Raw genomic sequence first — 69,885 nt, forward strand, 5'->3', positions numbered from 1 at the left:
CAGCGCGAGCGAGCGGCTGCCCACCGGAAAAGCTGACACGCCCAAGGAGGCTCAGAGAACCGAGGACCACTTGCTGGGACGTGCTCGCTAAATTGCAGTCTTTTCCCCATTCTGTATCGAGGCTGCTCCCGCCCAACGGCAGCGACTCAGAACTGTGAGGACGTCCCCCTCTGCTGCGGGCCGATGGTTCAATCGATCAACCAACGAGAGCAATTTGACACAACGAGCCCAGGTCAAGCCGGAGGGCCCACGCCACAGCCGCCCCAAGCCACAGGTCCAAGTAGCCTGCTCTCTGGCTCCTGGCTCTACAGGTCCGATGCCCACAGTGGACGCCATGGCAACCGAGGTGGAAGGAGGGACTTGTGCTCTGAAAGACTCCAGGCGACTGGCATCGAAGAGTCATGGCACATTAGGAGAGCAGAACATCTCTCCCAGAACAGAACGGTCGTCTTTTGTGGCAGAAACACGATCCACGCAAAGCTTTTGCAGGAAGCCCCTCCCCACCAACCCCCCCTCTAAATTAGAACACATATCAGGAATGTTGGTTATTCTACCAAGCAGCAGCAACCACTCTGCACCCTTAATCAATTAAACAAGACCTCTCGAAGGCCAAAGTTCGCCTGCTCGCGGGCATCGCCATTTTAAGAACACAACCGCATGCCAGTTGCTCGAATGTGCAAAAGTCCCCCAGGAATCCCCTCCTCGGCATGTCTCACACCTGCTTGCTTCTGTAGTGTTCCGTGAAACCCGATGGCTGCACCCTCACCCCACCCAGAATGCTGTCGCTTCAGTGTGCAACCTAGATTTTAGTGTTAAGAGACCAAAATGCACCAAGGACAAAAAAGGGGAGGGGAGGAATCCCAATGTGTTTTGTGCGAGGAAATTCACCTAGTGTTGCTCTACATGAGATAAAAGCGTATTTGATGCCCACCCTTGGCCAGCCCGCCATGCAGCAGTTGGCATCAAAAGCTAAAACAAAAAGAAAACAAAGTCTCAAGCGCTCATCTGGGGAACTGGCTGTTCGCTGTCCTCGAATCATATTAATGCTGCCTGAACTTTCCAAGTGTAAAGGGGCAGGTTCCTTCCACACGGATTTCTTTGCCCCGCTGCTGTCAATCTTCCCGACAGATTAGCAGGGGTTTTTTTTGGCACCGTCTCCTATTTGGCTTCAAGCACATTTTTACGGGAATTCGTTTGGCACCAGGGATCCAGATTGGGAGCCTTTCTGTCCTGCTCGCTTGGGGTCAGTGGCCGTCTCAGCGACTTCCCCGCCTTTCCAAAAAACAGATTCGCTGGATCTGGATTCGGCCCGACAGGTGCCACCCTCTGTGGCCCCCAGAATAAAATACTTGTGCAAATGCTTCTGTTAGAATAAAGTCTTCCAAAGTTGGCTGGGGGGAGAAGAGGGAGGAAACAGCAGCTTTCATTCACGCAACGTAGTCTAAGAGAGCTCCCTTTTGCTTCCGCTCCGAAGAGCTCTTGCCCCTTCCAAAAACTTGTCTGCCAAAACCATGCCCCAGAGACCAGCTGCTCCTTTCTGAAGATGGGACAGGTAGGGCAGGAAGCGGGAGCTGGGACCTCGCATCTTCCTCCCGGGCCACAACCTGCAGCGCAATTCTAGCTTTCCTGCCTAGAAGACGTCACCCCCTCCCAGGATGCCTTTGCCTCTCACGCTGGGTGAGGATTTTGCTAAAGGGAGCTTACTTCCCCCCCCTTAAACATTAAAATTAAAACACAATCAGGCACTTCCCCAGGCTCGTTGGCTATTGCTTGGTTTGTAATCTATGAACAAAAACACAGCGTATGTAGCAAACTATGTATAGAATAATTTAAAAATAATAATCACAGTCTCCATGTCGCTTTCATCATTGAAAAGGAAAAAAAAAAGAATCCAGGCTAAAATGGTACAAAGAACGGTGTGTGTGTGTGTGTGTGTGTGGAGGGGAAACCGATGGCTTCTTTTCGTTTGGCATGACTGTTGGAGAGCGCGTGGTCATCCCAGGATGGCATCAGCAAAATCTGGAGCGGCTCCTTTCAGGAAGAGGTTGCTCCAGGGAAGGAAGCTGGCACAGTGAGCAAATGACACCAGAGAAACCCTTATGGCACAAGATGAAAGGACCAGGATCCCGGAGTCCAGTGAAACACAACCTCGGCCGAAACGCCTGGGAATCTCTACCACCGGAACAGAAAGGACAGCAAGAGCTGGGCTAACGCGACGTGACAAAGGCCAAGATGAAGCCGCCTCGATTGTCGGCAAGAAAGCAGGAAATTAAACAAGGTGCCAGAGAGTGCAAAAAAAAAAAAAAAAAAAATGCGTCCCCCGGTTGATGTTTTAAACTGTGAAACAAAGCAAATTCGTTAAAAAAATAATAATAAATCAGCTATTCTGTGGGCCGGACGTGAGAGACTCCCGAGGAAACAGCGAGCGAAAAAAGAACTTGCCACTTCACAGATCAGACAATTTGCAATCATTACATCATTAAAAATTAAGATTTTTTTGTTGTTTTTTTCCTGTACATTTTTTTTTAATTCATGGGGTTCTCTCGCCTTACTTTCTTCACGACAAAAGGTCTCCCCAAGGAGGTGGGAGAGAGGGGGAGGACAGGCAAATCAAGGTCAGACGAGGTTATATTCCTTCAAGTTGAGCTGCAAGATGGTGTCCTTGACGGCAGCAAAGACAAATCGGATGTTTTCCGTATCTGTGGCACATGTGAAGTGAGAGTAGATAATTTTGTCGCTGTCGGGGTTGAGATCCACAAACATCTTGAGGATGAACTCCCGGGCCGCCTGCGCGTCTCTCTGGGGGCCTGCAGCAGACAAGTGGGGGGTGGGTGAATCACAGTTAGAGTCAGGAGATTCCTAGCAGGAGCAGGACAGCCTGCTGCCCGATTGGATGGAGAAACGACATCCCATCTCCCTGGCTCATCAGAACCGACTGCTGCTTGGAGACTTTCTTTCCTCGCATGGGAATCCTATCGCTGTGAGTCAGTTTGCAACAACCGGGGAACAAAGCTAATTTGAACAAGCCCTGCTGGATCAGACCAAGGAGCGGGGCAAACTTTTCCCACAGCCTGGCTCCTCCATTGAGATACATAGCGAAGATCACACTAAAGAATCTGAATACAGCAGCTACTTTGCTATTTCTTTTCTATGGAGGATGGGGGCGACCCCTTCCAGACCCCACAACTCTGGACCCCCTGACCCAATCTTAACCAAACTTGGGGGTTCTTGCAAGGAGAGTCCCTTGGAGCCACACTGAAAATTTTGGGGGCTCTACCTGCAAAAATGCCCCCCCAGGAGCCGCGCAAAGCCCCATAGGCTTCATTGGACCCGAATTTTTCAGAAAAGTCGAATTCCCATATTTGCCGGTATGGGAATTCGGCTTATTTCGGGTGTACCGAAAAGAATTGGGACCAATAAACCCGAACCTGAATTTTACTGAATTTTTCTTTTTTTGCACAGCCCTATCATAGACTACAGAAAACAAGAAGGCCTCTATAACAACTGAGTGAGAGCCAATCTGCATATATTAAAGTCCTCGTGCTCCTCTACCCCCCGCCCCATCCCATGTGGTCACCAGAGGTCCTCAGCTCCGGAGCATCTATCTCACCATGTCTCATCATGCCGGCTGTATATGGAACCGCAGGCCAAATTTTTAGACGGGTTACTGAAAGGAGTAATATTTAGCTCTGAAACTGAAAACCTGATTTTCCTATTATCTGACACTGGCTCACATGTGTCCTATAGAATGTCACAATTTGCCCCGGCTGCAAAGAAAATAAGAGCCAATTAGGTAATAATAATGAATTCAATGCGGTCATAGACCAGAAAATATCACATTGCATTTCCATGCTATATTTCGAGCCAATTAGGTTTTCAAGAGAGCAACTGTTCAGGAATTTTTAGAGAGGATACATTTTAGTTTAAATGGATTTATACTGTATGATAATTCTGTGTTAATTGTTGTTTTTATCTTTTATTTTGCATTTAACCTTTTAAGTTTGATTTTACAGAATTCTGTATAACTATAAGGACACTTTGTAATGGCCTATGGCTATACAAATAAACTTACTCAATTCAATTCACCACAGGTCCTGCCAATCAGGCACGTATACCGAGACATCCCTGCGGGGAATTGAAATTCTTAGGCCTATGCAGGTCCAACCCAGATAGGAGCCAGGACACACAGACAACGTAAGCCCCTGCCCCACACCCTTCTAACCTGAAATGGTTACACTCTTTCCCTACTGCTTCAGATCAGGAATGGGGTGGGGTGCCCTGACCCCTCTTCTCCCCACGCACAGAGCTGCCAGGCCAACTGTTTGGGGGGAAATGAGGACTGCGACGTGCCTCTGGGTTTTCAGGGTCTGCCCCTACCTGCAGATGACCAGGCTTCTGCCTGCCTGAGGCAGACAGAGGGTCAGTCATATTTCCTGCAGTCTCTTCTCCATCTCAGGATAGAAGAATCTCTCGGGATACAAGTTCTAGCAACAGCATGACAGCTGTCCAGCCCCTTTCATGCCTCAGTGTAGGCCGAGGCTGCCCAGGCTACTTGCTGAACAGTGCTGAGACAGGTTCAGGCAGTGTTGGGGGGATCCTTTAACTATTTTGTTTTTAAAGCACGTTCTTACCATCAAACTCTGGAAAATAATCCACCAGGTGAGAGTACAATATCTTGTCTTCCAACAGATCTTTCTTGTTGAGGAAAAGAATGACCGACGAGTTCTGGAACCAGGGGTAGGTGATTATGGTCCGGAAAAGGGCTTTGCTCTCCTCCATGCGGTTCTGTCAGGGAGAAACAGGATTTCGAGGCCTCTTGAGGGCGTCAGGAGCAGGAGAAAGGCCAGCAGGTGGCCCTGGAGAGGCTGTGGGACGCTGCTGAGCCGGGGAAGAGGCCACAACTGATACCCCCCCAAGGTGGGGAGAGGGAAAAGGCCAACGCTCAACGATTGGCAGTAAGGTCTGGGCACCTCCTGCCTGAAGAGAGCAGTGGACAGTCCTCTGCTATCAACAGACTCTCAAGAATACCCTCCCCCACCCCGATTTTGCCAGTAGCTCAATTTCTACAGCAGCATTGCTCAGCCTCTCTCTTAGCAACCAACACAAATAAGGGGTCACTTTTTTATATAAAAGGAAGAGGAGGAAGAAGAGGAGGAGTAGGAGTTGGTTTTTATATGCTGACTTTCTCTGCCACTTAAGGCAGAATCAAACTGGCTTACAATCTCCTTCCCTTCCCCTCCCCACAACAGACACCCTGTGAGATAGGTGGAGTTGAGAGAGCTCTGAGAGAGCTGTGACTAGCCCAAGGTCACCCAGCTGGCTTCACGTGGAGGAGTGGAGAAACCAACCCAGTTCACCAGATTAGCCTCCGCCACTCATGTGGAGGAGAGGGGAGAATCAAACCCGGTTCTCCAGATCGGAGTCCACCGCTCCACACCACCGCTCTTAACCACACCACCACGCTGGAAGGGAAGAGAGGGCCAAGAGGGTCGGCTTGCCGGGCCACTTTGAGATCAGCAGGCAGGCTACCCTGACCTGCCTCCTGCAACCACCTTCTCGGAGACTCTACCCAGTGGCCTCAACATCGGCCAGGCCTTCTGCCGAACACCCAGCCCGCAAAAGGTTCTCACCGGCCCGCCGCTCCACACAGTGAACCGTCCCCTGCTTACCTCGTTGTCAGACTCCACCAGGACTTGGTCGTATTCACTAAGGGCTACTAAGAACATGATGGAGGTCACGTTTTCAAAGCAGTGGATCCATTTCCTCCGTTCTGACCGCTGACCCCCGACATCCACCATTCTGAAGGGAGAAAAAAGGGGGCAGGTCTTAACTACTCACCTTTACACGGCGTTTCCAAACAAATTAAAAAAAGTGATACCCCCAGCTAACACCAGATATGCCCTTATACCCAATTAATTAAATCCATATATGCCTTTTTAAAAAGGGGAAAAGGTTAAAGGGCTGTGAAAAACGGGCAGCTGGGCCGTTTCCAGGGACTTGGGAAACACAGAACCGAAATAATCTCCAGTGGTTATTTAGCTAAAAATTAAGCTAAAAAGGCAAATGGAATCTTGGGCTGTTTCAACAGAAGTCTAGTGTCCAGATCACGCAAACTGATGGTATCGCTTTACTCTGCTCTGGTTAGACCCCACCTAGAGTATTGTGTTCAGTTTTGGGCACCGCAATTTAAGAAAGATGTAGACAAGCCGGAACGTGTCCAGAGGAGGGCAACAAAGATGGTAAGGGGTCTGGAGACCAAGTCCTATGAGGAAAGGTTCAAGGAGCTGGGTGTGTTTAGCCTGCAGAGGAGAAAACCGAGATAACCATCTTCAAGTACTTGAAGAGGATGGTGCCAAATTTTCTGTTGCCCCAGAAGGTCGGACCAGAACCAACGGATTGAAATTAAATCCAAAGAGTTTCCGTCTAGACATTAGGAAGAATTTTCTATCAGTTAGAGCGGTTCCTCAGTGGAACAGGCTTCCTTGGGAGGTGGTGAGGTCTCCTTCCCTGGAGGTTTTGAAGCAGAGGCTAGATGGCCCTCTGTCAGCAATGCTCATTCTACGACCTTAAGCAGATGATGAGGGGGAGGGCAACTTGGTCCTCTTCTGAGCATGGAGTAGAGGTCACTGGGTGTGTGTGTGTGTGGGTAGTTGGGAATTTCCTGCATTGTGCAGGGGGTTGGTCTAGATGACCCTGGTGGTCCCATCCGATTCTATGATTCTATACTATCCCCCCCTTTTTTTTTTGCAATGGCCTTTGATTGAAAGATCCCTTCATTTACTCTTTGCCATGAAGGAACGTGTTATGGAGAACTTCTCTATCAACATAGCATGGGCAGGAGCGCCTCCCGTGGGGCGGCAGAACAGTGAGGGACAGTACCCCCTGCAGAGGCTTCCGACCTCTGGAGGGCACCTCAGAACGGGCCTTAAGGGAAAGCCTCGCAGGGCTCAAGCATGATCGGGATTGCACCCCCAGCACTCTCACCCACTGGGGGACAGACAGCCTGCACTGGTCCCAATATGGCAAGAGTTACGTGCACAGCTGTCTTCCCGCCCCATTCCCCCAGTCCTGGGGGTGGGGTAAAAACACCCTACACTCTAATGCACTCTTTGCGAGCCGAGCCATCGAACCGAGTGCTCCAGAGCATTGTCCCACAAAGATGCACTGCGCAGACACCCGGAGCGATCTTAAAGACTCTTTTCTGGTGACTGTACAAAGGGTCTCCTCGACTGTGCCAATGCAGGCTGCAGTTAGGGACGCTCCCATGAGATTGGAACTAAAATGCCAAGGGAACCTGACTTCCTCGCCCCAGTAGCTTTCTCCTATGTGCAATGGCTCCCTTCCCAAATATATGGCTGCTGAGTCCAGGGAGCTTTCGGTAAACGTGTGAATTACCCAGCAGCGGGAAGATGGTCGAAGCCCCCCCCCCCTTTAAATCTTGACCTGCAAGCAGGAAAGCCCAGACCTTGGGAGGGGCTGTGGTTCAGTGGCAGAGCATCTGCTTGGCACGCAGAAGATCCCCGGTTCAATCCCCGGCATCTCCAGTTGAAGGGACTAGGCAAGTAGGTGATGTGAAAGACCTCCGCCTGAGACCCTGGAGAGCCGCTGCCGGTCTGAGTAGACAATCCTGACTTTGATGGACCAAGGATCCGACTCAGTATAAGGCAGCTTCATGTGTTCATGAGAACAGTCATTTTACTGTGGTTTCTCAAACCAGGCAGCAGAACTGCATCTCTTCCGGTTATATTCTCACCCTTCCTCCCAGTGGCTCAGGGAGTTGTAAACGATTCCCCCTTTCTCTTCACAACAACCCTGCAAGGCACTTTTCAGGTGGGAGCATGACCAGCCCAGCCTCTTCCAGGATGAGTGGAGATGTGAAAGGCGTCTCTCCACTTGGTCGGCTAGCAGTCCAAGCACTGCACACACCCCACACTACACAAACGAAGGAACCTACCTGAAGATAATGTTCTCTAGGTCAAAGGGGTACTCTATGATCCCAGTTGTTGGAACTCTGACCCGCAATACATCCTGCTGGGTTGGGAGGTACCCTGGCAAGGCGATACGGTCCACATCTGTAAGGTAGCTGCAAGAAAGATAAAGAAAAGCATTGAAGGATTTAGTCCAGGAAAGAGCAGAGGCTTTGATCCAGCACAACAGGCTCCAAGAGCCGAACGCAGAATTCTGCAATCATGTCCCTGCTTTGCATAGCCTATTTTTGCTAGATACAGGGCTGGGTGTGGGTAGAGGGCACAGGAGAACCAATAGAAATCCTTCTCAACCATTGCCTGCCCCTGCGTAGCAAACCTGGGCTCCCTTGGTGGGCTCCCATCCAAAGACTAACCACGGCTGACCCTGCCAAGCTTATGAAATCTGACGAGATCGGGCTAGCCTGGGCCATCCAGGTCACGGTCGTTAAGGTTACTGTGCTACAAATTAAGAACAAATATCTTAAGTATCTTAACTAGTAGCTATGAATACCCCTCTCCTCCGTGGACATGTCCCCTCCCCTCTTAAAGCCTTCCAAGTTAGCAGCCATCACCACACCCTGGTGCAGGGAGTTCCACAATTCAACTATACGTTGTGTGAAGAAATACTTCCTTTTATCGGTTTTGAATCTCCCACCCTCCAGTTTCAGCAGATGACCCCGCGTTCTGGTATTATGAGAGAGGGAGAAAAGCTTCTCCCTGTCCACTCTCTCCCCACATGCATGATTTTATAGACCTCTATCAAGCCTCCTCTTAGTTTTGTATGTTTAATATTCACATTGGATACACAGAGGTTTGAACAGGGCTAGATATAAGTTGTTTGTTTGTGTACATATTAAATTTAGTATATTTTATTTATCAATCGTAAGATCACTTGTATCAACATAAACCCCACGGTGCATGCTCTTTCTTGACCTCAGAGTACCTTATTCTAGATTTTTTTTTTTTAGGGTTAAGGTTTTTCTTACCCCCTTTTTGTTGCTGCCACTACAAGGGTGCCAGCAGAGCATCCAGAGGCCACCCCACCCCCCGGGCTTACTATTTCGCCGAGTCGGAGAGCTGGTATTCCCGCCGCCGGTCGTAACACTCCTGGATTCCCGGGTCATTCCACAACGTCTTAATTGCACTTATGTAGGGCTGCTCAAAGGAAGCAACCTTTTCTACATCCACTTCTCGGATCAGCAGTGCGTTAGCCTGCAGCATGGAGAGGACAGGGACGGCAGGGAGAGAAAGAAAAGCAGGCTGAAGCTTCTTCTAAAGACCGGCTACGCTTTCCTCCTGCTGGCTGAGACTCGACTTCTCTCTCCTTTGTGCTTCCCCCTCTGCTACTCCTAGTGACAGCTAGAAATCCAGATCTGTCATCCACTCCTCAGGGTTTTCCCCCCAGCAAGCAGACCTACCTGCAAATGCGTTTTTTTTTAAAGAAAATATGTACAAGCAAGCGGCACCTAGAAGTCAAATCTAAGCCACACATTCAACCCCACACTTGGCAAATCTTTGTTTTTGACTCAAATACTGGGGCATGCACAATAGTGGACTAAGCCCTAATAGTGTTTGGTGCTGATAAACATGATGCTGACTCCTGAATGCTGTTCTGTTTAGCGGGGGGGGGGGGGGCACCCAGTTTTGATCCAGTCAATGGCAGGACATTTATTAACAACCTTTCTACTCAATCAGGGCCACCCAGGCAGCTAGCAGTTCAACAGCATCATGAAATACATCATAAAACCAATTAAAACCAGCGCTAAAATACATCTAAGAAAGCAGACAGCAACGAACATGAGGAGGAGGAAGAGGAGGAGGAGGGAGAGAAAGACAAGGGAGAGGAAGACGAGGGAGAAGAGTTGGTTTTTATATGCAAACTTTCTCTACCACTTAAGGAAGAATCAAACCGGCTTACAATCACCTTCCCTTCCCCTCCCCACAACAGACACCCTGTGATGTAGGTGGGGCTGAGAAAGCTGTGACTAGCCCAAGGTCACCTGGCTGGTTTCATGTGTAGGAGCGGGGAAACCCACCCGGTTCTCCAGACCAGAGTCCGCCACTCCAAACCACCGCTCTTAACTGCTACACCAAGGCGGCTAACAGTTCAACAGCACAATGAAAACGCATCGTAAAACCAATTTAAACCAGCCCTAAAATACAATCTAAGAAACAGAGGAGCAACAGATTAAAACATCAGGCAGGAAGGAGAGATCACGGAGGGAGCGCCAGACAAAACCCGAGGAGGGAGTCTTCGTCTGCTGGCAGAAGACGGATAAATGCCCCCGGGGAGGGAGTTCCGCAACCAAGCTCACCTTGTTCTGCTCATACTTGTACAGGATCTTTAAGGTCTCCATGGCCCGGATCATGGACTGCATGGCAGTGAAGATGTTCTGGTACACCAGCTTGGTGAAACCTTTCTTGTCCTCCTCCGAGTAGCCCGACCCGTGGATTATCCGCATCTGTTTGATGAACGTGCTCTTCCCGCTCTCCCCTGTGCCTGGAGGGAGAAAGAGAGGAGGGGGGTGGGTGGGTGGGCAAGGGGTGCCAGAGAACAAAATGGAGAAGACAGGAGTCGCCACAGGGGTTGAACACGTGTAGCTGCCTTCTACTGAACCAGACCCTTGGTCCAGCAAAGGCAGTGTTGTCTACTCAGACCAGCAGCGGCTCTCCAGGGTCTCGGGCAGAGCGGTCTTTCACATCCACTACTTGCCTAATCTAGACATTAGGAAGAATTTATAACAGTTAGAGCGGTTCCTCAGTGGAACAGGCTTCCTCGAGAGGTGGTGGGCTCTCCTTCCCTGGAGGTTTTAAAGCAGGGGCTAGATGGCCATCTATCAGCCATGCTGATTCTGTGACCTTAGGCAGATGATGAGGAGGAGGGCATCTTGGCCATTTCTGGCCATGCAATAGGGATCACTGGGGCTGTGGTGGGGGAAGATAGTTGTGAATTTCCTGCAATGTGCAGGGGGTTGGACTAGATGACCCTGGTCGTCCCTTCCGACTCTAAGATTCTAGTAGCTTTAACTGGAGATGCCGGGGATTGAACTTGGGACCTTCTGCATGCCAAGCAGAGGCTCTATCACTGAGCCACGGCCCTCCCAGGCGCAGTTCTATCTTCTAAGCCACAGTTTGCCCACATAACAACTTGGGCCATGAGGAAAGGTGGGGTATAAATGCCTTAACAAAACAAATAAAGAAATGTTTGCAATAGTAAAAGCACTCTGCTTCTTCACTGCCGGGGCTCTACGTCAGCAGGGATTCAAACGAGTGTTCTCTGCAGTGCTTCCTGACTGGGAAGAGGAGGAGCTCTCTCATATTGGCCTCCCTCCAGGAAGACGGTTACGTTTTCCTCCTAAGCAGAGCTGCCAGTAGGGGAGGGGGGGTTTAATTTGCTGTTATTGTGGAAGAATCATATCCTTGAGCACATGAAGCTGCCTTATCCTGAACCAGACCCTCGGTCCATCAAAGTTTACTCAGACTGGCAGCAGCTCTCCAGGGTCTCAGGCAGGGGTCTTTCGCATCACCTACTTGCCTGGTCCCTTTAACTGGAGATGCCACTGGGGATTGAACCTGGGACCTTCTGCATGCCAAGCAGATGCTCTGCTCCTGAGCCACGGCCCCTTCTTCACACACTCTGAGCCACACTGTAACAGCGGTCCCAGAACCAGCACGGCCACTGACAAGTATTCTCCTTCTGCCTGAAATTTGATTCCTAGCTCCACACCAAGGGCTTACAAAAAGAACACAACATCTATTAGGGCTGATGATTGATGAGAGAATACTTAGTTAATCTGCCGGCGACAGGTAAGATAGACGGATCAAGTTTTCATTCACATGTCGCCACAAATTCGACAGAGGTGCGCCCTGAAGTGCTGAAAAGCGACGAAGAAGCAGCTTCGTATTTGGTCCGAACCCAGCTGGAGTCCAGGCGGAGAGCTGGGAAACCCAGGTTCTCGTGGCCAGTTGTGAAGCTCACGGTCACTTCCCCTCGGCCCTAACCTACCACGCCTCACACTTGTTGAGGCAGCAAAAGATGGAGGGAACTCCCTGCCCCAGGATGTGGTGATGGCTGCCAACCTGGAAGGCTTTAAGAGGGGAGTTGACATGTTCGTGGAGGAGAGGGCTATTCATGGCTACTAGTCAAAATGGCTACTAGTCATGATACAGACCTATTCTCTCCAGGATCAGAGGAGCAGGCCTATTATGAGGTGCTTTGGAAAACAGGCAGGATGCTGCTGCTGCAGTTGTCTTGTTTGTGGGCTTCCTAGAGGCACCTGGTTGGCCACTGTGTGAACAGACTGCTGGGCTTTATGGGCCTTGGTCTGATCCAGCAGAGCCTTTCTTATGTTCTTATGAGCATAGGGCTATCCATGGCTACTAGTCAAAATGGCTACTAATCATGGTGCATCCTTATTCTCTCCAGGACCAGAGGAGCATGCCTATTATATTAGGTGCTGTGGAAGGCAGGCAGGATGGTGCTGCTGCAGCCGTCTTGCTTGTGGGCTTCCTGGAGGCACCTGCTTGGCCACTGTGTGAACAGACAGCTGGACTTGATGGACCTTGGTCTGATCCAGCATGGCCTTTCTTATATTCTTATGAAGGGAGAATTGGGCATGCCACCCTGAACTCCTCGAAGAAAGGGAAGGATGAAAATACAACAGGTATTTGCAAACTGTCGCGTTACCCGTCACTGTTAGACACGAAAGCCTGAAATTCTCATTCCAGGAATATGCTGGAAGCCAGTCTTGAGGTCAGGGGCAGAACAACCGCCAGCAGTAGCAGCTGAAATGCAAGCTGGCGTACTCCCTGGTTCAACCTTAACCTTGACTATGTATGCATTATTATGGTATGGAAAGGGGTTTCCTAAGGACTAAGTTCAGGTACTAGGTATCAAGCCCCACTCACCCCCATTAATGTACATTGCATGCAAAACGATAGGACATTTTTAGGGGTTCTCGCTCAAACCATGGAACCGCAGCTTCAATGTAAAGAGGTTCTGGCTCATATAGCTGCACGGAAAGTCAACAAGCTGCTTAATACTGAATCAGACCCTTTGTCCATCAATGTCCGTATTGTCTACTCAGACCGGCTGCGGCTCTCCAGGGTCTCAGGCGGAGGTCTTCCACATCACCTATTTGCCTAGTCCCTTCAACTGGAGATGCCGGGGATTGAACTTGTGACCTTCTGCCTGCCAAGCAGAGGCTCTAGCACTGAGACACAGCCCCTCCCTAAATTTGCTCTGGACACGTTTTATTGCCCTCTGGGTTATTTTTTGTTTGCATTATTTTTCAGTTCTGTAATCCAAGTCTTACTGCGCTGTTTACTGGAGGTCCTTACTGTTTGTTTGAACTGATTTTCATATTTTGAATTTCAGAAAGTCTCACATGAACACATGAAGCTGCCTTATACTGAACCAGACCCTGGGTCCATCAAAGTAATCATTGTCTACTCAGACCGGCAGAGGTTCTCCAGGGTCTCAGGCAGGGGTCCTTCCCATCACCTATTTGCCTAGTCCCTTTAACTGGAGATGCCAGGGATTGAACCTGGGACCTTCTGCATGCCAAGCAGAGGCTCTGCCACTGAGCCACGGCCCCTCACCTTGAGTCTCAGAAAAAAGGTGAGATAGAAGTAGAGTTGGTTTTTATATGCTGACTTTCTCTACCACTTAAGGAAGAATCAAACCAGCTTACAATCACCTTCCCCACAACAGACACCCTGTGAGGTAGGTGGGGATGAGAGAGCTGTGACTAGCCCCAGGTCACCCAGCTGGCCTATATGTGTAGGAGAAGGAAACCAACCTGGTTCACCAGATTAGCTTCCGACGCTCTTGTTGAGGAGTGGGGAATCAAACCCGGCTCTCCAGATTAGTGTCCACCACACCACCGCTGTTAACCCCTGCACCACGCGCTGGCTCAGTGGTAAGAGGGGCGGGGTCACCGAGTGCACCCCAAGTGCGACACCGCAAACAAGACCCAGCTCCTCCCCTAAATGAAAACGGAAAGCATCGATTCCAGAGGGCTGCTGAGGCTACCTGAAACCGGTGGACAAAATCTAACAAGTTTTCCCTTCCCACCCCTCTAGCGCCCGGGAGACGAGGATTTGCTGGCAGTGATAACGGATGGCAGCTGTGCCCTTCCCATACGCTTTGGCAATGTCCGCCATTCCAGTAAAACCATGTATTAATACCAGCAAATTCTAGAACACCATCAGCCCTTACCCATTAGGCTAGCCCATATTTCCAAATTGCCTCCTAAAGCACCGAGGCTGGCTGATAGCCTTCTCTCGCTCGCTCACACTCCGCCGTCTGCACATAAAACTGAATAATTGCTCAGCTGCCAGCATCAGCTTCCAAAGCTCCAAGGCGCCTGGGAATTCCCCCCCCCCCCAACCCTGCTGGACAGATTCAGGCTGGGTTTTCTCTGAGGCGGAAGGAGCTCAGTGGACTTGCCAGGAAACGGTGCTCTCTGCAATTGCCAACTTCGCATGTTACATTAAGCCAGGGGAAAAACTACTGCCTCTCTAGAAAACACAGCAAGGGATTCTGGGATGTTCTTGCACGGCTTCGCCAGTCCTCGGGAGGAAGGGAGGCTTTGCAGATCTGTAGCGGGGAGTGCTTGAGAACGGCACTCCGGATGCAGACGTCAGAATCCAGCCGACCGTGTTTTCCTTTTTACTTCCTGAGTTTCTGATAACTAGAGGAGAGATTAGCATTCGGCTCCAAAAAGGTGTACTTCTTTCAACGACAGGACAGCTCAGTTAACATTGTCTGAGGCTGTTCTGTCTTCCCTTGAGAGCCAGTGTGGTGTAGTGGTTAAGAGCGGTGGTTTGGAGCAGTGGGCTCCGATCTGGAGAACCGAGTTCGATTCCCCACTCCTCCACATGAGCGGCGGACCCTAATCTGGAGAACCGGGTTGGTTTTCCCACTCCTCCTCATGAAGCCAGCTGGGTGACCTTGGGCTAGTCACAGTTCTCTTGGAGCTCTCTCAGCCCCTCCTCCCTCGCAGGGTGTCTGTTGTGGGGAGGGGAAGGGAAGGTGATTGTAAGCCGGTTTGAGTCTCCCTTAAGTGGCAGAGAAAGTCACATGAACACATAAAGCTGCCTTATACTGAACCAGAGCCTTGGTCCATCCAAGTCAGTATTGTCTGCTCAGACCGGCAGCGGCTCTCCAGGGTCTCAGGCAGGGGTCTTTCACATCACCTCCTTGCCTGGTCCCTTTAACTGGAGATACCGGGGCTTGAACCTGGGACCTTCCACACGCCAAGCAGATGCCCTACCACTGAGCCACAGCCCCTCCCCAGAATGTCGGGCAGGAAAGGATACATAGGCAGGTAGGGGGATATATGGGTAAGTGGGCAGGAAGTCGGCATATAAAAACCAATTCTTCTTCTTCCTCCCTTTCACCCAGTGAAGCAGGACTCGAGAACAGATTTCTAGGAGCAGTGGCAATGTTTCAGGGACTTCCCGTACCGGTTAGCCATTAGATGCCTGCCTGCGCCGGGGAATCTCAACACACCCCTTGCTCCAGGATATCACTGCCTGTAGCCTAGCAAAGAAGGCGGGACCGATGCTGCAACCAGCCCTCCTCTGCAACAAGGCGTCCTGCACTGAACACGGCTAGTTAATTTTTGCATGCACTTCCCTGCCCAGCTTGCAGCAGACAGTTTGGGGATCACCAATATAAATGCAGCCGAGGTCCCCCTTCGACCACGATCCCCATTAAAACGTCAGCCCCTTGTAAAGATGTGCGAGGGAGTGCCCTACACAGTGCACCACATGTAGAAGCAAGAAAGCATTCTCTATGGCAGAGGTTTACAAACTGTGCTCCGTGGAGCAATTTGTGCTCCACGAAACATCTCTGGAAAGAAAAATAACTACTGTAATTCGGTTTAGTATATAGGTGCTAGGTGAAAATTAGTGCTCCATGATGAATTTCTCTCCTGAAAAGAAGAAGAGCTGGTTTTTATATGCCGACTTTTTCTGCCACTTAAGGGAGACTCAAACTGGCTTACAATCACCTTCCCTTCCCCTCCCCACTACAGACACCCTGTGAGGTGGGTGGGGCTGAGAGAGATCTAACAGAGCTGTGACTAGCCCAAGGTCACCCAGCTGGCTTCGTGTGGAGGAGCGAGGAGACAAATCCAGTTCACCAGATTAGCCTCCTCCGCTCACATGGAGGAGTGGGGAATCAAACCTGGTTCTGTAGATCAGAGTCCACTGCTCCAAACCACCGCTCTTAACCGCTACACTATGCTGGCTCCATGACTCAAAAAGTCGGGGAACCTCTGCTCTACGGGGTAAGCTACATGTGCTTAGAGAAAGAGCTCAACGTGTACAATCCTATAGCTTCTTCGCATTTCAAGCTCAGCAAGTCTGTGCAAGTTCCCAGCCTGAAAAAGAAATTGAGACCACCTGCCTCCGTGCCCTTATTTTCAGTGTTTGCACCCCCAAAAAGGGCAACTTAGGCAAACAGTTCCTAGCAGGTGGGCAGCCCAGCCAGGAAGCTGGCTCACCCAGGTGATCCAACAACAATCCTGATCGCCAACATTAAGAGCGGTGGATTCTAATCTGGAGAACCGGGTTCGTTTCCCCGCTCCTCCACATAAAGCCTGCTGGGTGACCTTGGGCTAGTCACAGTTCTCTCTAAACTCTCTCAGGCCTACCTACCTTACAAGGTGTCTGTTGTGAGGAGGGGAAGGGAGACTCCTTAAAGATAAAGAAAAGCGGGACTCTGAGACTCCTTAAAGGTGGAGAAAAACAGGGTATAAAAACCAACTGTTCTTCTTCTTCTTCTCTAAATGCCCCCCACAAAACCCATAAAAGCTACACAAGAAAAAGCATCCTCCTGCGTCACAAGACTAAAAACAAAAACATACCCCACCAAATAATCTATTCCAAGAGCTGCCAGTTTCATAGACCACCTAAAAATAAGAAAATGTAAAGTTTTGCAAGAGCCGGCCGCATCCAGAACTAAAAAGAAGAAGAAAATATTGTAATGGGAATGCTGCTATATCGCAACCAGACCACCGTCTGTAGAATTCTGTGCTGCTAATTGCTAAAGAGGTTTCTTTAATGGGTACTAATGGCTAGAAGAACCCTGCAAAGGGCTTTTGACTAAAAGTAGCTACTGGAAACACCTTGCACGCTTGGTGAGACCGTGTCCGGGGGGGGGGGGCTTTCAGGGGAAGCAAAGGTTGCTTTAAAAACGTGAGTACCACCTGTTGTCTGCCGCCCCTCGAGCTTAGCTCAACAAATTCGTTTACAAGCATATTGGGAGAACATCGTAAGCCTCCGGGAAAAAAACCCTGCCTACCGCTCAAGCGTCATACTATACTGGCTAAAATATTCAGCCGTCCGGACAAGAGGTACGGGGGGGGGGGGTCTCCGAGGGACACCGGACTGGAGACAGGTTAGGCACAGCAAACGGCCCCGAATCCGATCCATGACATTTTCCAATTCAAGAGAAGTTTCGGGATTCTGAGCTGGGACAGACCTTGAACCCCCAGACAACTGCCAACGGGTGGAAGGACAAAGCCAAAGGGACTGCTAGTCTGACAATGCACAATCAGTCATGCAGCTTACCTAATGAGAACATCAATAATTCTAAAGGGGAATGAAGATACTAAAATGTCCAGTAAGCAAACGTCGGCCAAGCAGTACCCTCTGCATGGAAATATATCTTGTTAGTGATTTCTAAACACGTATCTCTTTAAATGAAATTGCCCATATTCAGGTTGCTAATTCACCAACTTTTTCCTGGTGAATTAACAACCTGAATAATGGGCAATTTCGTTTAAAGAGATACATGTTAGAATTGCTAACAAGAAATATTTCCATGCAGAGGGTACTACTTGGCAGACGTTTTGCCACAATGAGAACAGCGGTCAAGAAACCGTCTCGGATCACCAAAAAATCCCACACAGATTGGCTTAATTATGAAATACTGAGTAGCTTATATTTCTTTTTGGATGCGTTACAAAGGTATTTGAAAACCCTCAAACATCAACCCCCACACTCAGCCGTTGAGGTTTTGTATTAAGACTGCTCTGGCTGGAGATGCTGAAGTCGCGACAACGTTTAGGGTATAGCAACAGCTACAACACAGAATCCGTAACAAACCTATGAAGCTGCTCTGGAGAACCTGGCTCAGTATTTATTCATTCATAGAATCATAGAGTTGGGACCTCCAGGGTCATCTAGTCCAACCCTTGCACAATGCAGGAAATTCACAACTACCTCTAAGCCCTACACCCCCAGTGACCCCTACTCCATGCCCAGAAGATGGCCAAGCTGCCCTCCCTCTCATCATCTGCCTAAGGTCATAGAATCAGCATTGCTGACAGATGGCCATCTAGCCTCTGCTTCAAAACATCCAGGGAAGGAGAGCTCACTACCTCCTGAGGAAGCCTGTTCAACTGAGGAACCGCTCTAACTGTTAGAAAATTCTTCCTAATGTCTAGATGGAAACTCTTTTGATTTAATTTCAACCAGTTGGTTCTGGTCCGACTTTTTGGGGCAACAGAAAACAACTCGGCACGCTCCTCCCTGTGGCAGCCCTTCTAGTACTTGAAGATGGTTCTCATATCCCCTCTCAGTCTTTCTCCTCTTCAGGCTAAACATTCATTTAGAGCATTTGTACCCTTCCGTATCTCCGACTGGCAGCATCTGTCCAGGCTCTGAGAGGATAGTCTCTGAGCTCCCATTGCCCATTAACCATGACCGCACACCTGAAGCTGCCATGCTGAATCAGGCCCCTGGTCAATCAAAGTCAGCACTGTCTAGCTCAGATGGGTCGGCCGCACCTGGAGTATTCCGTGCAGTTCCGGATGTGGACAGAATGGAGCGGGTGCAGAGGAAAGTGACGAGGACGATCGGGGGCCTGGAGACCAAGCCCTGCAAAGAAAGGCTGAGGGAGTTGGGAATGTTTAGTCTGGAGAAAAGGAGGTTGAGGGGGGACAGGATCGCTCTCTAAGTATTTGAAGGGCTGTCACTTAGAGGAGGGCAGGGAGCTGTTCCTGTCGGCAGCAGAGGAGAGGACTCGCAATAATGGGTTTCAATTGCGGCAGAAAAGTACCGGCTGGATAATAGGAAAAAGTTTTTTTACAGTAAGAGTTGTTGGACAGTGGAATCAGCCACCTAGGGAGGTGGTGAGCCCACCCCCCCCCCTCACTGGCAGTCTTCAAGCAGCGGCAGGACCAACACTTGTCTGGGATGCTCTAGGGCTAGGCTGATCTTGCATTAAGCAGGGGGTTGGATGAGATGGCCCGTACAGCCCCCTTCCAACTCTATGATTCTCCAGGGTCTCAGGCAGAGGTCTTTCACGTCACCTACTGCCTGGCCCCTACAACTGGATATGCCAGGGACTGAATCTGGGACCTTCTGCGTGCTAACCAGGTGCTTTACCACTGAGCCACAGCCCCTCCCCTGCCATCCACGAGAAGAAATGAAACCGGAGTCCTCTGTACACAGAAAGTATGTGCTCTACTGCCCGGCCACATCCCCTCCCCTTCGCCAGAACCTGACTCTGCTGCGGGAAGCAAAGTGAAACCAGAGTATGACTAGCGGTACACATAACACTTTCCTTTGCTTCTGCATTAGCACAGCCGTCCAGGTTTAGGGAGAAGAGGCTAATTGCAGAAGTCTGCGGGGACGGCTGTGCTAATGCCTTGTCTCAGGAATTAAGCACTGATCTCATTTTACTACACATCATTTCCCACCCCTAGAAGTAATTTGTACTCTGCTAATAGCAGACCCCTTCAGAATAACTTTTAGCTTCGGGTTCAGGAGTGCGACCAGAAGAGATATCCATTCACTAAAGGATTATTTCACATTAATGAGAGAAGAACCATCTGTAAAATCGTAGAGCTGGAAGGGTCCATAGAGGCCATCTAGTCCAACCCCCTGCTCAATGCAGGATCAGCCTAGAGCATCCCTGACAAGTGTTTGTCCAGCCTCTCCTTAAAGGCTGCCAGTGAGCTCACCACCTCCTTAGGTAGCTCCCGAGCTCTCACAAACCCATGCAAGCAAGGACAGAAGATGCCCACGAAACTCATTTCAAAGACTGCCAAGACAAAACACCCGGGCACAGGAAGGAGAGAAGCTCTCTCCTGCTCAGATGCCTCTTCAGCCCAATTCAGAACTGGCAGCTAAAGTTTAAAGCCACCTCCTCGAGAGTTGCTAAAGAGATGCGATTCCCCCTCATCCCAAATGCTGGGTTAACGAAGAAAAGCGGGAAACAAGGAACAGGCAGCAACCATACTCAGACCATTTGGTGAAAGATTATAATGGGTAGCCAGGTTAGTCTATCAGTAGCAGTAGAAAAGAACAAGAGTCCAGTTGCACCCTAAAGATTAGCAAAATTTCTGGTAGGGTTATGAGCTTTCGTGAGTCACGAAAGCTCATAACTCTACCAGAAATTTTGTTAGTCTTTAAGGTGCTACAGGACTCTTGTTCTTTTCAACTAATTGTTGAAAGCATCACACAAGAAGCAAGCAGGATTGAGGGTGAAATTAGCAAACCAGATACCAAGAGAAGGTCCTTTGAATATATATTTTAAAAGCAGCATACAGTTCTCTGGGTACTAAGGCAGCTGGGCGTCGAAACAGAATGGACAGATATCAGGAAGAGAACGAAGTTCCGAGGGAGGTGTTTGCCACAGCGGAGGGTGGGGGGCTGATACTTTGGAGTCAATGCTTGGCAAGATCCCCCCACCCAGATGAGGCAGAAGAGCCCTTATTTTGCCAGAAACAGAGCAGAAAAGATACGAATATGTTCCTAGCACCAACCCCAAAAACTGTTTTCTAGGATTTAACACAGCGCTCGAGGAAATATTTTAGGGGCTCTGCTTCACACCCCTGATAACATAAACCCTCGCTCTTTTGGCCACCAAGAAGAGAAGAAGTAGGAACTACTTAAATGGGATGGTGGTGGCCTTAAGGCGTGGGGAAGAGGAGCGCAAGAAGAAGCAACTTACAGGTAGAAGAAAAAGAACTGGTTTTTACATGCCAACTTTCTCTACCACTTAAGGAAGAATCAAACCAGCTTACAATCACCTTCCCTTCCCCACAACAGACACCTTGTGAGGTAGGTGGGGCTGGGAGAGTGTGACTAGCCCAAGGTCACCCAGCTGGCTTCATGTGTAGGAGTGGGGAAACCAACCCAGTTCACCAGATTAGCCTCCGGCGCTCACATGGAGGAGTGGGGCATCAAACCTGGTTCTCCAGATCAGAGCCCACCGCTCTTAACCACCACACCACGCTGGAACAGGATGTAAAGAATTTTTTTAAAAACTGCACTGCGTTATCAGAGAATTAGTGATCCAAAAGGCGGACGCTTATAGGGTCAGAAGGGCAGATTCTTCACAGAGGTGTGAGGTGTCAGAAGAGGGTTATTACTTATAGAAGATACGCCCTGGAAACAAACCGTTCTAGGAGATGGAATGATCAAAAAAGGACTGGGATGACGGATGAGAGGCAGGGATATTTGTAAGGAGGACAACCTGTATAGAAGAAAAAACTTACAGGACATATAAAATATTATTTTTTTGGTGTGATTAGTTGATTTTAAGGAGGGAAAAGATGCTTCAAAAGGGGACTTGAAATGGCCTTATCAGGAACAGGGTGTGTGTGGGAGTGGAGAAGACCCCCCTCGGACACAGGGCAACAAGTCCTGGAAACAAGGACCATCAGTATAGATCAGGGCTTTTAAAACTTTTTCCGCACATCACCCCTTTTTGCCAGAGAAATTTTTACGCAACCCCAGGTATATAGGTATATAAAATAGGTATACAAATCAAACATTTACTGATAACAAATCATAAAGACATTTATTTTAAAACAATTCTTTGGTATACATATACATTTATTAAAGACGAAAGCAAATCTGCATACTAATTTGCATAGTGCTGCCAAATTTTTCGCGGCTCCCACATTCAGTTATGCGACCACATATGGGGTCGCGACCCACAGTTTAAGAAGTTTTGGTATAGAGAAAGAAGTTGACCAGAGTGGGGTGTGTCTGTAAAGGAGGGGGGGGAAACGTCAGGAAAAATAATCTCTTGCCAAGGGATCCAGCATGGTGCAGTGGTTAGAATCTCAACCTAGGATCCGTGAGACCCAGGTTCAAATCCCCAACCTGCCATGGAAGCTCAACAGGTGACCTTGGGCCAGCCACGAACTCTCAGCCTAGCCTACCTCACAGGGTTGTTTTTATTTATTGATAGTTTTTAATAAACTTTAATAGAGTTTATATCCAGAATAGCTCTGTGCAGTAGCTAACATGACAAACACAGGGTTGTTTTTTGAGAGTGGAGAAGAGAACGACGCAAGCCGCTTTGGGAGAAAGCTGGGGTATAAACAAATAAGCAAACAGATTATGAAACTCAAAAAAAATGTTGTTCCTATTGTTCATCAACGCTAGTATTTAAGGAAGACGAGGAAATCAGGAATGGGGTATCCTTAAGGGGGGCAGCGGAAACTGGGGGGGATCTCTTGCCAGGACGCATGATATGAACCTCCAAAGCTCGTAGGGAATGTTCTTAAAAGGGGCAGCAGAAACCAGGAAAAAGAACGTCTTACCTATGGAGCATCATACAAACCACAAGACACTTGTCATTGTTAACGCTAATACCGAAAAGGAGACCAGGAAATGAGAAAACAGGGCAGAAGAATGGAGGGAAGACGTTCTTAAGAGGAAGAGCAGAAATTTGTGGGCGGGGAAGAGATCACTGCAGCTTAGGAAACCATCAACAACAAAATATTGCTAGCAATAATGACGGGAACGGGTAGATTCAAGTCCAGGAATACCTGGGAGATTGTCAAGATTTCCGGGGTGTAAGTTTTCGGTCCAAAGCTTATGCCCGCAAAACCTTTTTCGACCCTCCAAAGCACATACCCCAAAATCTCGCTGGTCTCTGAGGCGCTCCTGGACTCTGCTGCAGACCAACACAACCGCCCTCCTGAGAACTGCACCTTGCAAACAGACCACTCCAATGTTGTTTACAGTTCTGAATAAACGTTAGATTCACCTCCAGGAGCACCTGGGAGACTGAAAAGAGTTTTCAGGGCACGGGCTTTATAGAGTCAAAGCTCCTGTCGTCAGGTACCTGGCGATACCTGACACAGGCCAGCTCTTTCTCTGGAAAGCGCACACCCTGAAAGCCTCATCGGGCCTCTCAGGCGTTGCTGGACTCGAACCCAGGTCTTCCGCCGCAGACCAACACAGTTGACCAGCGGAACCCTCCTGAGAACGTTGTACCTCGCACGCAGACCACTCCAATGTTGCTCGAAGTTCTGAATACGTGTTAGATTCAAGCCCAGGAGCGCCTTGGAGACTGACAGGATTTTTTGGGTATGAGCTTTTTAGAGTCAAAGCTCCCGTCGTCAGATACCTGGCGATACCTGACACAGGCAGCTATGACTCTCCAAAGCTCACACCCTGAAAATCTTGTCAGTCTCTAAGGCGCTTCTGGATTCGAACCCAGCTTTCCCGCTGCAGAACAACACTCTCTGGAACCCTCCTGAAAACGTACTTTGCACACAAGCCGCTCCGTGATTGCTTAAAGTTCTGAATGCATGTTAGATTCAAGTCCAGGAGAGCCTTGGAAACAGCTCTCAGGCGCCGCTGGACTCGAAACCAACTCTCTCGCTGCAGACCAACACAGCCGAGCCCTGGAATCCTCCTGAGAACGTTGTACCTCGCATGCAGACCGCTCCAAGTTTGCTTAAAGTTCAGAATCCGTGTCAGGTTCAAACCCAGGAGCGCCTTGGAGACCGGCAAGACTTTCGGGGCGTGAGCTGCGTTCCAGAGTCAGATACCTCCCTAGGTCAGGTACCTGGGAAGCTACCGCCATGGAAACCCCGTGGGTCTCTGGGGTGCCGCTGGACTCGAACCCAGCCCCCATGCTGCAGACCAAAACAGCCGCCCCCTAGAACCCTCCTGAGAACGTTGCACTTTGCACACAGACCGCCCCAACGCGGCTTAAAGTTCTGGGCCCATGTCAGGCTCAAGTCCAGGAGCACGATAAGATTTCCAGGGCGTGAGCTTCCCAGAGTCAAAAGCTTCCTCGGTCTGGTATCTGACTTTGAGAAGCTCATGCCCCAGAAATCTTGTTGTGCTCCTGGATTTGAGCCTGACATGGGTCCAGAACTGTAAGCTGGACTCAAACGCAGCCCCCCTCTGCTGAGACCCGAGACCCTCCTTGCAGGGAGCTTTCAACCCAAAGGAGTGTTGACAACAGGAAGTGTCAAAAAGGGGGCGGAGGTGGGGTGGCCCGGCCAGGCACGGGGGCCCTTGGGGGAAGAAGCCCCGCTGCAACTCGACTTATGGCGGTGGGGGGGGACACACGTGGGGAGGGGGCCACGCCATGCACACAGAACCTTGGGGGGCTTCCATTTATTTGCGCCTCCAAGTCAGAGGGGGGAGGCCGAGAGGGGGCGAATTGTGGCCGCCTGAGCCAAGGGGGTAGCAAGGGGGTTGTAGGGGGGGTAGCAAGTGGGTGCAGGAGGGGCAGCAAATGAGTGCAGGAGGACAGCAGGGGGGTAGCAAACGGGTGAAGGGGGGCAGCAGAGGTACCAAATAGATGCGGAGGGTGGGTAGCAAAGGGATAGCAAGTGGGTGCAGGGGGATAGCAGGGGGGTAGCAAATGGGTGCAGAGGGGGACAGCAGGGGGTACCAAGTGGGTGCAGAGGGGGTAGCAGGGGGGCAGCAAGTGGGTGCAGAGGGGGTTACCAAGTGGGTGCAGAGGGGGGTACCAAGTGGGTGCAGAGGGGGGTAGCAGGGGGATAGCAAGTGGGTGCAGAGGGGGGCAGCAAAGTGGGTGTGGGGGGGGCAGCAGGGGGTACCAAATGGGTGCAGCAAAATGGGTGCAGGGGGGGCAGCAGGGGGATAGCAAGTGGGTGCAGAGGGGGGCAGCAAAATGGGTGCAGGGGGGCAGCAGGGGGATAGCAAGTGCGTGCAGAGGGAGGCAGCAAAATGGCGGCAGGTGGGGCAGCAGGGGGTACCAAATGGGTGCAGAGGGGGCAGCAGGGGGATAGCAAGTGGGTGCAGAGGGGGGCAGCAAAGTGGGTGCAGGGAGCAGCAAAGGAACAGAAAGTGGGTGCAGAGGGGGGCAGCAAAATGGGGGTAGGGGGTACCAAATGGGTGAAGGGCAGCAGGGGGATAGCAAGTGGGTGCAGAGGGGGGCAGCAAAATGGGTGCAGGGGGGCAGCAGGGGAACAGAAAGTGGGTGCAGAGGGAGGCAGCAAAATGGGGGCAGGGGGGGCAGCAGGGGGTAGCAAATGGGTGCAGGGGGGGCAGCAGGGGGGTAGCAAGTGGGTGCAGAGGAGGCAGCAAAGTGGGTGCAGGGGGTAGCAGGGGAACGGAAAGTGGGTGCAGAGGGGGGCAGCAAAATGGGTGCAGGGGGGTAGCAGGGGGATAGTAAGTGGGTACAGAAGGGGCAGCAAAATGGGGGCAGGGGGGGGCAGCAGGGGGTACCAAATGGGTGCAGGGGGCAGCAGGGGGATAGTAAGTGGGTGCAGAGGGGGCAGCAAAATGGGGGCAGGGGGGCAGCAGGGGAACAGAAAGTGGGTGCAGAGGGGGCAACAAAATGGGGGCAGGGGGGCAGCAGGGGAACAGAAAGTGCGTGCAGAGGGAGGCAGCAAAATGGGTGCAGGGGGGCAGCAGGGGGTACCAAATGGGTGCAGGGAGGGCAGCAGGGGGATAGCAAGTGGGTGCAGAGGAGGCAGCAAAGTGGGTGCAGGGGGCAGCAGGGGAACGGAAAGTGGGTGCAGAGGGGGGCAGCAAAATGGGTGCAGGGGGGTAGCAGGGGGATAGTAAGTGGGTGCAGAAGGGGCAGCAAAATGGGGGCAGGGGGGGCAGCAGGGGGTACCAAATGGGTGCAGGGGGCAGCAGGGGGATAGTAAGTGGGTGCAGAGGGGGCAGCAAAATGGGGGCAGGGGGGCAGCAGGGGAACAGAAAGTGGGTGCAGAGGGGGCAACAAAATGGGGGCAGGGGGGCAGCAGGGGAACAGAAAGTGCGTGCAGAGGGAGGCAGCAAAATGGGTGCAGGGGGGCAGCAGGGGGATAGCAAGTGGGTGCAGAGGAGGCAGCAAAGTGGGTGCAGGGGGCAGCAGGGGAACGGAAAGAGGGTGCAGAGGGGGGCAGCAAAATGGGTGCAGGGGGCAGCAGGGGGATAGCAAGTGGGTGCAGAGGAGGCAGCAAAGTGGGTGCAGGGGGCAGCAGGGGAACAGAAAGTGGGTGCAGAGGGGGGCAGCAAAATGGGGGCAGGGGGGGCAGCAGGGGGTACCAAATGGGTGCAGGGAGGGCAGCAGGGGGATAGCAAGTGGGTGCAGAGGAGGCAGCAAAGTGGGTGCAGGGGGCAGCAGGGGAACGGAAAGAGGGTGCAGAGGGGGGCAGCAAAATGGGTGCAGGGGGCAGCAGGGGGATAGCAAGTGGGTGCAGAGGAGGCAGCAAAGTGGGTGCAGGGGGCAGCAGGGGAACAGAAAGTGGGTGCAGAGGGGGGCAGCAAAATGGGGGCAGGGGGGGCAGCAGGGGGTACCAAATGGGTGCAGGGAGGGCAGCAGGGGGATAGCAAGTGGGTGCAGAGGAGGCAGCAAAGTGGGTGCAGGGGGCAGCAGGGGAACAGAAAGTGGGTGCAGAGGGGGGCAGCAAAATGGGGGCAGGGGGGGCAGCAGGGGGTACCAAATGGGTGCAGGGAGGGCAGCAGGGGGATAGCAAGTGGGTGCAGAGGAGGCAGCAAAGTGGGTGCAGGGGGCAGCAGGGGAACAGAAAGTGGGTGCAGAGGGGGGCAGCAAAATGGGGGCAGGGGGGGCAGCAGGGGGTACCAAATGGGTGCAGGGAGGGCAGCAGGGGGATAGCAAGTGGGTGCAGAGGAGGCAGCAAAGTGGGTGCAGGGGGCAGCAGGGGAACGGAAAGAGGGTGCAGAGGGGGGCAGCAAAATGGGTGCAGGGGGCAGCAGGGGGATAGCAAGTGGGTGCAGAGGAGGCAGCAAAGTGGGTGCAGGGGGCAGCAGGGGAACAGAAAGTGGGTGCAGAGGGGGGCAGCAAAATGGGGGCAGGGGGGGCAGCAGGGGGTACCAAATGGGTGCAGGGAGGGCAGCAGGGGGATAGCAAGTGGGTGCAGAGGAGGCAGCAAAGTGGGTGCAGGGGGCAGCAGGGGAACAGAAAGTGGGTGCAGAGGGGGGCAGCAAAATGGGGGCAGGGGGGGCAGCAGGGGGTACCAAATGGGTGCAGGGAGGGCAGCAGGGGGATAGCAAGTGGGTGCAGAGGAGGCAGCAAAGTGGGTGCAGGGGGCAGCAGGGGAACAGAAAGTGGGTGCCGAGGGGGGCAGCAAAATGGGTGCAGGGGGGTAGCAGGGGGATAGTAAGTGGGTGCAGAGGGGGCAGCAAAATGGGGGCAGGGGGGGTACCAAATGGGTGCAGCAGGGGGGCAGCAAAGTGGGTGCAGGGGGGCAGCAGGGGAACAGAAAGTGGGTGCAGAGGGGGCAGCAACGTGGGTGCAGAGGGGGTAGCAAAGGGGTGCAGGGGGGGAGTAGCAAAGGGGTGCAGGGGTGTTGGTGCAGGAGGGTAGCCGGGGTTGGGGGGGGTGTTAGGGGCGCCCACCTCCCCCGCCGCCGCCGCCCCCCCGGGGACTGACCGAGCAGGAGGAGCTTGAGCTCCCGGCGGGCGTCGCGCTTGTCCCTCCGCAGCTGCTTCTCGATCTCGGCGTTGATGCGCTTGGACTCCTTCACCTCGTCGCTCAGGCAACAGGCCATCATGGACTCCAGCGTCATGGCTGCTGCTGCTGCTGCCGCTGCGGCGGAGGAGGGCGGCGGCCCGGGCGTGTGTGTGTGGGGGGGGGGGCGGCGCTGGGCCTGGGCCTGGCCTGCCGCCGGGGCCTCCTCGTGCCGCCGCTGCCCGCCGGCCTGGCCTCCCTGCTCGGCGACGCCGCCCGCGGGAACAGCCACAGGCAGACTCCCTTCCCTTCCCTTCCCTTCCCTCGGCGCAACCGAACCCGCCGCCCCCCTCCTCCGGATTGACGGCCGCCACGCCCAATACGGAGCCCGCGACGCGCCCCCTGCGGGACGGCAGGCGGCGCTGCCGGGAAGGGATTGGCGGCGCGCCCGCGGCTCGCCCAATGGGGAGGGAGGAGGGGCGGGGATTCCCGAGTTCGGGAAGCAATAGGGTGCTGGCGAGGTTTTTCCTCAAAGCGGCCCCGCCTTTTGCTCGCCACCAAGGTTGGTTGATAAGAGGAGGCGGGAGGGGGGGGGAGAGCGGGATAATCCAAGGTTCGGGGAAAGGGGTGCGAGGCGCGCCTGCGCGGGGCGGACGGGCGCGCGGGGCGTTGTGGGGCGACGGAGGACTTCATGGAATCATAGAGTTGGAATGCGGAGATGGCTAGAGCGGAACAAGGCCCGAAAAGGCGTTTGGAGCCTGGCTGCAAACCTCCCCGAGGGGGGGGGAGGAGGAGGGTGCCTCTGGTCATGTGCAAAGGGCCTTTACAAAAAAATAATAATAATTAAAGTTAAAGGCCATTTTAGAGATGTAATTCTTTCTTTTTTTAAGTCTCTTGGGGTCTGGTAGCTTTAATGTATTACTACTTGCTAATTTGATTTATTACTACTTTATTATTTTATTATTATCACTACTTTATTATTTATTTATTATTATTTTATTAAGGGAAGTGTCTCACTGTAGCTGCCCCAAAGTCCTTGGGAAGCCCACAAACGGGGCGTATCCCCATGTAGGGTTGCCAACCTCCATAGTTAAATTGTGGAACTCCCTGCCCCAGGATGTGGTGATGGCTGCCAGCTTGGAGGGCTTTAAGAGGGGAGTGGAGATATTCATGGAGGAGAGGGGTATTCATGGCTGTTAGTTAGAATGGATACTAGTCATGCTGCATTGCATCCCTATTCTCTCTGGTATCAGAGGACCATGCCTATTATATGAGGTGCTGTGGGACACAGGCAGGATAAATGCCCTGCAGCCGTCTTGTTTGTGGGCTTCCTAGAGGCACCTGGTTGGCCACTGTGTAAACAGACTGCTGGACTTGATGGGCCTGGGTCTGATCCAGCGGGGCCTTTCTTATGTTCTTATGTAGCTGATTCCACTGTCTAACAACTCTTACTGTAAAAAAACTCTTACTGCACAATGCAGGAAATTCACAACTACCTCACCGCCCGCCCCCCCCCCCCCACACACACCCAGTGACCCCTACTCCACGCCCAGAAGAACGTTGTTCTTTCAATGGATCCCAATGAAAGGCGCCACGTGACTCTTGTGAAATTGAGGTTTCCCGTATTTCTGTGTGGGTCTAGAAAGGCACTTAGGAAAGGACATAATTTTTTGCATCTAGGTGGACAACTTTTTTTTTTAATGCATCCACTGAATAAAGACTCTTGGAGGCATTTCCAAAGTCCACTCCAGAGCCTGGTGAAATCAAAAAAGGAGAGATCTGTGTTCCAGCTTTCTAAGTGTGATGATAACAAGGATGAAAGTTCGTGGCACTTGCATGCCACACCTGCACTGGTTGGCACTGAGATCTTCAAGTCCATAAAAGCCCTTTTGGCCAATCCCTTCTTTGTGGTGTTCTGCCATGGACTGAACATAACACTGTGATTTAGGGGTTGGTAAAATGTATCCATCACCTTTCTATTAAATGTAAAACGTAGGGAGGAAAAGGCACGGAGGGAAAGTGAGCGGTTGAAATGCTTAGGGCTGTTTAGCTTGGAAAGAAGGTGATTAAGGGGAGACATGCTAGAGGTCTATAAAATTATGCATGGTTTGGAGAGAGTGGACAGGGAGAAGCTTGGAGGGTGAGAGATTCAAAACAGATAAAGGGAAGTATTTCTTCACACAACACATAGTTAAATGGTGGAACTCCCTGCCCCAGGATATGGTGATGGCTGCCAGCTTGCAGGGCTTTAAGAGGGGAGTGGTCATGTTTCATGGAGGAGAGGGCTATCTGTGGCTACTAGTCCAAATGGATACTAGTCATGATGCATATCTATTCTCTCCAAGATCAGAGGAGCATGCCTATTATATTAGGTGCTGTGGAACACAGGAAGGATGGTGCTGCTGCCGTCGTCCTGTTTGGGGGCTTCTTAGAGGCACCTGGTTGGCCCCTGTGTGAACAGACTGCTGGACTTGATGGGCCTGGGTCTGATCCAGCAGGACTTTTCTTATGTTCTTATGAGAAATACTTTTATTTTAAAGCATCCCCCTTTATTGTCAACATTCCCAGCTTCCTAATGGAGCCAAGTTCCATCCAGCTTGTGTGAACTCTCCGTGGCCCGGTGTGTGTGTGTGTGTGTAGAGCCACTCTTTGTACTTTGGCAGGCTGTAAAGCTGCCCTAGCGAACTTTTATCATCTGTGTGTGTGTGTGGGGGGGGGCGTTTAGCACATACTTAATTGATTCCACAACTTAACTCCAGTTTCTGTCCAGCTTTGGCTAACGGCACCCGGATACCAGGAGCAATTTCCCCTCTTTCTTATCAGTCACGTGCAGGTCCGGATTCCAAAACTCAAAAAGATATCGTGGCTATCAGGATGAAGGAGAGGGCTCAAGTTTCTCTTTTCTCCTCCAGAGGCGCCCTGTGTGTCAGGTCAGTCACCCCGTCTGCACTGAGTGGCAAGTCTTGAACCCAGGTCTGCTGCCCTAGGGGGGAGCTGGCTCAGAACCCCTAGGAGAACTGAGAAGTTGAAGGGAATAAAGGAGAAAACATCTCTGGTGACTGGCTGAAAGGAACCTCCATGCCCAGAGGCAGTTTACCTCTGAACACATGTCCACATGAAGCTGCCTTATCCTGAATCAGACCCTTGGTCCGTCAGAGTCAGTATTGTCTACTCAGACTGGCAGCAGCTCTCCAGGGTCTCAGGCAGGGGTCTTTCCCACCACCTACCTGCCGAGTCCCTTTAACTGGAGATGCCAGGGACTGAACCTGGGTCCTTCTGCATGCCACTGAGCCATGGCCCCTCCCCAGAACACATGAAACTGCCTTATACTGAATCAGACCCTTGGCCCATCAGTCAGTATTGTCTACTGAAGTGGTTTTCCGTTGCCCGCCTCTGCATAACAATTCCTTGGTGTTATTTACATTTTTTTAATAGTAACTAATACAACTTAATTGTCTTAGGTGAGCCTCAGGTCCTTTGGACTGGAAGCAGTATTTTAATGTGTGTATACACACACACACACACAAACAAGACAGGACTCAGGAGGAGGGGGAAGCCCATCTCTCCCCTCACTAGTTCCAGCTTCCTCACCTGCGTGTGTGTATATGTGTTTGTGTGAGTGTGTGTAAACAACGTAAAACAAAAGTCCAGTGACACCTTTAAAGACTGACGTAATCTATTTGAATGTCAGCTTTCGGTGACCCACAGCTCACTTCTTCGGGTATGCCTCTGACCATGAGCAGAGTGCTTTTTAAAAACACACACAATGGGAACCACAGCTAATTTTCCTTCCGGTCTTTGCAACTGGCAGGCTGATAGCACGAAATCGTGGCCGGGCTGCAAACATAAGGAAAGGATGAGAGAAAAGAAAGCCTCTTCCTCTGAGCCCCGTGATCCAGTGGGTTTCCTTTCCCAGGTACCTCGAAAGGAATCTTTCGGCACCACAATTTAGGAAGGATGTAGACAAGCTGGAACGTGTCCAGAGGAGGTCAACCAAGATGGTGAGGGGTCTGGAGACCAAGTCCCAGGAGGAAAGGTTGAAAGCGCTGGGCATGTTTAGCCTGGAGAGGAGAAGACTGAGAGGGGATATGATAACCATCTTCAAGTATTTGAAGGGCTGTCATCTAGAGGATGGTGCTGAGTTGTTTTCTGTTGACCCAGAAGGTCGGACCAGAGCCAACGGGTTGAAATTAAATCAAAAGAATTTCCGTCTAGACATTAGGAAGAATTTCCTAACAGAGGGGTTCCTCAGTGGAACAGGCTTCCTCGGGAGGTGGTGGGCTCTCCTTCCCTGGAGGTTTTGAAGCCGAGGCTAGATGGCATTGCTGACCTTAGGCAGATGATGAGAGGGAGGGCATCTTGGCTATCTTCTGGTCATGGAGTAGGGGTCGCTGGGTGTGTGTGGGGGAGGTAGTTGTGAATTTCCTGCATTGTGCAGGGGGTTGGACTAGATGACCTTGGTGGCCCCTCCACCCCTTCCAAGATTCTATAATCTCCTACCTTTGCAAAGGGACTGGTTCTGTGGCTGAATTATGCTGTCCAACTTGCTGTTCTGCTCTCCGTCAGCAGAGGCCGCCCTTAAACCTCGTTCTAAACAATAAACATTCAATTGCAGGATTTAAAAACAAAAAAGAGATTTCCCCCAGAGATTGCGGTTCAAAACTGTCCTGCCCAGCTAGCCCTTTTTCCCCAGTCCCATGGACTTCCCTTCAGCATATCTACATAAGTTATTGTTTCAAGGATCAGCTCCATTAATTTGAAGGTCATCATTGCATGCCATTGGTAGGGTTGCCAGCTCCGAGTTGGAAAATACCTGGAGATTTGGGGGGGGGGTGAAGCATGGGGAAGGTGGGTTTTGGGGAGGGGCGGGATCTCATAGAATCCACCTTCCAAAGCAGCCCTTTTCTCCGGTGGGGTTGATCTGTCACCTGGCGATCAGTTCTAAGTCCGGGAGTTCCCCAGGCCATACCTGGAGGTTGGCAACCCTGGCTGTACCAGATTGTATGGTTTTGTGTGTGTGTCTATGAATTAATGAAGAGACCAGTGTGGTGTAGTGGTTAAGGTGTTGGACTAGGAGCCGGGGAACTCAGGTTTGAATCCCCACTTGTTAGAATAGGTTGATACTTGCACACAATTTAAGTGGGAGACATGTACAGCCCAGCATAAAAACCTAAGACAATCCTTCCAGATGTTGGTGTAATTGGTAATATATGCAACCTTTTACATGCCTGGTCTGTTGTATATTGCCTGAACATGTGAATATATTTGTAATGTGTGTGCATGTTTTATATATGATTTAAATAGACCACTGAGGAAGGCCATATAGGCCGAAACGCGTTTGGCTTGTGGTGACAGACATCAACCTTAAGAAATGCCATTGTGCTATTGTAACGGCTTTTAAACAATTCTAATTCTTATATAGCGCTTCTAATAAATTATATATTTTCATTATTTATATTTTTTCCCATCCCACCCAACCTTGGGTACCCAACTTCCATTTTCTAGGTTGGATTCTATTCCCCTCTTTTTCTTCTTCTTCTACAGGCCTCCAAGGAATATCAGGGTCGTGACGCGGAGGCAGGCAATGGCAAACCACCTCCAAAGGTCTCTTGCCTTGACACTCTCAGGGGTCACCATAAGTCATCTGTGATTTGACGGCAAAAAGGGGGGAGGAAGAATTAATGACCTCCAAAAACAAAGATCTCTTAATCTAGCAAACCAGCATGTCAGGGAGGGTGCAAGCCCTTTCCTGCTAGCTAGCTATATGCAGGGAATTCCCCCACCACTACCAAGCGCCCATCCAAAACGGTACAGCCCCTACACAGGTTTACAATCTTGGGGAAGCGAGTCTTCTGTTTCCTGTGGATTCTCGCCATTTGCCTTGGTGTCTTTTCCCTAGCAACACCACAACCGTAGAATTGCAATCCCGTCTCCGGCCTCCCGTCTGGCCAGGAATAAGCAATCCGTCTCCCTCCCCCACCCACATTTATCATTCTTTTTTAAAAAAATCATTTCATTTTTTTTATTTTTTTTTTGCCAGTGGTTTCAGGATGTTGGTTTTGTAGGTTTGTTTCGCGTAGCACTGCGTGATTTTTGTATGTATCCGAATGGTATTTGCATGGGCCGTAGATGCAAAATGGTGATTTACTAGTGTACAGCGAAACACCAAAAGACATGTACGTTTCCTGGGGGGTGGGATTCAGTATCAGTAAGCAGTGGGACAATGAAGAATCATGAGTTTGATTCCCACAAGGGAGAAGCGGAATTAAAACTGAGGTTTTTTTTGGGGTGGGGGCTCTCGGCTGCCAGGAAGAGAAATCCAGACTCATTCCCTGGCTCCTTTGCCTGTTCCCACCTGCAGCTTCCGCTGTTTCCTCTCAGGGTCCTTTGTAAAGAGACGGAAGTCTCTGAAATCAATGTTCCAATTTGCTTTGTCTTATTTGGTTTTGTGGTCCAGGTCCTTTGCAGTCGCTCCAGGAAAAAAAACTCGGTCTCCGGGCTGAGGGATTTTGCCCGGCAGCTTCCTGTAACCATCTGGAAGTGGCTTTCTTGGACGCATCCTTCGAGTCCACGTTCAGGGAAACAAGAGCCCAGCAGGCGGGCGGTTCTCTACCGTTGCAGGCCTGCATCAAGGGGCGAAGAGAAGAAGAAGAGTTTGTTTTTCTATGCCGACTAACTCTACCACTTAAGGGAGACTCAAACCGGCTTACAATCTCCTTCTCTTCCTCTCCCCACAACAGACACCTTGTGAGCTAGGTGGGGTTGAGAGAGTTCAAAGAGAACTGTGACTAGCCCAGGGTCACACAGCTGGCTTCGTGTGTAGGAGCGGGGAAACAAACCCAGTTCACCAGATTAGCCTCCGCCCCTCATGTGTAGGAGTGGGGAATCAAACCTGGTTCTCCAGATTGGAGTCCACCGCTCCAAACCAACGCTCTTAACCACTACACCACGCTGGCTGTCTGGATTTGAGCCGTGCTGTCCTAAGCAAGGTTACACCCTTCTAAGCCCACTGATGTCAGCCGACTCAGAAGGGCATAACTGTGCTTAGGATTTCACTGTAGAGCTTGTACCTGTCTTGGCCAACCCGGAGGCTTCAAGGGGCCTGCTGGATGCATGAGCACATGGAAGGGTTGCCAACTCTAGGATGCAAAATACCTGGAGATTTTGGGGGTGGAGCCTGAGGAGGGTGAGGTTAGGGGAGGGGAGGGACGTCAATGCCATAGAGTCCACCTTCCAAAGCGGTCATTTTCTCCAAGGGAACTGATCTCTGTTGCCTGAAGATCAGTTGTAATAGCGGGAGACCGGGGGTTGGCAACCATAGCACAGGGAGATGCCGTGGCTGAGCGGCAGAGCGCCTGCTTTGCATGCTAGAGATCCCCGGTTCCATCCTCGGCACAATCAGTTAAAGGATCTCTGGCAGTGGGGATTCTATCTGCCTGAGAGCAGCTGCCAGTCGGGAGGATCGTATTGAGCTCTGTGGGCCCGACTCAGCACAAGGCAGTCCTGGGTAAATCACTAGTCACAAAATTCCCAGTGAGATCTCTGGATCCCACAGTGCAAGAACTGCTTTGCTGGATCATGCCAATGACCCTCTAGTCGCATGTTCTTACAGCGGCTCACTGGATGCCCAAGGCTTGCAGAAGAGCATCTACCGCAGGGGTGTCAAACGTACGGCCCGCAGGCTGGATCCGGCCCCTCGAGAGCTCTTATCTGGCCCGCGAGCCAGCCGAGGCAGCCACATATCCCCCCTCTCGATCTGGGCTGGCAAGGCATGGCCCGGCCCGACCAAGGGACGTCTTTGTCATATCCAGCCCTGGTAACAATTGAGTTTGACACCCCTGGTCGACAGCACCTCGTCGGCTGCCTCTGAAGCAGGAAAGCCTGTTTTGGCTGCTGTGGCTTACAGCTGTCAACAAACCTCTTCTCCTCCATGAATTGGTCCTGTCCCTTTTTTTTAAAGTAAACCCTCCTAAGGTGCATCTTGTTTTAGTGACTTGCAAGGAATCCAGGCCATTGACAGTCCTCCAGGGCGATCCTAAGCAGAGGTACGCCCTTGGGAATCAGCAGCCTTCTGGCTTGAAAGAGAGCCAGAATAATAATAAGAACATAACTAAAGCCCTGCTGGATCAGACCCAGGCCCATCAAGTCCAGCAATCTGTTCACACAGCGGCCAACCAGGTGCCTCTAGGAAGCCCACAAGCAAGACGACTGCAGCAGCATTTATTGTGCCTGTGTTCCCCAGTACCTAATATATTCGGCATTCTCCTCTGATCCTGGAGGGAACAGGGATGCTTCATGACTAGTATCCATTTTAACTAGTAGCCATGAATATCCCTCTCTTCCATGAACATGTCCACTCCTCTCTTAAACCCTTCCAAGTCGGAAGCCATCACTACATCCTGGGGGCAGGGAGTTCCACAATTTATGCGTTGTGTGAAAAAATACTTCCTTTGAACCTCTCACCCTTTAGTTTCAGCAGATGACCCCCATGTTCTGGTATTATGGGAGAGGTTTTCCACCTGCCTTTCCCATATAAAGACGACCCCTGCTGGATCTGACCAACTGGTCCACTTGGTTGCCAGTGGAGGCCATTCAGATGACCCTTGGAAGCCCCAAAGCAAGGTGGGGCGGCCATCGCCTGCTGCTTATACCCAGCCTCTGGTATTCAGAGGTAGACTTCCTCTCCTCATGGAGGTTCCATTGAGCTGTCGTGGTTATAATCCGAGGCCGGGCCTGTTCCCCCCTGAATCCGTGCTTGTGGATTCTCAGGCGGTTTCCCCGCCTGTGTCACTGGGGGTGACTTAAACTTGATCCCAGCCCTGGATTCATTTTGGGTCAATGGCTGGGTTTGATCAAGGGCCACATAAAACACACCCCACAGAACCATTTCTCCCTTTGTACTCCCCCCCCCAAAAAAAAACCAGTTTGGGCATGAAAGAGAGGATGATCAAACCCTGACAAGCGCAGAAGAGGTGGGGGGAGCGTTTCGGGTTTTTTTCCCCTCCCTCTCTTTTTAAAATGGTAATCAGCGAGCAGCATGGAAGCTTCATATCAAAGCGAGCAAAGATTCCCCCCTTAACGAGAGCGCCGCTTCCCGACATACGGCTCAGCGGGCTGCCCAGGACATAAAAAGGGAACTCGCCTTTGGGAACTACTGTGTGCAATTTGATGTTCACTCTAAAAGGTGGGCCGGTCACTCTGAATGAGCGAGAGGCGTCTTGCGCTTAGGGACCTGGGATGCTCTGCTTACAGGCTCTGGATCCAGTGGATGCATGCAATTGCCACCTTGGCGTTAAAAATTTCTGAGCGGGGGTGGGGTGGGGTTGGCTTTTGACAGGTGGGAGCAGTGTCAGCAGTTGAGTTTGTGGTGGGGCAGAGCAGTTCATAACAATTCATAAACATTTATTGCCGTCTTTGACCAGTATAACAAAAGTTATCACAAGATTTAACAAAAGTTCCAGATTTAAAACAATGATTCAATGCAACAGAAGAATAAAAGTCTACAGCTTTACAACGGCTTTACTGTCGTTCCCTGAGTCTTACATATCTCGAGGCAAGATTTAGCAGCTTGTCTGGATACCCAGGGATTTTTATCAGACAGTAAGTTTTCCAATTTAATTTCTTCGGATTCGTCCAGAAAGCCATCAAGCACAGGCTAAAGATATTTTAATCTGGCAGAGCAGGAGGTATGGAGGCTGGTGGTTTAGGGCAGCTCAAGGCTACACTGCACAATGGGTTTTGTAGTCTTCAAGTTGCGTAAGAAGATGCTCTTGTGCCAGTGTGTTTCGCTTGCAAAAGGAAGATGGTTTGGGAGCAAAAGAACTGGGGCGACAGGGGACAGAGCCTAGTGAATTGGGAATCAGAGCTGACCAGGGGACGACGACGGACGGATGGGACGAGGCAGGGATATATAAAGGTCCCATTTTGATCTAGGCATGAATCTCTTATTTCTGCTCATTCTCGTGGCTGCTGTTCCAAATTAGTTTGCTGGTTTTAAGGCACTATCAAGACGATTTTAAAGCCATTTAGATGGGACGGATTTGTGGCGCCCCACCCGTTTGGTTCCCAGTGCCCTAAGCTGACCGAAAACCAAGGGGCCTAGTATTCTAAAAAAACCCACATCCCCCACCCCCTGCAAAGGATAAGGAACTCCTTCCCTCTTCCCTTTGGTATCGGCTGCGATCAGCAATCCGAACTTTGAACCCGGCACACTCGGCTCACGGCTGGCGCTCCGAACCACTAAAAAGAAAAGAACGTTTTATTGTTTTTGTCAGCTGGCGGAGGTGGGGGGGGGGAAAGACCTCACAGCTTCCTGTCGGGAGTGAGAAATGTTCCTCACATCTCAGGCTGTAAATGGTGATAATTACAGCTTAATCAGCCAGCAATGCAAATATTCGGTACAAAAAGAGAGAGAGGAATGAGGGGAAGGGTGGGGGGAAACCAGGGGAGACTTCTGGCACAAAAGACTGATGGAGTTTAATTATTTCCAGTCCTGATAAGGGAAGAAGGCGGTGGAATGATTAGTGGCGATGTGCTCTAAGCACCCTGCCTGTCGCCCCGTCCCCCTCACACCAACCTCCACCCTATTCCTTTCTGCTGATCTTCCATAGATACATTAATGGGCGAGAACGGGCCCGGCGCTCCAAAGTGGGCAATTTTAAATTAGAGATGTTGGTGGGTTTAATTTTTTTTTTTAACAGCAGCAGCCAAGAAGGTTTTTATTTATTTAGACGCCCGTGGTAATAAAATGCTACTTAGGCACGGAGGCTTTATTAGACCCAAACATCGAGGAGTATTTTACAAGCAATTATTAATTAATTAAGCTTTTGAGACAGCAAAGAGAGAGAGAGAGAAAGAGAGAGATGGTGGGGGGGTGAAAGTTGTTACGTTCTCTGCTGCCCTCTACTGGGTGGTAGAAGAGAAGAAGAACAAGAAGAAGAACAAGAAGAAGAGGAGGAGGAGGAGGTTTTTCTATGCCGATTTTCTCTACCTTTTAAAAGAAGAATCAAACTGGAAGAGTTCCCTTCCTCTCCCCACAACAGACACCTTGTGAGGTGGGTGGGGCCGAGAGCATTCAGAGAGAACTGTGACTAGCCCAAGGTCACCCAGCAGGCTTCATATGTAGGAGTGGGGAATCAATCCCGGTTCTCCAGATTAGAGTCTTCCACTCATGTGGAGGAGTGGGGAATCGAACCCGGTTCTCCAGATTAGAGTCTTCCACTCATGAGGAGGAGTGGGGAATCGAACCCGGTTCTCCAGATTAGAATCTTCCACTCATGAGGAGGAGTGGGGAATCGAACCCGGTTCTCCAGATTAGAGTCTTCCACTCATGTAGAGGAGTGGGGAATCGAACCCGGTTCTCCAGATTAGAGTCTTCCACCCATGTAGAGGAGTGGGGAATCGAACCCGGTTCTCCAGATTAGAGTCTTCCACTCATGAGGAGGAGTGGGGAATCGAACCCGGTTCTCCAGATTAGAGTCTTCCACTCATGAGGAGGAGTGGGGAATCGAACCCGGTTCTCCAGATTAGAGTCTTCCACACATGTGGAGGAGAGGGGAGTCGAACCTGGTTCTCCAGATTAGAGTCTGCCATTCATGTGGAGGAGTGGGGAATCAATCCCGGTTCTCCAGATTAGAGTCTGCCGCTCATGTGGAGGAGTGGGGAGTCGAACCCGGTTCTCCAGATTAGAGTCCGCCGCTCTTAACCACTACACAACGCTGGAAGAATTCTGCATCATCTTCTTGCCAATCTTGGACCCCAAATTTGCAGCTGGGAGAAAATTCTCCGGAGTGTTTGATTTCGGTCTTCAGCACGTCCAACGAAAGGACCACAGGGAGGAGGAGGCGTGAAAGACCCCTCTCCACCTGAGACTGTGGGCAGATGCTGTTGGAGGCAGCGACGCTTAGTTGGCGGGCCGACGGTCTGCTCCTTTCCTGGGCGCCTTCCTACGGCATTGGCCTGCTCTTAAAGTCTTGCTAGTTTTCTTTTTCTTTTAAAAACCCACAAAAAAGTCAGTACATCAATATTGTAAGTAAATAAATGTTCGCTTGGGTCTTTTTTTTTTAATTGTGGTAGTGGTGTGGTTCATTTTTTTTTTTTGCGCAGAAGGCCTTTAATTCGGTCTCTGGCGTCTCCAGCTAACAAAATGTTGGGCGCAGTCTTTCTCTGGATTGGCTGAGCGCGAGACCCATTCAGCGGCAAGCTCGTAACACCGAAAGGATGTGGTGGGGAAAAGGAGAGCCAGAATTCTGACCTCGCCAGTGTCAAGGCCAGGATCGCCGGCGGTAGACCAACAGAGTCGGGGACGGCTTAACACAAGCCGAGCTCTCGAAGGCCTAGTGTAATAAGTAACAAGCCAAGAGTCAGCGTCGTGAAAGAACCCCTTCCGCCACAAAAGGAATCTGATCTCAGGTCATGAATGGATCGCGCATGCATGAATTGCAACTCTGCTCAAATTATTCACATTGATTTTGCACCAAAGCCACCTTCGTGGCTATTAGTCAAAATGGATAGTAGTCACGATGCATCCCTATTCTCTCCAGGATCAGGGGAGCATGCCTGTCATATTAGGTGCTGTGGAACTCAGGCAGGATAAATGCTGCTGCCGTCGTTTTGCTTGTGGGCTTCCTAGAGGCACCTGGTTGGCTTCTGTGTGAACAGACTGCTGGACTTGATGGGCCTGGGTCTGATCCAGCAGGGCCTTTCTTATGTTCATTTTTGCCAGCAAAGCATGCAGAAACTACTGTTTATGCAGTACGAAGACCACAAAACCCATCACGCAGTGCAGTTGCAAGCAAGGCATAAACTGATTTATGCCTCATTTTAGAGAATTTCAAAAGGTGTGCTAGACGTTTTGGAACAGGGTTTGCAGATCATGGGCCAGCGGTATTGGGCCAGAATCTGTATTTTCCTTTCGAATTTCAGATTATCATCCCAGTGTGGTGTGGTGGTTAAAATGTCGAACTGGGGAGATCCAGGTTCGAATCCCCACAATGCCATGGAAACCTGCTGGGTTGCCTGGGGCCAGTCACAAGCTCACAGCCTAACCTACCAGACAAGGATGTTGTGAGAATAAAATAGAGGTGACCAACATAAGACATTTTGGGTCTCCATTGGGGAGAAAGGTGTGCTATAAATGAAGCAAATGAACAGTAAATAAATACATGTCTTGAGGCCAAGAGTTTTTTCGAGGTTTCAGTTCAGGTTGGTGGCTGGGGGGGGGGGGGCAATATCATTCATGTATTTTTACCTCCTCCTATTCACCCCACCTCTGCAGAGGAAGAAGGAAGTCTCTTTTCCAGAACGTCTCCCTCAAGTAGCAGGATGTAAAAAAATCTGAATAATTTACAAACTCTCTTCATTAAAATGGATTTATTTTTGGCTCTCTCTTCAGACTCTCCCTTTTAGGAACAAAGAGCATCTTGATGGAGCCTCGTCAGGCAAGCCGGGGCATTAACCCTTATACCAAATGGGCTGGGGGAGGGCAGAGGAAGTCAGCAAAATTCAGTCCTGAACAAGAGGATGTGAGATTTCCATGTTGCAGTCGAAAGAGAGAGAAAGAAAGAGAGCTGTTTTTCAGCCTAAGGAGAAAGGGAGATGCCCCACCATTAAAAGACAACTGGAGCTTAATTGAGACTCCTTGAGGCCTTTGTCAATAGGACAGGGACAAATATTTTAAAATAAATGAGCCAAGATTAAGCCCCGAGTCTTCTTTTAGCTGGAGAGTTTAGGAACATGGGTGCATCTGAGCCTATGCACAGGGCACTCCCTCCCTTTAATAATTATTAAAGAGCCCAACACCTCCTGCAGGTGGCAAGGAGGGACCTGGCAACCCTACCCTTCCGCCCTGAAGCTCCCTGGGTGACCGTGGGCCAATCACACATTCTCAGCCTTACCCTCCCTCACAGGGTTGTTGTGAGGACAACATGGGAGGGAGAACTGAAGTGCCTGGGTACTACAGAACCATGCCTGCACGCCTGGCAGAACAGCGCTCCATTTAGCCCCGAGCAGACACACCCTAAAGGATGCACACCTGGAACTGGGAGAGGCCGGAAATTTCCGGGGCTGCAGATCCTGCTTCTAGGCTATGTGGAGTCTGTGAAGCGTTTGAAAATTCATCTCCCCACCCACTCAGCCTCTCCTTTCTTACCCAGCCGAAAGGAAACTAAATCATGGAGGGTCCAGGGCGGAGGAGGAAGCCAGAGAAGACCACAGTGTGACTGACATCTGTTGCCACCAAGGTTACATAGGAACATAAGGAAAGCCCTGCTGGATCAGACCCAGGAGGCCCATCAAGTCCAGCAGTCTGTTCACACAGTGGCCAACCAGGTGCCTCCAGGAAGCCCCCAAACAAGACGACTGCAGCAGCGTCCTACCTGTGCTCCGCAGCACCTAATATAATAGGCACGCTCCTCTGATTCTCTGGAGAGAATAGGTATGCACCATGACTAGTGTCCATTTTTATTAGTAGCCAAGGATAGCCCTCTCTTCCATGAACATGTCCACTCCCCTCTTCAAGCCTTCCAAGTTGCCAGCCATCACCACCTCCTGGGGCAGGGAGTCCCACAATTTAACTATGCGTTGTGTAAAGAAATACTTCCTTTTATCAGTTTTGAATCTCTCACCCTCCAGTTTCAGCAGATGACCCTGCATTCTGGTATTATGAGAGAGGGAGAAAAGCTTCTCCCTGGCCACTCTCTCCAAACCATGCATAATTTTATAGACCTCTATCATGCCTCCCCTTAGCTGCCTTCTTTCCAAGCTAAACAGCCCTGAGCGTCTTAACCGCTCCTCATAGGACAGTTGCTCCAGTCCCCTCATCATTTTGGTTGCTCTTTTCTGCACCTTCTCAAGCTCTGCAATATCCTTTTTTAGGTGTGGTGACCAGAACTGTACACGGTATTCCAAGAGTGGTCTCACCATAGATTTGTACAAGAGCAGGATGATATCAGGATGAGTTTTATTCTCAATTCCTCGTCTAATTATGGCCAGCATGGAATTTGCTTTTTTACAGCAGCTGCACACTGGGTTGACATCTCCATCGAGCGATTCAAGTTTTAAAATAATTTTTTGTAAGCATTTGTACCATTTCCCCTGAAATGGTCCCCAGCGCTGCAGACGAAGCTGGCGTGGTTCTTAGAGGCAATGTACCGAAGGCACTCGGTACATGCTCGGGGTACGGGGTACTATACCTTATTTCATATCTGCTTTTCGGGAGAGAGAAAGCATCACCGGCAAAGGGGTGATGTGTAGGGTTGCCAACCTCCAGGTACTAGCTGGAGATCTCCTGCTATTACAACTGACTTCCAGCCAATAGAGATCAGTTCCCCTGGAGAAATTGGCCGCTTTGGTAATTGGACTCTATGGCATTGAAGTCCCTCCCCTCCCCAAACCCCACCCTCCTCAGGCTCTGCCCCCAAAACCTCCTGCTGGTGGTGAAGAGGGACCTGGCAACCCTAGTGATGTGAAATGGGCAGAGGGGCAGAGATGCAAGACCAGCCCAACCCTGTTTGCTACTGGCTAATTTCGGATCGGGGCGGGACTACCAGGCAGAAGTCATGGCCTTTTGGGTCAGTAATTTAAGCACACTTTAAAGCCTGTTTAGAAATTACTGACTTGTCTCTCCAAAATTATGTATTTAGTATTTATTTTACAAAACGTATACCCTGCCTTTCTGCCCTCACAAGGACCACCGAGGTGCCTAACAAATTAAAAGCACACATAATAAAATCACATCTTAAAAGCCGTTGAAACCAACCAGAACCGAAACACATCGTTAAAACAATTAAAACCAGAGCTAAGATACATACAAAACCATAAAAACAACAAAACACTGGGCAGGAAGGAGGAATCACGGAGGGAACACCAAAGGAAACCAAAGCCTTCACCCCCTGGCGGAAGATGAAGACGGAAGGGAATAAGCGAGGGTTTCAGGGGCCATCACCGAGAAGGCCCTGTCCCTGGTTGCCACCCACCTCATTTCAGAAGGCGGAGGGGGACACGAAGCAGGGCCTTGGACAAGAAGAAGAAGAAGAAGAAAAAGAAAAAAAGTTGGTTTTTGTATGCCGACTTTCTCTACCACTTAAGGGAGACTCCAACTGGCTAACAATCGCCTTCCCTTCCCCTCCCCACATACACTGTGTGAGGCAGGTGAGGCTGAGAGAGCTGTGACTTGCCCAAAGTCACCCAGCTGGCTTCATGTGTAGGAGTGGGGAAACAAATCCAGTTCACCCGATCAGACTCCACCGCTCCAAACCACCACTCTTAACCACTACACCACAGATCGATCTGCAGCTCAATGGAACCTCCATGTTTGGGCGCAGCCTATCTTGGAATGTCAGCTGCCAACCCTGACCACGGGGGGAGGCTGTTGCCTTCCTGCCCTGCCTGCGGGTGTCCTGGAGGCACTAGGCCGGGCTCTTTTGGAAGCGGGAGGCGAGGGTCGCTGGCTGGCTGAGGCTGATCCAGCGGGGAAAGGACTGTTGTTCCCCTCCCTGGTTTCGCACCCACATCGGCTCTGGTGTTTATCACGTATGCGATTCAATAAAACAAGGGCTCCCACAGACAATCTGTTAGCACAGCACCGCTGGCATCTCTCCGCTATCCGGTGCCAAGGCCCCGCGTTTGTGTTTTGGGCGCCAGTCCAACTGCCAACCTACCATTCTGAACGGAAGCTAAGCAGCACTGCTGAGAGCTGCCGTTCCCAAAACTGCGCCACAGTGGAAATGCATAAATCCAATAGATCAAAGGCCCGTGTGAGGTTATCTGCTGCTTCTCTGCATGAGTCACTGCACCTTCCCTACCCTCTCTTTCCCCGGGGTGTGTGTGTGTGTGTGTTCTTCTGCTGTGTGCCTGCAGGAGATGTGGATTGTTCAATCATTTCCCCATACGAAGAGTTACCCAGATTCAGAGGGGGGGGGAGTTTGCCTCTTTCATCTCTCTGCATGAGTCTCCGCTCAGCCCTTGCCTCTTGATGCGTGTTGAGCATATTCATTCCTGTTCAGCTGGAATGGGAAATTGGCCTTCAAACCCCTGGGATAGAATTGGAGGCCGGGATTCAGGTGGGGGGTGGGGATATTCCGATTATTTCTCTCCTATCCACTGGGATTCTTTGTGAACACCCCCCCACACACACACACACACTTGCTCCTTCTTACTGCAGGTAAGATTTTAAAAAAAATTAAGACACATACTAAAACGTATATTTTGCTGCAAACAAAAGAAGAAATTCCATTTCAAATCTGGCAATATTTACATTTTAAAATTACATTACCCTATAGACACCCGGACATAAGAACATAAGAAAGGCCCTGCTGGATCAGACCAGGGCCCATCAAGTCCAGCAGTCTGTTCACACAGCGGCCAACCAGGTGCCTCCAGGAAGCCCACAAGCAACAGTGTTATCCTGCCTGTGTTCTGCAGCACCTAATATATTCGGCATGCTCCTCTGATCCTGGAGAGAATAGGTATGCACCATGACTAGTATCCATTTTAACTAGTAGCCATGAATAGCCCTCTCTTCCATGAGCATGTCCACTCCCCTCTTAAAACCTTCCAAGTTGGCAGCCATCGCCACATCCTGGGGCAGGGAGTTCAACAATTTAACTATGCGTTGTGTAAAGAAATACTTCCTTTTATCAGTTTTGAATCTCTCACCCTCCAGCTTCAGCAGATGACCCTGAATTCTGGTTATGAGAGAGGGAGAAAAGCTTCTCCCTGGCCACTCTCTCCACACCATGCATAATTTTATGGACCTCTATCATGTCTCCCCCTAACCACCTTCTTTCCAAGCTAAACAGCCCTGAGCATTTTAAATGCTGCTCATAGGGCAGTTGCTCTAGCCCCCTGATCATTTTGCTTGCTCTTTTCTGCACCTTCTCAAGCTCTGCAATATCCTTTTTTTTTAGGTGCGGTGACCAGAACCGTACACATTCTTCCAAGTGTGGTCTCACCATAGATTTGTACAAGGGCAGTATGATAGCAGCAGTTTTATTCTCTATTCCTCATCTAATTATGGCCAGCATGGAATTTGCCTTTTTTCACAGCAACAAACCAACAGGGTCCTGTCCATTAAGTGGACGGTGCTTACATCAAACGCATGTATAGGACACCAAAAACACCAGCTATACAGACAGAGCAATCTCATTGTTCCATTAATTTGCAACGCTAATTTGCAGATCCATCAAAAAATAGCATTTGAAACGTGGCAAACAAATACCTTTGATCGCTGTTTCTGAATCTAGAATAAGTACCGAAAGGGAATTTACCTTAGAAAGAACGAAAAATTTCCATTTTCTGTGGCAATTTGCCAAATGAGCATTAACTCTAATGGCTGTTTCTTAATCGCCGAAATAGCATAATTGACAGACAGATAAACCTCCATTAGATTGCCAACGAGGTGGCAAGAGACGGGGGAGTCCCAGGGTAGAGGGCCCGACGCTTCCCTGCCAGCCCTATTGCAGTAACTCCCTTGCTCGGCCCAACCTACCTCACAGGGTTGTTGTGAGGCTAAAATGAGACAGGAGGGTGCAAAGGCACCCCAAACTCCTTTGAGACAGGAGAAAAGGATAAAAAATGTCGCAGATGCCAGGCAAAGCGCGGCAGCATCCGCATGTTGAATGGGGTTTGCGTTTTTATAAACACAAACGTGCATGATCCAAATCTGTGACCAAGTGAAGAAATCACCCCACATTTTTCAAGAAGTTGTGGTTTTGAAAAAAAACAAAACAAAGAAGGAATCTGGTTTCTCTTTAGAGCAGGCTGCCTGTAAGATCTTGTGTGGTTTATGTTGGGAAATGGGAGGGGAATGACCCAATTTGCCGGGAATGCAAATGGAATTTGGACACCCAGCGACGACACCCCCAGACACCCCTTTTTCACTGTGTGGTGATTTAAGACAGATTTGTTTTACTTGCAAAATACCACAAGCACATGGAATCTACTATGCCAGAATACAATTTTTTTTAAAAGATTAAAAAATAAAAAGGAGAAACAGAACAGTTTCAACATACGTCTGACTTGTTCGAGAGCAAAGAACATGTTGGGATAAATCGCAGTGGCAACTAGGGTTGCCAGGGGTCCCTCTTCGCCACCAGCAGGAGGTTTTTGGGTGGAGCTTGAGGAGGGCGTGGTTTGGGGAGGGACTTCAATACTATAGAGTCCAATGGCCAAAGTGGCAATTTTCTCTAGGTGAACTGATCTCTATCAGTTGTAATAGCAGGAGCTCTCCATACAGTACCTGGAGGTTGGCAACCCTACCAATACTGCCGGCCCATCTCTTGCAAACCCTGCTCCAAAATTTCTGGCACACCTTTTGAAATTCTCTAAAATGCGGCTTAGTACAGTTGATGTTTTGCTTCAAACCGCACCACGCGATGGGTTTTGTGGTCTTCGTGCTACCAACAGTAGTTTCTGCATGCTTTGCTGGCAAAAGTGAAGGCAGCTTTGGTGCAAAATCAATGTGAATAATTTGAGCAGATGTGCAATTCATGCATGCGCGATCCATTCATGACCTAAGATCAGATTCCTTTTGTGGCGGAAGGGGTTCTTTCACGACGTTGACTCTTGGCTTGTTACTTATTACAGTAGGCCTTCGAGAGCTCGGCTTGTGTTAAGCCGTCCCCGACTCTGTTGGTCTACCGCCGGCGATCCTGGCCTTGACACTGGCGAGGTCAGAATTCTGGCTCTCTCTTTCCCCACCACATCCTTTCGGTGTTATGAGCATGCCGCTGAATGCGTCTCGCGCTCAGCCAATCCAGAGAAAGACTGCGCCCAACATTTTTTTAGCTGGAGACGCCAGAAGGAGAGCCCACCACCTCCCGAGGAAGCCTGTTCCACTGGGGAACCAACTGCTCTGACTGTTAGAAAATTCTTCCTAATGTCTAGACAGAAACACTTTGGATTTAATTTCCATTGGTTCTGGTCTGACCTTCTGGGGCAACAGAAAACAACTCGGCACCCTCCTCTCTATGACAGCCCTTCAATTGATGGGCCTTGGCCTGATCCAAGCATGGCCTTTCTTATGTCCTTAAAGGCCGCAGGTGGAAGTGAGATATTTGAATGTGCCGACCTGGCAAAATTTGGACGAGGAGGCGAGGAGGGGAGCCGAGGGGCTCCTATCATCGCTCCAAATTGAATTCCATTGATGGATTATTGACCGAATCAGGCGCGGAGGGAACGGTTGCAGCAGCGCCCTGTCACTGTACGTCGTGGCAAATTGATTCCGATCGGCACCGTCGCTATACGTGATTATATATGCAATTGTCGCTTCTGCCTGACCGCGGCTGTGGGGGGTTTCAGCCAGAGGGCATATCAAGGGGCTTATCTCGTCCGGATTTGGGCACTTCAGGCTGCGGGAAAGAGACTGCGAATTGGAAAGGGGAGGGGGAGAAGCTAACCTCCTTGCACACAATTAATATGGGGAGGGGGGCTGGAGGGGAATATTATTGCGGGGGGGAAATAACATATTTTCAGTTGGTGTGCAAATGTGAGTTTTAACTGGGGGTGGGGACAGAATCCCTACCCGGGGAAGGGCCGTAGCTCAGTGGTAGAGCATCTGCTTGGCATGCAGAAGGTCCCAGGTTCAATCCCCAGCATTGCCAGTTAAAGGGACTAGGCAGGGAGGTGATGGGAAAGACCCTTCTCTGCCTGAGACCCTGGAGAGCTGCTGCCAGTCTGACTTTGATGGACCAAGGGTCTGATTCAGTATAAGGCAGCTTCATGTGTTCATGTGTACCCTACCCTAGGGTAGTGATTTCAGACAGATTTGTTTTACTTGCAACATACCACAAGCACATGGAATCTACTATGCCAGAATACAATTTTTAAAAAAGATTAAAAAATAACAAGGAGGACAGAGCAGTTTCAACATATGTCTGACTTGTTCGAGAGCAAAGAACATGTTGGATTAAATCACAGTGGCAACTGAGAAGATGACCCTGGCGGTCCCTTCCCACTCTATCTTCACAAAGCAACAGGACTGACCATTGACATCTTCTGGATTCTCTGTAAAAATGAGGCGAATGAACTGGTGCCTTTTCCAGACAACATGGTGGATGCAGAACCCCTTGGGCCAGGAAATTAATTTTGCAGGCAGGGAAATTGTTTTTTTTTGGGGGGGGGGATGATTTGGGCAGAATCAAGAAGAGACATTAATTCGGGAGGAAATGGATCTAGGGGAGGCCCTGTTTTCCATACATGTGGGGCAGAGGAGTGGGAAGTGGGACTGGCTATCTCAGAAGAGGTCAGCGGGGTCACAACAAGATGCTTCTCTAGGCTGCTACTGATCCTGAGCAGCTCTTACGTGGGAGTAAGCCTTGTCCCAATCTGTGGACTTATTTGCCACTTGCCCTCCCTGCAGAGTAGACTCCATCTGATTCCTCACTGCAGATTTCTTCACTGGAGACCAATTCCTCCTGCAGCCAGAGGAGGAACAGAGAAATAAATCTGCGTTCAAATCCCCATCTCGGCCAGAAAACTCACGGGTTACCTCAGGCCAGCCCCTCTCGGCCTAACTTACCTCACAGGGTGGTCGGGAGGATAACCCAGACCAAAGCCATGCCTACCTTGTCTGGCTGTTGTGCAGATAAAACAAGATGGGGGTGAATATCACGCATAGCCCCCCCCCCCCAAGTTCCACAGAGGAAGGATGAGAAAGATGCACTAGATTCTTTTGTGTGTGGGTGGTTGGAGGGGGGGAGGAAATCCTGCAGTTTTTTTTAAATTATAGAATTATAGGGCTCATCTGCTGAAGCTGGAGGGTGAGAGATTCAAAACAGATAAACGGAAGTATTTCTTCACACAATGCTCAGTTGAATTGTGGAACTCCCTGCCCCAGGAGGTGGTGATGGCTGCCAACTTGGAAGGCTTGAAGAGGGGAGTGGTCATGTTTGTGGAGGAGAGGGCTATCCATGGCTACTAGTAAAAATGGATACTAGACATAATGCATACCTCTTCTCTCCAGTTTCAGAGGAGCATGTCGAATATATTAGGTGCTGTGGAACCCAGGCAGGATGGTGCCGCTGCAGCCGTCTTGCTTGTGGGCTTCCTAGAGGCCCCTGGTTGGCCGCTGTGTGAACAGACTGCTGGACTTGATGGGCCTGGGTCTGATCCAGCAGGGCTTTCCTTATGTGCTTATGTTCTTAAGGGACCACTGGGATCATCTAGTCCAACCCCCTGCACAATGCAGAAAATTCACAACTGCCTCCCCCCCCCCCGCACGCCCCCAGTGACCCCTACTGCATGCCCAGAAGATGGCCAAAAAAAACCCCTCTGGGATCTCTGGCCAATCTCTTCCTAGAGGCGCCTGGTTGGCCGCTGTGTGAACAGACTGCTGGCCTTGATGGGCCTGGGTCTGACCCAGCAGGGCTTTCCTGACGTTCTTCTATCCTGGAGGGAAACTCCTTCCTGACCCCAAAGTGGCGATGGGCATGACCCTGGGCATGCAAAGAAGGGCCAGGAGATCCAAGCATATAGTTTGTAATACTGTCGAAGGCTTTCATGGTCAGAGTCCTTGGGTTCTTGTAGGTTACCCGGGCTGCGTGACCGGGGTCTTGGACGGCCACACAGCCTGGATAACCTACAAGAACCATATTGTTCGTATTTGTCGCCCCCCCGCCTGACCGGGCTCCGGGCGGGCCATCGATCTTCATTGGTTCTTATAGGTTATCCGGGCTGTGTGACCGTGGTCTTGGGAATTTTCTTTGCAGCTGTGGCAGCTGGCGAAACGTCAGGAAAGACAATGCCAAGACCCCGGTCACACAGCCCGGATAACCTACAAGAGCCAATGAACTCTGACCGTGAAAGCCTTCGACAATACATTGTATCCATATTAACATTGTATCCATATTAACATTGTATCCATATTAATATGGATAATCCATATTATCCATGTATGCTGGCGAAACGTCAGGAAAGACAATGCCAAGACCCCGGTCACACAGCCCGGATAACCTACAAGAACCGATGAACTCTGCCCGTGAAAGCCGTTTGACAGTACATTGTATCCATATTAACATTGTATCCATATTAACATTGTATCCATATTAACATTGTATCCATATTAATATGGATAATCCATATTATCCAGGTATGCCGGCGAAACGTCAGGAAAGACAATGCCAAGACCCCGGTCACACAGCCTGGATAACCTACAAGAACCAATGAACTCTGACCGTGAAAGCCTTCGACAATACATTGTATCCATATTAACATTGTATCCATATTAACATTGTATCCATATTAATATGGATAATCCATATTATCCAGGTATGCTGGCGAAAGGTCAGGAAAGACAATGCCAAGACCCCGGTCACACAGCCCGGATAACCTACAAGAACCAATGAACTCTGACCGTGAAAGCCTTCGACAATACATTGTATCCATATTAACATTGTATCCATATTAACATTGTATCCATATTAACATTGTATCCATATTAATATGGACAATCCATATTATCCATGTATGCTGGCGAAAGGTCAGGAAAGACAATGCCAAGACCCCGGTCACACAGCCCGGATAACCTACGAGAACCGATGAACTCTGACCGTGAAAGCCGTTCGATAATAAATCGATCTTCACTTTGCCGGGGCGCCGCTTTGGGCGCACCTTGACGGCCGGGGTCCCCTGGGCGAGCCTAAGCCCTGTCCCCACGTGCCAGCCTCACCAACCCCCCCCTTGAAACAGATGTGCCAGCGGTGGTGCTGGCGGTGCGCTAAAGGTGTCCCAGGCGGGGGGGGGGGCGTTGGCGCATCGCTCCGCGCGCCGGTGCGCGTCTGGCGGGCTGCAGACCCCGCGGGGAGGCAGCGGGAAGGGGCGGGCGGGGGTGCGGGCGGGTCTCCTCGCGAGCAAGCAACCAGCCGGCCTCGTGCGGCGGAAGGGGAGGGGGGAAATGCCTCGTCGGAGCAGCAGGTGGTGCTGCCGTTCAGCCGCAGGAGCGGAGCCCGCAGCCGCCATTAAACAATAGGGGAAGCCGCCGCCGCCGCAGCTCCCGCCGCCGCCGCCATCCGCCCCGCTCGCAGCGCCCCGCCGGCCGCCCTTGCCAGCTCGCCGGAGCTCCGCGCGTTCGGGGCGGCGGAGGGTGGGGTTGGCCCGGGCTGCGGGCCGACGGGGCGGGCCGAGGGCCGGGCCGGGCCGGGCGGAGGAGCCACAAAGGCGGCCGGAGCAGCAGCAGCAGCGGGAGGCGCCCGGGGGGCTGACATGATGTTTCCCCAAAGCAGGCACTCGGTAGGTGGGGCGGGGGCGCCGCATCGGGGCACACAGGCCATGGAGGGGGGGGGGGCTTTGGGATGGGGGGTTTCAGTGCGGGGGGGGTTGGGGCTGGAATGGGGGGGGGCTTTGGAGAGGAGCGGGGCTGGGGGGCAGAGAGGCAATGGGGGGGCTTTTGGGCTGGAATGTGGGGGGCGAAAAGGGAAACGGGGGCCGGGGCTTTGGAGAGGAGGGGGGATTCTGGGGTGGGGGGGACAGAGGCAATGTGGGGGGCTTGGAGGTTTTAAGTGCGGGGGGGGTTAGAGCTGGAATGTGTGGGGCACGGGGGGCAATGGGGGGCCGGGGCTTTGGAGCTGGGGGGTCTGGGGGAGTGGGATCGCGGCCGAGAGGCCATGGGGGGAGGGCTTGGGGTGCAGGAAGGATTGGGGCGGGATGTGGGGGGGCAGGGGGCGAAGGTTAGGGCGTAGGGAGGTGGGGGGTTGGGGCAAAGGGGCGTTTGGGGGAGGGCTTGGAGCGGGGGGGCTGGGGGTGGGATCGAGGCTCGGGGGGCAGAGAGGCAATATGGGGGGCTGGGGGGAGGTTTTGAGTGCGGGGGCGTTGGGGCTGGAATGTGGGGGTACAAGGGGAACTGGGGGCGGGCCTTGGGGAGGAGGGGTGTATGGGGGTATAAGGGGATGGGGCAGAAAGGCAATATGGGGGGGGGGCTCGGGGCGAGGTTTTGAGTGCAGGGATGTGGGGGGCACAGGGGGCGATGGGGGCGGGGCTTGGAGAGGAGGGGGTCTAGGGGAGTGGGATGGGGCAGAGGGCTTGGGGGGCAGAGAGGTCGAGGTGGGCAGAGAGGCAATAGGGGGCTTCCCAGTGCAGGGAGGGTTGGGGCGGGATGTGGGGGGCAATGGGGGTGGGGTGGTTTTGGAGGGGCCCCCCCCAAGGGGGTTAGCTGGGGCCAAGGGGGAAGGGGAAGACAGGGGAGGCCGGGGTTGGGGTGTCAAGAGCAGGAAGTCCTGGAAGGGGGGTGGGGGGGTGTCAGAAAGCAGAAATGTGGGTGGGGGGGCCTGTTCTGCAAGCTGGGGGTGGGGGGAGGAGATGGGCGGGTGGTTTTGCTTTTTGCAAGCCTGGCGGAGGATGGGGGTCTGCATTGGCTCACGAGGCAGAAAGGGGGAGCAGCATTTGGGGGGGGACGGGGTTTGGGGAGCTGGGGCTGCGGCAGAAATAGGGGTGCCTAGGGGAAAAGGGCACGAGAAAAGGGGGGCAGGGAGGAGGGGGTAGGAGGAAATGGTGGAGCCCCCCCCCCCAAGATGCCCAGCAGAAAGACGGCATGGGGGGTGGAGAAAGGGAGAAAGAGGGTTGTCTTGGAGGAGGGACTTGGGATTTGTGGGGTGGGGGTTTCCTGGGAGGGATGGGGAGAGGTTCAGGGTCCCAAAGGATGCAGAGAGAGCTGGGATGCGATGCAGGGCAGTGGGGGGGCATGTTTGAAATTTTGGGTGCCTGTTTGATCCCTTGGGTGCATCAGACTCCGGGGGGGGGTGGCCAGCAGGGGATTGGGGGGCAGTGGGAAGTTGCTCAAAGGCCCCATCTGAACCCCTCTCCCGCCTGGTTTCTGCCTTCAGCAAAACCACCCAGCATTTACATAGCTCTTGCAGTGTTCAGAGCCCAGGGCAAGCGTTACTTTGCAAGCCTTAAAACCAAGCCTGCAAGGTAGGCCGATAGTATTACCACTCCCTCCCCCCAATTCCAAATGGGATCATCTGAATGTGTGAGGGTTGTCAAGCTGAAGGCCTGGGGGTCAGTCCATGGCAGAGATAAGAGGCAAAGGGGGGGGCTTCTTGCTTTTTAGCCCCCGTGCTATACCAGAGTGAAGTCCAAACGCTTTCCTGGATTTTTGTTGCTTTCGGCTGAAATTAGTGGAGGGCAGGTTATATTTTTCAGAGTTTTGCATACACTCAGTCTTCCTTCATGTAGAAATGTAGCATGTCAGGGAAGAAGGTTCATCTTCCCCTGTGCCCTGACCAGCCGGTTTGCTACACGAAGGGCAATTGCCTCCGCCCCACACAAATAGGGCTTAATCCCCAAAATGATCTCCCACCCGCAGGCCGAAATATCTGCCTGGAATCAGGGTTGCTGGTTGGTTCTGCGGCTCGTCCCGAAGATCCGATCATAGCACAACATGTACGCACTTAGTTCTCCTTGCCTGCTTAAGGACACCTTCCCAAAACAGGACAAGTTTCCTAAGAAACTATATTTCCCCCATCACATCAATGCCAGTATATTCGCCGTGGGGAACATGCAGAGTTTCTTTCCGTCCCTGCCCTGCCCTATGACTTAGAATTCCCAAAAAGGCTGGGGTGGCACCTATTGGCTAGTGCCAGTGCCGTCACTGCTAAGAAGCAATTCATCTTCTCCCCTCCTTTCTCTTCTCTTGCTAAAATCCACGTAGTATTGCATGGGTCACCCGAGTGTGGTGTGGATGCCGCGCGTAGTGTAAACAGTGGGACTTTGCGGTGCTCGTGCATGGGGCAGGAGGACCCACAGATTGTCGCATGGCTCCTGGCTGCCTCTCTTGGATTGTCCCTGGTTCCTACTTGTTTAATTTGCCCTCGGTCGGTCAACTCAGAGGCTGAGAGCCAGGCCTTGGAGCTCAGCCAGGGAGATTGTAGGGGAGCCCAGATGGGCCGTCCGGAGCCCCACAGCTGTTTCGGCCCATGTGGTGAACCTTCAGGCCTTCCAGGATGCCCCTTGATTTTCACCTCCTTCTGAAGGCCATCGAGTCCGACCCCTGGCTTAAACCAGGATTAGCCTAGAGCATCCCTGACAAGTGCTTGTCCGGCCTCTGCTTAAAGACTGCCAGGGAGGGGGAGCTCACCACCTCCCTAGGTAGCTGACTCCACTATTGAACAACTCTTACTGTAAAAAACTTTTTCCTAATGTCCACCCGGTACCTTTCCGCCCGCAATTTAAACCCATTATTGCGAGTCCTATCCTCTGCTGCCGACAGGAACTGCTCCCTGCCCTCCTCTAAGGGACAGCCCTTCAAATACTTAAAGAGAGCAACCATGTCCCCTCTCAACCTCCTCTTCTCCAGACTGAACGTTCCCAAGTTTCTCTGCCTTTCCTGGTAGGGCTTGGTCTCCAGGCCCCCGATCATCCTCATTGCTCTCCTCTGTACCTGCTCGATTCTGTCCACATCCTTTTTTAAGTGGGGTCTCCAGAACTGCGCACAACACCAGGTGCGGCCTGACCAATGCTGTGACAGCAAAACTATGACATCCTGCAGTTTGGATGTTGTGCCTCTGTTGATGCACCCCAAGATCGCATTAGCCTTTTTTGCCACTGCATCACACTGGCTGCTCATATTTAACTTACGGTCCAACCATACCGCAAGATCTTGGTGTAAATTAAGACTCGAATGGGTCCCCCAACACAGTATTGAAATTGGTCAGTAGCCGTGAACAGGTGAAGGTCGCTTCTGCTGGATCAGACCCTTGGTCTACTGAGGTTGGTGTTGTCTCTGACTAGCAGCGGTCTTCTTCAGGGTCTCGGGGAGAGGCCTCTCACGTCACCTACAACCTCACCCTGTTAGCTGGAGATGCTGGGGACTGAACTTGGGGCCTTCTGCATGCAAGGCCTGGACTGGGACCCTGGTCCAGGGGAAGAGGGAGGGGTTAACCCTCACCTCACATGTACAGGGCAGTAGTTGCTGCAGGTGCGGGGAGTGGGGGTGGGATCTGAAGTTGGAAAAATTAAGACAGGCGGGAGGGTTAAAGAAGCTCCCCTTTGTATTGCAGCCCTGAGCCAGCCAACACACACACACACCCCGGCCACCGCCATGCTATTTATCAATAAAAACACACTCCAATGGATCTCCCAGTAGATTGGTACTGAGGCCTGGCCTATATATGTGGCAGATTTGAGGCAGCAGAAGCCGAAGGTGGTAGAACTTCAGGCTGTGGGTATAGGGGAGATGCTTTTGCATCTCCCAAATGTGAAAATAAAAGCTCCCTCCAAGTAGTGAAAGTATTCCCCCCCCCGGCTGTCCTTTTTCTGCTAGATTTCTGTTTGCAAGGAGTTTTGCCACACAGTTCCCAGACGTCTGCCACCCACACACAGAGACAGTTTGGTCCATTCTGCCACCTCATTTTCGACATGGATCTGTTTCCAAGTCCACATTTTGGAGAGAACGTTTCTCTTCTCCCCCCCCCACTCCCCTGAATATTATTGCCAAATGCTGCATTTTACTTGTGCTTTTTGTTGTAGTTTTTTTTTCTTTTTGCTGTTTTTAATGATGATCCTTCCCTCTTGGCTTCTCACTGGGTTTTGATGGTGGTGGGGGGGCGGGGATCACTTGGACTAGTTTTGTGGAAAGGCAGCCTAGCAATATAATAAAGCCATGTCAGAATCTGCTGTTGTTCAGCTGTAGCTAAAACATATTCCCCCCCTCCCCAAATATCATCCCAGGGTTCCTCTCATCTGCCTCAGCAGTTGAAATTCACAACGTCAGATTCCTGCGACCGGATTAAAGACGAATTCCAGCTGCTTCAGGCCCAATACCACAGGCAAGTTCAATTTCATTCACGCCTCTCCCCCTCCACACCTTCTCCTGGTCTCACCTCCACTTAAAAGCGGCATGCTTCACCCGTGGAGCCAGAAAAGGTCCTGTTTTCAAGTGTGTAAGAATAAGGATTATTCAGAGGAGCCGGCCTGCTGTGGTTCTGTATGAGTCTCTGTTCACGGATGGGGCAGGAGTGACTTTGCGTAGAGGCACGATGGATGGTAAACCCTCTGCGTTGGGAACAATTGGTCCAGTTGATCTTACGAAAACGGGGCAGAATGAGCCCCATCCCGTCCTGATAGGGAGTGAGACCAGAGCAGGGAGTCATTCAGAGATGAAGATGCCCTCCTCTGTAGGCAGGCACCTGGGATCGTAGGAGCCTTTCATTTGTGTCTCGCAGGATGCTAATATGCTGCCTGTATTTGGCAAGTTCAGGAGTACAGCATTTTTAATGGAACTCCCCCCCCCACCCGGATTTTTACACCCCAGATCTGACAAGATTTTTCCCTTGTTTGTTTTCCACGGCTCCTTTCCGCTGCCAGAAATCCCTTGACTTGTGCGCTTGTGGCGGTGAAAATTTCGCTGCTGGTTTGGTGGTGCGGTGACAGGGAATGATCACAAACTTTTTCCGGTGGCACGAGGAACAAAATTGTCAGAAGTGTTCTCAGGAGGGGAGGGCAAGTCTGGCTGTGAGTGAAACCTCACAGAGCCAGCATGGTGTAGTGGTTAAGAGTGGTGGTTTGGAGTGGTGGAGTCTGATCTGGAGAACCCACTCCTCCACGTGAGCGGTGGAGACTAATCTGGAGAATTGGGTTTGATTCCCTGCTCGTCCACATGAGCAGCGGATGCTAATCAGGTGAACCAGGTTTGATTCCCCACTCCTCCGCATTAAGCCACCTGGGTGACCTTGGGCTAGTCACAGGTCTCTTAGAGCTCTCTCAGCCTCACCTACCTCACAGAGTGTCTGTTGTGGGGAGGGGAAGGGAAGGCGATTGTAAGCCAGTTTAATTCTTCCTTAAGTGGTAGAGAAAGTCGGCAAAATATTGCACATCCAAGGTATTGGCGTCCTAGAAGAGCCCAATTTGGCAGATTCATTTCCGATTCTTGATGCCACCTCTTGATGCCACAGCACCCCTGTGCTGTGACCGATTATCTTAGGATTGGATCTAGAGGGAAACTTCTGCTGATCTGGTTTTCTTTTCCAACTTCCTCCTCCTGTGGTGGACGTCTGCTTGCCCCCTCCCCCGGTGTTCTGGGGGGGGGGTCCCTGCCTCCCCCTAGGAGTAGCATTTCTGGCTGCAGGGGAAAGTGGGGAAGCATGAAGCTGCCTTATCCTGAAACAGACCCTTGGCTTGTCAAAGTCAGTATTGTCTACTCAGACCGGCAGCAGCTCTCCAGGGTCTCAGGCAGGGGTCTTTCACATCACCTAGTTGCCTAGTCCCTTTAACTGGAGGTGCCGGGGATTGAACCTGGGACCTTCTACATACCAAGCAGAGGCTCTGCCACTGAGCCACAGCCCCACCCAATCACAGCATCCATGGACCTCTTGGAGATGCCAGGGATTGAACCTGGGACCTTCTACATGCCAAGCAGAGGCTCTGCCACTGAGCCACGGCCCCTCCCAATCACAGCATCCGTGGACCACTTGTGTGGGATCCACCCCTTAATACAGGGGTGTCGGACTCAATTGTTACAAGGGCCAGATATGACATAAATGTCACTTGGTTGGGCACGGCCATACCTCACCAGCCCAGATTGGGGCTGGTGGGGGGGATTGGCTGGCCCGAGGGCCAGATAAGAGCTCTCAAGGGGCTGGATCCGGCCCACGGGTCGCATGTTTGACACCCCTGCCTTAATACTTCTAACTTTTTAATACTTTTTAAACCTGAGTGTGTTGAAGTCACTTGGACACCCAATAACAGATTAATAATAATACTCTTCCGAACCATGGGAGGGGGCGCGCGCTAATGACACCCTTGGGAGTAACGTTGTAAAATTCTTTAAACCTCTGCTAAAATCTCATATCGGCTCAGCCGCTGACCTTTCCCTCTGTTCTTCCATTCGGGGTGTGCGTCTTGTCTCTCCCCAGCCTGAAGTTGGAATGCGATAAGCTCGCAAGTGAAAAATCGGAGATGCAGCGTCACTACGTCATGGTAAGATTTTTATTCCCCCCCCCCCTCGTCTGCCGGTGATGGGGACAGGGGCGGGAAAGGCCCTTAAGCCGCTGAATTAACCACGGGGGGTCTCTGCAGACACTCTGAAGAGTTACTGGAAATTGTACTTAACACAATTTCTAGATTTTTATACACTAAGGGAGCAATCCTAAGCCAGTGTACTGAGAAGTAAGTCCCATTTTGCTCAGCGTGGTGTAGTGGTTAAGAGCGGTGGTTTGGAGCGGTGGACTCGGATCTGGAGAACCGGGTTTGATTCCCCCACTCCTCCACAGGAACAGTGGAGGCTAATCTGGTGAACCGGGTTGGTTTCCCCACTCCTCCACATGAAGCCAGCTCAGTGACCTTGGGCCAGTGACAGTTCTCTCCGAACTCTCTCAGCCCCACCTGCCTCCCAGGGTGTCTGTTGTGGGAAGGGGAAGGGAAGGTGATTGTAAGCCATTTTGATTCTCCTTTTAAAAAGGTAGAGAAAATCGGCATATAAATACCAACTCTTCTTCTTCTTCAGTATGGCTTACTCCCAGGAAAATGTTCTTTAGGGTGGCAGCCTAAATTGGAGTTCTTGCCAGATGTCACGTTTGTGTCATTGCTTGCTTTTAAAAGAAAAATTGAACTCAGGCCTTTCTTTGGTCCGCACGCCAAAAGAGTGAAGATAGGGTTGCCAGTTCTGGATTGGGAAATACCTGCGGGGTTGGGGTGGGGTGGGGAGCCTGAGGAGGGCAGGTTTGGAGAGGGACCTCAGTGGGGGATGATGCCCTAGAGTCCACCTTCCAAAATGGCCATTTTCTCCAGGGGAACTGGAGATCAATTATAATCCCAGGAGATCTCCAGCCACCCCCTGTAGGTTGGCAAGTTTGTATGCTATTTAAAAAGATAAAGCAACCGAGCTGGTGGGAATGGGAGTGGGTGGGGTCCTTCAGAGGCCGAGGGGCATCAGAACATTATTGGAGGCTTGTCTGAGCCCCCCTGGTTGCCCTTCCCTGTCTTAGGGTCTAGAAACCTGCAGAACGCATCCTCTTGCAAGGGGAGACTTTCGTGGTGGTGGTGGTGGTGGGGTTTCCGTGACCCCCTGTCGTTGGCTGCCCCTCCCCTCGCCTAGCTGGAGGAGACTATATTATGCAAATGTGTGGGCGATTTGCATGATTTATGCGGCTGCCCCCCCAAAGGGCTGTTTGTTTTTTAACTGCCCAGCCCAGGTAGAAGGGGGCCGCGTTCTCCTTGCTTAAGGTCGGGGCGGCCGCTGCCGCTGCGTGGGTTCCTTCGTTACGGCTGACGATATGCGGCTTGACGGGTTTTTTATTTCCTTCCGTCAAGGAGTCATTAATGCCAACGAGAGAGAGATTTCCAAAGCCCCAGCGCGACGAGCGGGGCCGCGCCTTCCCTGGAGCGAGGAGATAAGAGGCAGGCGCTGACTGCTGTCTATCTCCTGGGAAACTGTTGAGTTTCAAAACCCCTGAAATGAAAAGGGCCTCTTCCCATAACCGCTCAGGCTGCTGGAGTGTGCACGCAGCAATCCCACCGGAGCAGGGCGGGGGGGCGGAATCGCAGAATGTGGCTCTGGGGGATACAAAATTCAGCATCTTGAGACCCTTGATTTTTTTGAGGTCCCGCTTCTAGTCCTCATGGCTCAGAAGAGGCGCTGGCGAGCACACGCTAGGGTTTCAGATACCAGAGCCGGTGGCGGAACCCGGACAGGGAACAAAGCCATGCAAATCTGTTTGCTTTTCCTGCGGCTACCAGAAGAAACGATCTGTTGGCTTTTCGTCCTGCGCGGGGGCTGTTAAAAATACAGGACTCTCTTTTGGGGAGGAAGGTTCTCAGCTGGAGCCAGGCACAACAGAGGGGTGTCCAGATATTCCATCTATCCCTACAATGGCCGGGGGGGGGGTGCAATTTAGGAGGAATTGCAGATGGGTCTTGCATTGCATTATGTTTACAAATTGCAGAATCAAGTTTTCTAGGTGCAGAGTTTTATCAGTTTTAAAATGATTTTAACCAGGGGTTGCTTTTATTGACCTTACACCTTTATATGTACAGGCAGTCTGTGATTCTGCGGAGCAAAATTATTGTGTCTGGATATTTTGATGTGTTGGCACGTGATTGGTCGGTCGACTGTATTAATAAATTTGAATTTAGGTGCAGAATTAAAACTCGTAACGTAATGTAAATGTGCTTGATCTGCTATTTGCTAACTTTATAGGCAACTGAGATTTCCTGGTCCTGCAATTTTCTGCTTTTAATGCCATGTATACGGAGGCTTTCTGACTGGAAGGCCTAGATTGCTCTGGCTATCCTGGCTGGTCTTAGAGGTGGATCCAAACAAAACTAGGAAGGAACTTCCCAGCTCTATTGCAGCACTCAGTTTTGCTGGAGAAAGAGGGCCTTTCCTGTTGCCGTACATGCTACTCAGATGCTGTGCTCTCTCTCTCACAATATGGGATGGGAGGAGGGCAGTGTGCTGGATTTGGCGTGGGGGCTGCCCCTTTTGGCCTAGGGGCCCGTGGATATAGGGGAAATCTGTTCAAGTAGGCCAGGGGAATCAATAGCACATGCCTGTTACAGTGTCTCTGGTCTTTTAAGTGACCAAACGGATGGTCAGCAGCAGCTGGTAATGGCAAAGGCCCTCTGTACGAGCCCAGAGGCTTTGACCCCTATGCGGTGGTGGCCAGTACCCGGGTGACTTTTGAGAAGGGATTAGTCAGAAAGACCCTCTCTGTGCAGGGGCAATCTATCAGATGCTGGGAGCAAGCAAGGGGACAGTGGTTGATTCCTTGTTCTTCTCATGCTTCTCCAAAGCTGATCTCTGTTGGAAACAGGATACTGGGCTAGATGAATTGTCATTCTGATCCCGCAATACAACTCTTACCTTCTCTTCTCTTCCCCTCAAATTCTACCCTCCCTCTCCAGTATTACGAGATGTCCTACGGGCTCAATATTGAAATGCACAAACAGGTAAGCTCCAGCGTTTCTTTCTTTTGACAATGTGCAGGGGGACCCAGGATGAAGCAAGACTCTCTTCAAAAGTTCTCACGCCGCTTGTGAATCTTGGGTTGTTCCGTTGTGCTTGCTTAGAGGCCCTGTCTAGCCGGTGTCGAGAGTTGGCAGTGGGTACAGGGGACCTGTGTTCTTATCCTACCGCTGCCAAGGTTGTGGGCTTTGCAGAGCTGGTAGCGCGGCATCTGTATTTTTTTTGTAAAGGAAGGATGCTAGAATCAGTTGTGAAAAGGTAACGGTATGAAGATCTGGCTTGTGGTTTTCACACACGCCAAATAAAGCATTTTAAACGCCCTTTGCAGCTGGATTTTGCGGTGTGAAACGGCAAAACCCACCTGCTAAGGATTGTTAAAGGGGATTGAAAGTGCATTTTTTCCGACCGCGGCCCCCTTCCGACCTTGTTTCCTTCCTGTGCCGCCCCCCCCCCCGTCCTACAGGTAGAAAGGTAGCTATTTAAATGTTTTGTTTGTAAATAGCCAAGGAACAAAGAAGCATAAAGCAGCCACACGAAATGCACACGTGCAGTTCTGATTGGGAAACTGACATTTACAAAACAAATACCCCACAAAAAGGGACTGCAACCCGCTAATAACCGTTGCACAAGATTACAGCGGTACAAAAATCCACAGTTGCAAACGATGCACAGACGTGCAGTGAAGAAAGTCATGTGTTAGGTTTTCGTGCGTTTCTGTTTTCTTCACTTCTCACTTCCCTCTGTGGCCCCCCATTTCCGCAATTTTCACCTGTGGCCCCCTTGGAATATCCTGGGCCCCCCCGGGGGCTAAATGGCGCCAGGTTGAAAACCACTGGTTTAAAGGATTGTCTAGGAAGTGGACAGTGTGTCATTTGTGGGGGGGAGAGCTAGGGACCCCTGGAATGATGCTTTGCTCCTTAATTCTAAATGGGGGGGGGGGCATGTAGCAACTGTAACAATAAAGGCACACTGTACATGCCCAGGGGTACCTTTAGTATTTCATGCCAGTTTCTTTCCTCAAGGCTTCCACCAATAACCCTGGTGATCCTCCTCCCCCCCCACCCCCAGCACGCTTTCAAAGGGCTTTGCGGACATTTCCTCCTGGTGCCAGCCCTGTAAGGCAGATCAATATTATCCCCATATTGTAGGTCAGTGTGGGGCTTGGCTGGGGCAACTTGCCAGTTCGTGGCAAGACAGATTCGAACTGGGGGCTTTCCTAATTCGTTGCACGTGTCGAGTGTGTTTGGTGGAGCTCAGGGAAAAAAATAGCTTGCAAGCATATGGATTTCGTTTCAGTTTTCAGAACTTTGCTAAAATACGGTCAGTTGGTAAAATTCAGTGGTGAAAGCTGTGTTTCAATGCAGTGTACCTTAGTAGAATTCTAGTATTAGAGACGTAAAAGAGAAATTTGCTGGCTCCTTTTAGTACACCTTTCTCTTCCTCCCCTCCCCTCCTCCCCCAAAACCCCCTCCAAATGTGTAATCAGGAATATTAAAAATATTCTTATTAGAAAAAGATGAACTGGATATTTTTCTTAAATGTTTGTGTTTGCAGACATATTGTTGGGGGAACCTGCTTGTGAAATGTTATTTGCCCTCTTCCGCCCCGTCCACGCTTTAGGTTTTTATCTGTGGGGGGGTTGAGCGGTTGTCCTGGGGGTTTTTATATTCTTTGTCTTCCATTTTCCAGGCTGAAATCGTCAAGCGGTTAAACGGCATTTGTGCTCAGGTGTTGCCATACCTTTCGCAAGAGGTAACCTCCCCACCCCATTCGCAATGCGGGGGGTGGGTGGGTATTGGAATGGTCTCTTAATCGAACAAAAACGCTGGGAGTCAGTTTCCCCCCATTCCTTCTTCAACCTCCTTTGAGCCAGCATGGTGTGGTGGTTAAGAGTGGTGGTTTGCAGCGGTGGACTCTGATATGGAGAAGCGGGTTTGAGTCCCCACTCCTCCACATGAGCGGCGGAGGCTAATCTGGTGAACTGGGTTGGTTTCCCCACTCCTAGGCATGAAGCCAGTCACAGTTCTCTCTGAGCTCTCTGAGCCCCACCTACCTCACAGGGTGTCTGTTGTGGGGAGGGGAAGGAAAGGTGATTGTAAGCCTATTTGATTCTTCCTTAAGTGGCAGAGAAAGTAGGCATGTAAAAATCAACTCTTCTTCTTGGCACCTCCAATTGGATTGCCCTGGTCCAATCAAAAAAATTCCCCTTGCCCCAACTATTCCACCCTCCCTCACCCCATTTGTTTTGTTTATCTTATTTTTAAAAATTATAAGCTGCCTTTGTGCCTTGCGAAGCTCAAGGTAACTTGCAATATAAATAAAATACATAAAACAGAGGCCATAAAAATACATAAAACCAAAATTTTAAACTCTCCATTTAAGTAAAGGTAAGGTAAAGGTCCCGTGCAAAGCACCGGGTCATTCCTGACCCATGGGGTGACGTCACATCCCGACGTTTACTAGGCAGACTTTGTTTGCGGGGTGGTTTGCCAGTGCCTTCCCCAGTCGTCTTCCCTTTACCCCCAGCATGCTGGGTCCTCGTTTTACCGACCTCGGAAGGGTGGAAATGCTGAGTCAACCTTCAGCCGGCTACCTGAAACCAACTTCCGTTGGGATCGAACTCAGGTTGTGAGCAGAACTTGGACTGCAGTACTGCAGCTTACCACTCTGCGCCACGGGGCTCGTACAAACTCCCCATTTAGGATTCCTTTAATCAGAAGCGGTCCTAAATGTAACCGTCTTCAGTTGCCTCATAAAGATTAAAAATGAGGGGAGGCAGGCACACCTCTCTGGGGAGGGTTATTCCACAACGATGGGCCTGCCGCCAAAAAGGCCCTGGCTGTCCCCTTATGCCTGGAACCACTTTCTGTCTCGTTCGTGACGCGCACATTTTCCCATCTTCTTCCAGCACCAACAGCAGGTTCTTGGAGCTATCGAGCGAGCGAAGCAGGTGACGGCACCGGAGCTGAACTCCATCATCCGGGTTCGTGGCGCTTCTTATGGGAACCAGGTTGCGGCGGAGGGTGGGGTTGGGGAGAGGGAGTTCTTGCCGGGGACGCTGTAATCGCTTTGTGAATTCTAGGCGGCTCTGTGCGGATGCTACGTCTACCGTGGGCCTCTGGCGCACTGCCGTGGTTCTGTTTTTGTAATACTTTTGGGGAAAACTGTCTCCTGTCTTCTTTTGCACATGGGGCCTTGCTTAGAACTTCGAAGGATCTTTCTTTACTGCCCCCCCAAATGCATGTCTATTGCTCAGCTCAGTCGTCACACAAAAAGAACGTTAACAATGCTTAATTTGCAAAACCAGGGTTTGTCTCGCAGACGGTCATAGAATCCTAGAGTTGGAAGGGACCACCAGGGTCATCTAGTCCAACCCCCTGCACAAGGCAGGAAATTCACAACTACCTCCCCCCCCCACACCCCTGGTGACCCCTACTCCATGCCCAGAGGATGGCCAAAATGCCCTCCCTCTCATCATCTGCCTGAGGTCACAGAATCAGCATTGCTGACAGATGGCCATCTAGCCTCTGCTTCAAGACCTCCAGGGAAGGAGAGCTCATCACCTCCCGAGGAAGCCTGTTCCACTGAGGGACTGCTCTAACTGTTAGAAAATTCTGAGCTCAGCTCAGTAATCACTCAAAAAGTACGTTAACATTGCTTAATTTGCAAAACCAGGGTTGGTCTCGCAGACGATCATTCAGTTCCCAGCGTGCTTCCTTGACAAGCCAATTGGAAGAGGGCTTGAAGGGAGAACCGGCCCGGCCCAGAGTTGAGACCACCTAGGCAGCCGGGTACCCAAGGTTGGGTGAAAAGAAAATATATATATAAGTCTGTGTATAAATACTGAAAGTATAATTTATTAGAAGCGCTATATAAAAGTTAAAATTATTTAAAAGCATTAAAATAGCACAATGGCATTTCCTGAGGTTGATAGCTATAACCACATACCAAACGCATTTCGGCCTATGGGGCCTTCATCAGTGGTTAATTAAAACCCTTTGTTAAACCTGCACACGTTTACAGAAATACATTAATTAATACAAATACAAACAGTTCAAACCCAACCAGGCATGTGTATATGTTGTAAATTCTATTCCCAATTACTCAGACATCTGGTATAATAGGTTCTTGTTGTATACTGGTTAGTATAAGTCTCTCAAATACTATGTGTGCAGGTATCAACCTAGTAAACCTAGTAAAACCTTGGGTACCCAGCTTTTGTTTTTAGGTTGGGTTTTATTCCCCTCCTTTTTTTCTACCACCTAGGCAGCCGCCTGGGGTGCTGGAGTTCCAGGGGGTCTCTGTCTGCCTTGGGAGCATAATTTTTTTTGGGGGGGGGCAGCCCTCACGGGACACAGCTTAGCACTTTGGCTGCTGCATGCTGCTATTGCCTCGGTTCCTGGGGGCACATTTGAGGGCTGCTTGTTCTCTGTTGGCCATACCAGTGAAAGGGTAGCGTTGACCCGCATGGGTGGTGAAAAGGGCCGTCAGTTTGCAGCTGGCTTACGGCGAGCCCTTTCTGAGGTTTTCAAGAGGTTCAGAGCTGGTTTGCCGTCGCCTGCCTCTGCGTAGCAACCCTGGACTTCCTTGGGGGTCTCCCATCTAAGTTCTAACCAGGGCTGACCCTGCTCAGCTTCTGACACCCAATGGGATCAAGCTAATCCAGGTCAGGGCAAGAGATGAACATCATTTGCCATCGCCTGCCTCTGCGTAACAACCCTGGACTTCATTGGTGGTCTCCCATCCAAGTCCTAACCAGGGCTGACCCTGCTTAGCTTCTGAGATCTGATGAGATCAGGCTAGCCTGGGCCATCCAGGTCAGGGGAAGAGACAAACAGAGGTGGTTTGCCATTGCCTGCCTCTGCGTTGAAACCCTGGACTTCTTTGGTGGTCTCCCTCCAAGTACTAACCAGGGCTGACCCTGCTTAGCTCCCGAGATGTGATGAGATTGGGCTAGCCTGGGCCATCCTTATCAAAGAGGAAACGGTATCTCAGTTGCCCCTCTCTACCGCTCATCAAATGGGGGGGGGGGAGGGTGTTATTAGAAATCTGCCGTGGTAGCCGAGCCCCTTAAGCTCTTAAGCGACTGGGCCTCGCGGGTCCCCCCGGCCTTCTGCTCGCTCATCCCGCTCTTCTCTTTCCCGGCGCGTTTCTCGTTTCTCTACAGCAGCAGCTCCAGGCTCACCAGCTGTCCCAGCTCCAAGCTCTCGCCCTGCCCTTGACCCCGCTGCCGGTGGGGCTGCAGCCCCCCTCCCTCCCCGCGGTCAGCGCCAGCACCGGCCTCCTCTCTCTGTCCGCCCTGGGCTCGCAAGCTCACCTCTCCAAGGAGGACAAGAACGGCCACGACGGGGACGCCCACCAGGATGACGACGGGGAGAAATCAGATTAGGCGGACCGGGGGTGGGTGGCGGGGGGTGGGGGGGAGTGATCTGGTGTTGGGTGGGAGAGAATGGCAGCAGCGGGTGGGGAAGGGTTAGGTACAAACACTCGGTGAACCTGCAGGTGTTTGGAGCAGGTGGGGGGGGAGCGGTGGCCGGCCAAGTGACCCCCCCTGGGGTCGGCTTGGCCCCGCCCACCTCTGCAGCAATAACGCTTTGGCCCCGCCCCCTTTCGTATTCCAGGCACTTAGCCACGGCGTGGCACCTGCGGCATCTCTAGAGGCGGTTGGTTGGCCAGCGCACCGTGGGTCATTTGGGTGGCGGGCCGGCGGGGTGAGAGAGGAGCTTAACCCCTTCCTCCCCAGCACTGCAAATTCCCTATCTTGAATTCAGACGCCACCGACCAAAAGCTAATTTGCGGCGGACGCGTCCCCTCCGGCAGCGACTCACTGGCGCTCCTTGCCCCGTGTGGTATGCTGTGGTCTTGATAAAGGGCGGGGGGGCAGCTCCAGGGTCCCGAGCCAGGCCTCATTTACTCGGGAGAAAGCCATGCTAAAAGCAGCTAACTCGTTTCGAGGATCTCCAGGGCAGAGAGAGGGGGAAGCGTCCTCTGCGTTCTCGTTTTAGGCTGGGTTCTTGGGAAGGTCGGAGAGACCGCTTTGGCCTTTGCAAGGAATCCAGGAGTAACACAGAACGGCTGCAGGGTCCGCTGAGCGGGGGCCCCACAGCGGCCCCCCTTCCCCAGCCCACATGAGCCTGAGTGCCGGCAGATCTTCATTACATTGTGGGTAGGGTTGCCCACCTCCAGGTACTAGCTGGAGATCTCCCGCTATTACAACTGGTCTCCAGCCAACAAGAGATCAGTTCCCCTGGAGAAAATGGCCGCTTTGGCCATTGGACTCTACGGCATTGAAGCCCCTCCCCAGGCTCCGCCCCAAAAATTTCCAGATATTTCCCAACCTGGCGCTGGCAACCTTGGTTGTTGGGGTTTTCTTTTCCAGCGGTGCCAGGCCTGAGCAGGCAGGGTTGGGCTGCCTCTTTCCCCCCGCCCTGAATGGGTCACTTGGCATGCTAACCCCCCCCCCGCCATGGGTACTGTGGATGTTCTGATTGGCGGCAGCCATCATGCTCCAGTGTGGCTTTGTCTGGCTTGGCGCAACCAGTTCGTGAGAGCAAGCAGGGTCCCCCCACACACACACACACCCTCTTGGGTCTGCAGCAGGGTTGGGGGGGTTCATTCGGCCCCACGACCACGGGCAGAAGGGTGGTTAAACTCTCTGATTCATTCGCATGCTTGAAGCCCTGCCTGTACGGGTGGGGCCTCGCGTCCACAAACAACTGGAAAACAGCGGTGGGGGGGGGCTAGAACTTGCTCACGCTGCGTCAGACCATGGAAAGTCTCCAGTGCAAATCCAACCCACCTGGCTGCCGGCCGCCCCTCTGCTCTGCTGCAGTGTTTTTGGTGACTCCCCGATAGCGCCCATCACTCCTCTGGCATCCCCCCCCCCCGGACTCTCACCCCACCCCACTGATGAGCACCTTTTTCCTTCCGCATGTATCTTGTTTTAAGGTAGCACAGAAGCAAAATTTATATATATACATATATAAATATATTAGTTCCGCATCTCCCACCCCCAACCCCCAGTAAATCTCTTGATGCTGTGTCAACTTCTTCCCTCCTGGTGAATCTGGAAATTTTGGACCCTTATAACGGTTGTCCCCCCCCCCCCCTTTTCAGTATGTTATGGATGGGGCGGGGGAAGAGGAAGGGGTTTCTCAGCCTTCCCTCCTCCCGTCCGTCTCCTGTCGTTGATGGTTTTAATTTCTAAAGGATGCTGCCGCTTTTTCTCTTTTTCTGTACGCTAGCTTGACTTTCTTTTTTGGGGTTTCGTTTTCACTTAAACGAGAGAATTTTTAAGGGGGAAAAAAAGAAGAAGAGAAAATTCCGTGTTTGTATATATTCCTTTTAGAGAGAGCAAGAGAGAGAGAGAGAGAGCTTGTTTGCTTTATGTGTTTATTACTCGACCTATATTAAGAGGAACTGAGAGAAAATAATTCTGTATTGAGGATGTATTTAGCTGTGCCTTTCAAATAAATAAATCAGATGGTTGGTTAAACTGTGAACGTTTTAGTGTGTGTTTCCCCCCCCCCCCTCTCTTTTTCTCATGGGTGCCTCAACAGCCTTCCGTCCTAAAATGGGAAATGGATGTCAAGGTGCTCCAAGGTGATCCGGGGAGCTCTGAAAAACCTGGCCCAAACACTTTTACTCGCTGGGAGATGGTGGCTGCTCACCAGAAGAGGGGGCCATTGCTTTGCAAAAAATCTCCACTCGAAGAAAGCTTTCTGACTTCCGGATTGTCAAGAGACCAAACGGGCCAAAGAAGTCTCCGTTGTCCCTATAGCACAGCATGACCATGTTCCCAAACCACTCCCCCATTGAAGAAGAGTTGGTTTTTAAACCCCGATTTTCTGTACCTTAAGGAGTCTCAAACCGGCTTACAATCACTTTCCATTCCCCTCCCCACAACAGACACCCTGTGAGGTAGGTGCGGCTGAGAGAGCTCTAAGGGAACTGTGACTAGCCCAAGGTCACCCAGCTGGCTTCATGGGGAGGAGTTGGGGAAACCAAACCCAGTTCACAAGATTAATATAGAGTCCGCCGCTCATGTGGAAGAGTGGGAAATCGAACCCGGTTCTCCAGATTAGAGTCCACCGCTTTTGTGGAGGAGTGGGAAATCAAATCCAGTTCACCAGATTAGCCTCCGCCGCTCATGTGGAGGAGTGGGGAATCAAACCCGGTTCTCCAGATCAGAGTCCACCGTTCTTAACCACTACACCACCCTGGTCTGACCCAGCAGGGCTCTTCTTTGTTCTCATAGGGGTTTCTACACGAAGTCTGGCTAAAATGGACTTAGGGGGGTTGTTGAAAAATATGGAGTACTGTAAAAGAATTAGGTTGATTCTTGGCAGACTCCCCTTTTATGGGGCCTGCTGCAGAGC

At 51.3% G+C, this 69,885-nt stretch overlaps 2 protein-coding genes across 3 annotated transcripts; one reads left to right on the plus strand and one right to left on the minus strand.

Moving 5' to 3' along the window:
- Nucleotides 1–2,520: 2,520 nt before the first annotated feature.
- Nucleotides 2,521–27,739, minus strand: LOC130472720 (guanine nucleotide-binding protein subunit alpha-11). Its single transcript, XM_056844134.1, has 7 exons — nt 27,598–27,739; nt 10,283–10,467; nt 9,025–9,179; nt 7,955–8,083; nt 5,670–5,799; nt 4,632–4,785; nt 2,521–2,807 (listed from the first exon to the last, which is right to left on the minus strand). Exons 1-7 carry the CDS (start codon nt 27,731–27,733, stop codon nt 2,617–2,619), a joined length of 1,080 nt encoding a protein of 359 aa, XP_056700112.1. The 5' UTR covers nt 27,734–27,739; the 3' UTR covers nt 2,521–2,616.
- A 23,807-nt stretch (nt 27,740–51,546) lies between these two features.
- Nucleotides 51,547–66,902, plus strand: TLE5 (TLE family member 5, transcriptional modulator). Of its 2 annotated transcripts, none has more exons than XM_056844067.1 (8): nt 51,547–51,552; nt 51,809–51,840; nt 56,275–56,372; nt 58,458–58,521; nt 61,447–61,491; nt 63,197–63,259; nt 64,416–64,490; nt 66,675–66,902. In XM_056844067.1, exons 2-8 carry the CDS (start codon nt 51,814–51,816, stop codon nt 66,894–66,896), a joined length of 594 nt encoding a protein of 197 aa, XP_056700045.1. In that variant the 5' UTR covers nt 51,547–51,552; nt 51,809–51,813; the 3' UTR covers nt 66,897–66,902. The 2 variants fall into 2 exon arrangements, with proteins under 2 accessions (XP_056700045.1, XP_056700046.1); XM_056844068.1 differs by having other exon boundaries at nt 66,678–66,902.
- Nucleotides 66,903–69,885: the final 2,983 nt, after the last annotated feature.

This window comes from Euleptes europaea, chromosome 2 (genome assembly GCF_029931775.1).
Source record: "Euleptes europaea isolate rEulEur1 chromosome 2, rEulEur1.hap1, whole genome shotgun sequence".
Lineage (NCBI taxonomy): Eukaryota > Metazoa > Chordata > Lepidosauria > Squamata > Sphaerodactylidae > Euleptes > Euleptes europaea.

What these genes read in the sequence shown, in the direction of transcription:
- LOC130472720 (XM_056844134.1), bottom strand. Translation starts at nt 27,733, where the DNA reads ATGACGCTGGAGTCCATGATGGCCTGTTGCCTGAGCGACGAGGTGAAG. An exon ending in ACAAGTATGAGCAGAACAAG is followed by an intron (nt 9,180 to 10,282) that starts GTGAGCTTGGTT and finishes TCCATGCTGCAG; the next exon opens with GCTAACGCACTGCTGATCCG. An exon ending in CTAGAGAACATTATCTTCAG is followed by an intron (nt 5,800 to 7,954) that starts GTAGGTTCCTTC and finishes TTCTCCCTTCAG; the next exon opens with AATGGTGGATGTCGGGGGTC.
- TLE5 (XM_056844067.1), top strand. Translation starts at nt 51,814, where the DNA reads ATGATGTTTCCCCAAAGCAGGCACTCG. An exon ending in TTCCCCAAAGCAGGCACTCG is followed by an intron (nt 51,841 to 56,274) that starts GTAGGTGGGGCG and finishes ATATCATCCCAG; the next exon opens with GGTTCCTCTCATCTGCCTCA. An exon ending in ATATTGAAATGCACAAACAG is followed by an intron (nt 61,492 to 63,196) that starts GTAAGCTCCAGC and finishes TCCATTTTCCAG; the next exon opens with GCTGAAATCGTCAAGCGGTT.